This window comes from Octopus sinensis, linkage group LG4, assembly GCF_006345805.1.
Source record: "Octopus sinensis linkage group LG4, ASM634580v1, whole genome shotgun sequence".
NCBI classification, from domain to species: domain Eukaryota; kingdom Metazoa; phylum Mollusca; class Cephalopoda; order Octopoda; family Octopodidae; genus Octopus; species Octopus sinensis.
In genome coordinates, this window is record NC_043000.1 from 54,042,629 (window position 1) to 54,114,717 (window position 72,089).

The following is a 72,089-nucleotide window of genomic DNA, read 5'->3' on the forward strand; positions in this document are numbered from 1 at the left end:
AGTGGCGACACCTGCGGGTCTGACTGCGCTACATTGACAAGGGGCAATACCCCGAAACGCGTCTGTAGCTGTCGGACTGGCAGTGTGAAGCGGCTGACCTCCCTTGTTCGAAGGTTATAATGGATACAGATCGTGTATCAATAGGTATCTTGATGGCGGTGGCCTCATGGAGCTGACCATGGCAGCGATTATTCTTATATCTATAAGAATGCCATATTAACATGGCGATAACAATTAATATATATATATATATATATATATATATATATATATATATATATATATATATATATACACATACCTATATATATATGCACATATATATGTGGGGGGGGCGTGTGGGTGTGTATTGCTATATATGTATATACATATTTCGAATATTATCGCGCAAATATGATACTAGCACGTATCTTTCCATGCTTTCCATAGGTCATTGTGTCATAGAGAATCCAGGATCTATCCTCCTCGTAGTTGCCCGCTTCTCACTTGCATATTGAGCACATACTTTATTGAAATAAACGGCTTCCATCCTACCCATTTCACTCTATGCCCTAATTTGACGTACTCGTTTACTCCTCGATTTCATTGGCTTTCATCTCAATTCGACCTTGTGCTTCGTCTTCCGATTGTGTATATTTTGTTTCTATACGGATCATTCTAAAGTCTACTGCTTAGTTATGAGTGTTCTGTTCTGTCAACATAGTCTGCAGCTGATCTGTCATTTTAGCGATGAGTACAACGTCTTCTGCGAATCGGAAGTGTGTTAGTTCCCAACCCTTGAAGTTCACGCTTCCTGTCCAGCCAATGTCCCTAATGACTATGTCTAAACATGCGGTAAACGACTTTGGAGAGATACTAACTTCTTGCTTGACACCTTTCCTAAATGGAACCTTTACTGGTGCTCATAGTAGGACTATATTTCTTGTGCACACAGAATTAGCATCTCTTAGCAGTTTGATGTATAATCGCTCGACGCTTTGCCTTTTTAGGAATATCAACACTGCAGTCATCTCAACGCTACAAGAACCGTTTCGAAATAAACAAAAGCTATACACAGATGTAACATGTACTCACTCGTTTATTCTATGAGCAGTATTAGAGTGAATATGTAGTCTGCCGTACTATTGTTTCTACGGAAACCTGCTTGCCCTCTCCGTCGTTGGTAGTCCAGTTTTTCGATAATCTGGTGACTAGGACCTCTGTAAACAGCCGATAGAGGTGAGACAAGAGACATATAGGGCGATAAGTTTTTTTTTAATCTTCTTTGTAACTAATCTTATGAAACAAAATGGTATCTTATGAAATAAAATGGTCCTATAGGTTTAGGGTATCTAGCTAAGAGAGAAGTTTTCATTTCATCAAAAGATCGTAAACCCGACATTTACAATAGACCAAGATGCAGACTAACAAACCCGCCTACGGCCGAACTAAGTTTAGCGAGCAAGACAAATTTAAGGAACATTAATAATCCTTTCTGCCTTGGAAAAAAGGCTTGAAATTTTGGGTTGGGGATCTAGTCAATTACATCGACCTTAGTACTCGAATAGTACATATTTTATTGACCCTGAAAGGATTAAATATAAAGGTCGACCTCGGCGAAATTTGAACGCACAACGTAAACAGAGACGAAATGCCGCTAAGAATGTTGCCCGTCGTGATAACGATTCAGCCACATCGCAGCTTTAAGGATCACAAATAATAGGATTAACCAATCCTCGAAGCTATTGGTACTTTAAACTCTTCGGTTGCATATTTGTGTGAATAAAATCGTTTTTCTTTGGAATAGAAAAAGTCTATCTTTATTTCTTCTTTTGCTGGTGTCTAAAATTTAGGTTAAATCAGTGTTTCTCGAAGAGGAGGCTTATCCATATTTTTATTACTTTTTCTTTTGTCTTGCTCGATTACGTTTTGGTTGTTTTGCTAAGTTATTCTTGAGAACATTTCTTGGTGGTGAGACCGTAGCGGACCTATCTCTAGCATACGGGTGTCCACATAGTGGTTTCCCTCTAATATATATATATAATACAGTTTTAGTGAACCTTCATTTTTTTTATGCTAGACCACTGGTGTGAAATCGATGTTAATTAGATTAATATCTAATTTCTCACCCTTTTTTAAAATTTAAAATTAAATTAATAAATTCTCTAACCGGCAAAGGCCGTTGTAGTAAAGTATTATCTGCAGCATCAGTTTTTCCGGTAATTTAGCGCGCCAAAATGGGGACATTTGAAATAGTAGCAACGAGTGTAATGGGTAGGACTATTTTACAAGTCTGACTCTGTGTGAACGTCTTAGTATGCAGTCCTACACATTATATTCACCTTGGACGGTCGTACCGGTGATCTACGGACAATTACGTAAGTTACGTGAGTAAAATTGCGTAATTTGTTGATAGTGAAACATGTATACGAATAATCCATATTTTTATTAATTTCTCTTTTGTCTTGCTCGATTACGTTTTGGTTGTTTTGCTAAATTTTCTTCAGAACATTTCTTGGTGGTGAGACAGTAGCGGATCTATTTCTAGCATATGGGCGTCCACATAGTGGTTTCCCTCTAATATATATAATACAGTTTTACTGAACCTTCAGTTTTTTTTTTGCTAGACCACTGGTTTGAAATCGATGTTAATTAAATTAATATCTAATTTCTCACCCTTATTTTAAATCTAAAATTATATATATATACACATACATACATACATACATACATACATACATACATACATACATACATACACACATACATACATATACATTTGTGTGTGTTGATATGAGTGTGTGAGCAGGCTTAAAATATTCTCGTTTGATGTCTACAAATGTGAGTTGGAGTCTAAGCGCGTGCTGGAGACAACTAACTCAGTGTGCAGGGATTTCAGATAGAATTGGACTCGTGTATTTTGCTTATTGAGTTTATGGCGAACATACGCACCAATTTTCTAATATCAGCCTTTCTAAATATGTATTTAATATTACACAGGCCTTCATAACTTCTGAATACAAAACGAGAGTGTGTGTGTGTGTGTGTGTGTGTGTGTGTGATATAACGGCTATAATATTTGATGTTAGACACTCATATATCACCGCGGACAGGAGACTCCAATAACATATGTGTGTATGTGTGTACATGCATACATATTTACAAACATATATGAGATTCTTTTCGGATATGAAAACAACGAATGCAATGCTCTCTGGTGAAAATGTAAAAATAACCAAACCGATTACATTATAAAGCCTTCGCTTAAACGAGCTACAGCTGGGAAAATGGTCCTCTCATATATTCTACCTCTATTGTATAAATTACTTATGTCTATTTTTCTTATAACCTTGACTGCGATGCATATCGTTTCAGACATATGTACATGCTGGATGATTATAGCTTAGATGAGCGCGGTTTGCTTATCTTTAAATGAATGTTCGTTGAATATAACTCATTTACTCATTTGATGAAATAAAACTTAGCAGCTTCTAAAACAATATAAAAATTAACAGAATAACATTAATCCATTCAAAATCAAATGTTTTGTGCATGTTTCTCTTTAATATTTGATAACAGCACAAAGAAAGCATCCTTCACCTAGTTAACGTTTAATCTCGAAATTCTGCATTTAGAGTAACCTTCATTAAATAAATAGGGATGTATTGATACATTGTGTGAATATATCTCGAATCATATTGCCTACTGTTTATATACTTTCCTTTGTACATATTATCTATTAATTGTTATGAACATAGCATCTAATAATTTCTGTTTCCAATATATAATAACAGAATGCTTGAATAACTAACAGTATTTGTTATATTTAGATTATTCAATTGAACTGATAATAACAAAGCTATTAATAAAATGCTAAATTCTTAAAACATTGAATTTTTAAAATTCCAAAGATTTTCATTTTGTAATTTTACCATGATATTGAATCGTAAGGAAATACTTTGGCTACTAATGGCTATTATATCGATTAATTTTCAAATGTTGAATACCATTTTGTTTGTTATTTTTTAATCATCCTCTCCTCATAAGCAGAAATTACGGTGCATTACATAATTTTCGATAGAAGGAACTATTGAATAGAATGACAAAATCGTTCTGAAAGCCAATACAGCAAGTGGCTAACGTTGATTGTTGTTACAGAAATAAATAAGAAAACATGCAAATATTTTTGAACACAGGCCTTATGAAAATTAATTATACCAATATAATTTGAAGAACTATTTGTTTGCTCGTTTTTCATTGACACATGTAATGTACATGTTTTACAGTAAATAAAATCATTGTTGTTTGATTTGTGAAAAAAATCAAAACAAAACGAAATATACTACAATGAGTATTTTGAAATTCAGTAATAATTTCCGTATCTTTTAAGTTCCGAAATTCTTCCAGCTTGCGTATATCTTTCAAACAATTAACTACATCTGTGAATGTACAAAAAAAGTTAGTTTAATTATGATAAAAATATACTCGAACTGAAAGCAATCCCAGCAGTTCTACTAAGGCACCTTACGAAGATGTATTTTTAACTACTAGCCAGCTTAGATAAAGTAATTATATGAAAAACATTGAAATCCTTTTAGTTGTATCAAGAACTATATTGTCCTACGTAGTATATCTACCATTATGTAAGCAGATGTGTCATTTCAGCAACTTTAATGCTAGAAACAGATCATTGAAGCAACTTTTAATGCTAGAAGCAAGTCAACAATGATCTCCCAGAGAAGTTGTTTTGAAGGAAGATGGAACTGGGAGAAATTTACGGGACTAAGCAGATAATGATAAAAGGTGAGGTGAGACCTTGACGAAGGACCGAGAAAGAAAGCTGGAGGCATAGAATATTGAATTATCCTTAAATTAGTGATAGGTTGAGATGTACTGGTTTAGGAAACATTTGTTATTTCTAGTTGGAAAAGCGAATTCAGAGACGACTTCGCGATTGCCAGTATTACATTTTTATACATCAGCTGTACTGTGTTGCTATATATTTCGTTTCCTCTTACGAGCAACACCTCACCATTTTCAATTAGCTTCAAATCCGTTTGAAACACAGTTCGTATTCTATGTGGGTTGGTTTATACTATAGATTAAGAAGCATATGGAGTATATAAATAAATGTATATATGATTCTCCAACGTTGATTTCTTATTAATATATATCTGTAGATATATATATATAAACATGTAATATTCCCTTATAAAATACTTGTATATATATATATGTGTATGTGTGTATGTCTCTGTGTGTCTGTGTGTGAATGTGTGTTCGTGTATGTGTGTGTGTGCGATGAGTTTAATATCATTGCCTTTTTAAAAAATGTGGATTAATGAAGGCGCGCACACACAACCACACGCACAAACACATACACAAATATATAATATACATGGAAACAAAACTACCAAGTAGCACTCAAAAAATTTATAACTTTATCTAATATACTTTAGAGAGTTCGCCGCAGATAAATGTATTTAATCATATGCAAGCATATGTTTATATACAATCAGGCACTTAACAATGACAGATTATATAATTAAATATTCAATATACTTAACATTAAATGATGTTTGTGAGGTACTATTAATTTATTATGTGCATCTTTCACCTGCAAATAGAAAACTGCAGAAATAATACAAGCCTTGTATAGATTGGAAATGAAACTTATAAATTAAATGATGTTTGAATGTTAAACGGAGTGACATGTATGTGTATCATTTATGAAAGTAAATATGTATATTTTATTTCTGTTTCACATAAAAATTGGGAAAGATTTGCATCATTTCTGTATTTCAGAATTTCAGTATTTCCGTATTCTTGAAGAAAGAAATATGGATACACAAAAAAAATTTATACTAGCTCATACGTCTACATTAAATTTAATATGACACACATTCATACACATACACATGCACGCGCGCATATATATAATGAATGAATTCATTTATACATATATATGTGTTAGTATCTAGTGAAAAGGAGCTTAAAATACAAAGGACGAGGTACTGTTAATCTATATATATAAAAGTGAAGTTGTCTGAGTGTCTGTCTCCTACGATTTAGATTCCTAACTACTCCCACATTTTGCGGTGCAGTTTAACCAAAAACGGATATCTTATAGTCGTGATTCATATAGAGCCCTTCTGGGTATTAGCGCGCGTCTACGATGAGTCCACGATTTTAAAAAAAAATTACCATCATTTTTTCCATTTTAATGTATTTTTTCGCTATTATATAAGGGAAGTAACTCTCTAAAAATGTCTACGATGAGTCAACGATTTAAAAAAAAACCATCATTTTTTATTCCATTTTTAATGCATTTTTTTGCTATAACTCTCTAAAAATGCTTATATAGTTATTTCCCTTACAAACCTGAGCAACGCCGGGCGATACTGCTAGTTCTATATAAACTTAGCGTAATAAAAGAGAATATCACCGCAAAAACGTTTCTGACTTTGGTACTCTTGAAAGCAGAAACAGAAAAATACCAGAAGAAACAGTGTAGGAATTGATTAAAGAAAGAACAGATTTATAATTTAAAAAAACAAAGAATTTAAAGTACTGAATATTGAAATATGAAATATATGAGAACATAGCTCAGAGTGAGAATATCATTCAATGGTTATTCAGTGTGTGAATGTAAGTATTTAAAGTGTTCGTGCGTCAGAAAGCTGGTATAAATGGGTGGTGGGGCATAAGGCAGACATCTGTGTACGTGAGGTACTATTAATTTATTATGTGCATCTTTCATCTGCAAATATAGAACAGCAGAAATAATACAAGCTTTCTATAGATTGGAAATGAAACTTACAAATTATATCAGTGTATATCAGTGTAGATGTATGCATTCATGTAAATTTGGTGGTGTTGTTTGGGATGGTTGTGAGAATCATATGAATATCTAATTAATAAAATCATTGAATGAAAACGAGGGTATGGATGTGTATATGCTTGTGTGTGTGTGTGCAAGCGTGTGTGTTTATGTATTTGTGTGCGTGCGTGCTTGTGAAATTGTGTGTGTGTGGATGTGTAAATGTAATTAAATATGTCAATATAGATGTGTTCATTGGTGTGGAGTTGTAAACACGTGTACAAGGCAAACGGCAGTGTCAGCGAGTCTGCGTCGAACAGTATTTTTGAAAGCGTTCTTTGGAGCATGTAAAAGTGAAGCAAAGACTGCAAAATATATAAGTTACAAGAAAGAAGAAAACACTGATACGGTAAAATTCTATGATAAGTCATGTCAATTAGTTATATGATGGAGAAATTAGGAGGTAAAAATTATAACCATATGAATCGAAATTAATACACACCACATCTAGCTTACCAAAGAACCAGACTAACAGACTCCTATCTCATCCGGATCGCTGACCTTAAATATCATATTACTCGCTTTCACAAACTATGTTCTTAACCTAACCCCGCCCCCTAGTGCCCACAACGGGCAATTTGGTTGGCCATTCTCCCATTTCGTAGTTAGCCTCGACAGTCGTCAACCACGTCCTGTCTGTATTTTTGGGTTATTCATTTGTTTGTAAAATTACGTTTCATCTGATGATTACGGTTTTTGTAATGAAGTTATGTTCTCATTCTTCTATTTAAAAAATGCGTTAGAAACAGCTGTAATGAGTTGACACCTATCCATCCTCTGTTATTCATTTGATCATATATATGTGTGTGTGAACAATTAGGGAAATAACCCGGAAATCGCGATACACAGAAATTGTTTTTAGCTGAGTGGGGGTGCTATAATTACAGAGATCATGTCGTATATCCAGCTGGACACGATGTCCCCTGAGACTAAATTACAGCAACATTCGTCGTAAACCAGGACTGCCATGTTATGTTAGCAAGCAATCTTTACTACAAATGAAGTCTATTGAGTTCAACTGCCTTTCACAAGTTTAAACTATTGCCCTGCAGTTTGTCCTCTGAAAACCACTCTCCTGATTAAGTAGGCTGTGCTAGAGTCGGTGGTTAACACACTGATTGTCCGAACACTTGACAAGGATCACTTACTGACACGTTACCACTAGGTATAAATGTATGTATGTATGTATGTATGTATGGATGGATGGATGGATGGATGGATGGATGAATAGATGTATATCTTCTATCTTTTTTTTATACATTCCAGTCACTGGAGTGCGGCCATGCTGGGGTACCGCATGCAGACGTTTTAGTCGAATAAAGCGACTTATTTTTCTAAAGGCCAAGTACTAATTCTATCAATTTCTTTCCCGCACTGCTAGGTTACAGAGATGTAAACACACGAACACCGGTTTTCAAGTGGTGGTGGGGACAAACATAAAGAAAACACACACACACACGCACGCAAACACACATACACACATACATACGACAGATCTTTTTCATTTTCCCTCTTCGAAATCCACTAACAAGGTTTTGGTCGGCTGGAATCTACAGTAGAAGACACCTGCCCAAAGTCTCACGCAGTGGGACCGAACGCGCAACCATATCTTTGGCAAGCAAGCCTCTTACTACACAGCTATGCCTACGCTTACGCCATACCATCGCAACTGATCCTATGTCATATATATATATACATATATATATATATATATATATATATATATATATATATATATATAATATATATATATATATATATATATATATATAAATATATATAAATGCATAAATATAAGAGGGAATTCTTTACCACTAAGTGGAAAGCATTATGCTAGAAGATCCGCTATGGTCTTAACCACTAAGAGTCGTTCTCCAGAAAATTAAGCAAGAACAAGAAACGTAAGCGAGCAAGACAAATGAAAAGTATCTAAAATATAGGTGAATCATAAACAATTGTTTCACTATCAACAAATTACGTAATTTTACTTACACAATTTATCTGTAGATCTTCAGTATTATCGTCTATGCAAATTATGATTTGCAGAACTTCACGCCAGACACAAAGATGAGGACGAAAATGCATGCATTTCTACCTATTACATTTGTGGTTATTTTCAAAAGTCTTCGTTTAGGCGCGCTAAATTACCGGAAATGATACTACATAAAATAATTCACTGCAGTAGCCTTTTGCCGGTTTGAGAACGTATTAATTTTACTTATATATATATACATACATACATACAAAATACATACATATATGCATACATTCTTTTATTCTTTTATTGATTTCAGGCTACAGTAGAAGACACCACCCCAATGAGTCACGCAGTGGGACTGAAACCGAAACCATATTGTTGGAAAGTCATCTACTCCTGTATGCCTGTGATATATATACGCACACACACACACACACACACACACACAAACACACACACACACACACACACACACACACACACATGATTTGATCGTACGCAACATACGTAAACTATACCAGATTTGTGGTGATTTCATCCAAGGTGTATTGCTGCAATATGCTTGTTATTCAACCCATATTTAAATTTGGCGTTTAGTTAGAATGTATGCAAGGAAACCTAGAAGTAAGTACCAGGCTTTAAAAAATATACTGGGGTCGATTCATTCGACTAAAATTTTTAAACGCGTTGCCCCAGTATGGCCGCAGTCGAATGACTGAGAGAAGTAAATGATAAAACAAATGAAATACAAGGCAAGAAATACAAGGCAAATCCTCCATTAAATCATAAATTAAAGTTTTATATAAAGGAAAACGGATTGGAAATTGCAGTTTTTGATATACTACATCTGAATAAATGAAAACAATAATAACAAGAACAGCGCCTCCTATTACACACTTCTTATTCATCCACCAAATCGAAATTTGTAATAGACGATGTAATTCTTTTCTTCCGTCTCAAATAAAATATTAGTATTCTTCAAACGATCACCAGAAATTTGAGTTAACTATTGGGGGACTAAACAAACGATAGTAATCTAATTAGCGCCCCCGAAACTCCGATCTACTGTCTTCATCGCTCTGAACTACTATTAATTAATATTCCTGTAATGTAATTCTTTTGGTAATACTAGAAAATGTTAATACATTACAAACATTGTGTTTAAAGTCACATAACATCCATGCCAAAATTGATAACAAACGAATTCATATCCGAGGCACCATTAAATTCATAGCATCTGAAGCTAAATTACCTAATTACTATTCAAACAATCGGGAATAGAATGCGCTAATTAAAGTTATTGTCTTGAAAAGTACTTGATTTTACTGCTTGAAAATAGAATATGGACGTGTTCACTTCGTTGACTGATTAATAAACGAAACAACAAGTGCATGCATAATATTATTAATTATGATAATTATAATTGTTCTTTTTGTTGTTGTTTATAATAATAATTAATATTTCATTCATTGGCCACTAGGGCCAACATATAGGGAACAATCCAGTAGACGGGAACAATGGGTTTTTTACATGAAACAACGAGTAAACAGTTTAGAAAACAATAGCAAAAAACATTAAAAAAGAAAAGTATTACAATGAGATTTCTTCAGTAGGAGGTATAAACACTCAGGGTTGGCTCAGGCACCACACCAATCCTAAACCACCCGACTCTTCGAGGGTACTCGGAAAGGGTACAGCTCTCCTCTTCAAATTCACCAGCCTGTTACATACTAAATCAAAATCATGTCTCCCTTTATGGCTTATGTGTAATGTTTTACTGAATAGATTCGTCTGAACCGGCAACATTTGTGCATGTCGAATGACATTTCAGTGACGAGCACCAACATTTTTTTCTAGAGCCTCGGCTAAATAACTTAATTCTTTCAGCTCAATTCCTGATCTCAAATTCTCAATAAGTAAGCGTCCGCCTTGTTCGATCTTTTCTCAGATACTCAATACGCTATATATTTATAAACGGGGATTCCACCAGTCAAGTGCCCATTCCGATAGATCTCTGCAACCATAGAAGCATATCGCAATAAATTCACAAAGAAATTCCACCTATTTTGTTCCAATTTAAGACAGGCTGTGAAGGTAACCTTCAAAGCCATCTGGCTTTACTCCGTCATACTTCCTGAAGAGTTAAGCAAGGCGTTATGGAATCTGACATACTGTACGCATTCCGTCTATGTCTGTATTGTGGATGAACCTACTGCGACGCAATTATGCTGACATAGCCTACTAAGCGTCTTTAGTTATTCGTACCGTAACCTAGGCACGCATTAGGTTTCACACAAGCCACCGATCGTTTTTCATGTCGAATAACAATCGACATGATATGCCCTTTGTTATACAAAGACACTTCTATCAATCTCTTCTAAATTAGCAATGAATCCCATCTTTTATGTAATCCCAAATATCTGTTAAGATGTTAGGTTTATAAGTTAAACTAGAAAGTGTCTATATAATACATTATTGTGTTGATGAAGATTTGCAACCTGGCTGTGCACAATAAATGAGAAATATAAAAAATAGACGTAACCTATCCTCAAAAATAACAGAATAAGAAATAGAAGCAATAATCATTGCAAGGATTTTAAGCAAATGAAAATATTTCTAGAGATCGAGAGTACCTACAAACTATAAAGATAGGAAAATAAAAATGAGAAGGCGCCAATGTTATTTTGTCTAGTTGTATTTCTACAGATATATTTATGCTATTATCATGTACAAGCAATTGATCTCAAACAATATTAACGTTCTACATTCTTTTCATGTTTCTGGCTTTTATGCTTCTTTAGTGTATTCGTATATATTTATGAGGATTCTATATTGCACTGTAGAGTACTGCACATGTTAATTCTTCATGTGACTGCACGTGTCCTCTTAGCAATGACATTAGTAATTCAGGTTGGTAGTCACTGTACAAAGCAAAACACTGGAATCAGGTATAAAATAAAAATTCACTTCTGAAACAGGTAACCTTTCTCTTTGCAAAACTTAGTCAACGATTGTAATTCTTCAATGCATCTATTTATAAGTTGTACGTAGTTACTTTTGGCAACAAATATTAATCTTCTGAGAAATATAACGATGAAACAAGCGTTTTACGACTCGATAGACAAATGTGATACAACTGCAGCTTCTACGAAGTTATTTGTTTTATTTTATTTTAATTTTTGTCATAACTATAGATTACGTCCTTGATTAAAGAAGCTTCTAAAATATAACTAATGAAGAAAAGGAAAATTTATTAACAAAATTAAAACCTACAAAACTTGCACATGTACATACGTATATACACACAAGTACATGCATATATATATATATATATATATATATATATATATATATATATATATATATATATATATATATATATATGGATGTATCTATATACATACATACACGAACATACACGCACGCACTAGCACACATATATATTTATAATCTTCTAGATACTTTCAAACAAAATTACTAACATAAACAATTTATTAAAGCTTAATTATTCGGAAATATTTAAGATATCTGCATATGTGAATGATCATTGTGATAGTGACGCTATATTTGAATCAATTACACTAATTAAGTACCAGTATTTCACAAATCTTATGGAAATTGTGGTCAATGTACTTCGTTGCTGTTTTATTCTTACTTGTGTTATATAATATTATAGGAGTGATTCGAAAGCGAATCGCTTGGGTAGCCGGTCATACATTACCATTGAGCAACAGTATCTTCTAGATACTTTCAAACAAAATTACTAACATAAACAATTTATTAAAGCTTAATTATTCGGAAATATTTCAGATATCTGCATATGTGAATGATCATTGTGATAGTGACGCTATATTTGAATCAATTACACTAATTAAGTACCAGTATTTCACAAATCTTATGGAAATTGTGGTCAATGTACTTCGTTGCTGTTTTATTCTTACTTGTGTTATATAATATTATAGGAGTGATTCGAAAGCGAATCGCTTGGGTAGCCGGTCATACATTACCATTGAGCAACAGTAGATTCACGTGATCGATGTACTCGTATTAAGCAAAAAATCAGTATGAGGTCATTGCGTGATTTAATCGTCTGGAATTTTCTTTCTATTACCCTATAAAACGCCGCTTTTGGCGATAATTTCTGAATATTGAGGCAGCTGCGTGCTGTACCTTTTCTCACCATAGCCAGACAGTCAAGACATATGTCATATGGTCGACAGATATCTCCGTCACCAAGAACACAACACAATAGTCTTCAGTTATGAAGGGCCAGCCAGAAATTGCTACATCAGTAAACTTGCTGTAAATACCAAGCAGTATGTCTCGCCTCGTTTATAATTATTGCTGCTATAATTTGTAAAAGACCAATATGTTTAAACTCGATGTGCAATGATATCTTCTTTCAACTGTTCACGGATGGTGTCAGTTACTTCTTCACGCAGCCCAAGAAATATTTTCAGACGACTCTATTAGTCATCAACTCATATCAACCAACACACCACTCAATAAACAATAAACAATATTTTGCGATAATATATAATCTTAGTTTGTTTTCCCTTTGGGATTTATTTTCAATTAGTTACTAATGACATTCCAATATTACTAAAATGGTCTGAGCTTTGCACCAACGTGTATGTAGTATAAACAAAAGCAGACTATTTTCGTTGCAAGCTTGCATATTTATTCTGAAGCAGCGTTACGTAACTTATTTTTCTTAGTAATTATATTGCAATAAGATAAGTACACATAGGTGCTGGCATGTGTAAATATGCATATATTTCAGTACACATTGTTTGTTTATGTTTTATCTTTTACTTGTTTTAGCCATTGGACTGTGTCCATGTTTAGGCACCGCCTTGAAGGGTTTGGTCAAAGACATCGACGCTAAACATCTATATTTTGAAGTCTGGTGCTTATTTTATTAGCATCTATTTGCAGAACTGGAACGTAAAGAAACCAACTACAGTCAAGTGCTGGTGACACACCACACACACACACACACATATATATATATGTATGTATATATATATATATATAATATATATATATATACATATATATATATATATGTGTGTGTGTGTATTTATGTATATATATAATATATATATATATATATATATATATAATATATATATATATATATATATACACGGTATTCTTTCAGTTTCTGTTCATCAAATCCACTCACAAGACTTTGATCGTTCGGTGCCATAGTAAAAGTTATTCAAAGTGCCGTGCGTTGGACTGAACTCGGAGCTATGATGCTGGGAAGCAATCTCCTTGCCATACAGCGACGCCTGTGCTTATTAAAATCAGGCCTGCGTACTTGTGCACACAAATATTTTTCTTAGCATGTTTATGGTCAATAGTTTTTCGGTGTTTATACATATTTTCACCGATATTAGAGAATGTATGCAGGATCTGAGATAATAATGTATGCATTCTAATATCTACCACATAGAAAGTTAAAATAGATAAATAGACAATTATGAATAATAAATGTTTATTACTTACTTAGGTCGTAAATCAGAAGGTTATGTACAATTCTTGATGAAAATAATTGATCACACTTAATGGAAGAGAATAAAATTAAAGAAATTATTTCAGTAAAAGCATGCATGATAAGGGACTTCGAGAAATGTGCCTGCTTCTTCCATAGAAACAAGGTATTTAAAGCAAACACCAAAGCGATATAGAAAGTACTTACAACTGGAAAACTTTCAATGCCAAAGAATTCTTTTTTTTTATTTTGGGATAGAACTTTGAAAGCAAACTCAGTACAAGAAACAATAATAAAACAGAGAATAAGAAGGTAATGTATAATAGCACTACGAGCAATTTCTATCATTATCTCATGAATTTCACCAATACATTACTGCAACAGCAAAGATTTGAAGCACTCAGCCGAAACCCATGGGTGTATTAGCGTAGTATCTAATGCTTTATAAAACATACCAGAATCAACTGCTGAGGGAGCGGAAAGCAATATTATTTCTCCAAAACTGGATATCCAAACACTTCGAAAACGATAACAGCAATAATGACATTATACAGCAAGGAGAAGGGATTCATAAACAAACGTATTCCCTCAACTATTGAAATTTTTCCAAAGAGGATCATTATTTAGCATGAAAATATTTACAAGGTTATAATAATTTTTTGGTAATCCTGCAACTAAGCGTTTCCAAATTCAGTCAAAACATAAAAATAGTTATGAGATTAGAAAAATGTGACAAAGCTTCTTTTAAAACGGAAAACATTAAATAAATCTGTGAACATCAAATAAAAACAGCACTGAAATAAGAGAATTAGAATAGAATACTTCATAGACATACATAGGACTAGTTGAAATACATAAAATGAGGAACAAAATATATGAAGAGATATTAGAAACGAAAACGCGAAAAAAAGCCAGAGTAATTTAAAACAACCCTATTCAATATAGGAAATAAAAGTATACGTCTAAAAACTCTTGCTGTCATGGTTTTAATCTGAAGCTTCAACATAATAAACTGCAAGTGAATGGAAGAGCTTAAACGGAACATTATAAAAAGAAGTAAAACATTTAGAAGCCATCAGACAAATACTGACATAAACAGAAAACAAGCGAACAGATATACCACGTAGTCTCACTGAAGTGAGATAATACTCAAGAACAAGACAAGCAAAAAAGAAACAACAAACATACATTAAAATATCCAGAAGCAAAGGATACTGACCAATGGAAAAAGAAAATGTAAAAAATTAAAAAGACAAAATAATTTTTTACTATAGATAACCAAAATATATAACTCAGACTGAAAAATAAGTACACTGAATAGGTAATGATAAAAAAAGGAAAATGCATTAAAATCAAAATTATACTACACAAAGAAGAGACAAATTAAACCCCACGCTATGCCTCCGTAAGAATCGACCTGCAGAAGGTAAGACAAAGGGAAAAGGAAGGAAATACATGCGCAATCTCCCTTTAAATCACAAACAAGGCAATTAGTGTAAATATGAAATTACTGTTGTCTGATGGACGTTTGGTATACCAAACCACCAAACACACATATGGAAGTTATATCGAACTAGGTTATAAGATTGTACTTTATAGAAATGTACCGATGCAGAAACCCCTTCCCTGAAGTCCGATACAGAGACCCTTCCTTGAAGTCCGATGATATCATCCATTGCCCAACTTGATGTATTTTCAAATATATTGTCTACAAGAATATTTTAACATCCGCGACATTATCCGCACGGTAAATCCGTTGTTATTCATAAACAATTTTATAATAGCAAATTAAATTTCACATAAATTTCACATTTATATACAAATGTATTTACACACACACACACACACACACACACATGCACAGACACACAAATGCGCATACACACACAAACTCACACATTTGATCGAAGACAACACACTTATTTGTAAATTATATTCCTGAATTTGCTTAATATGTAACTAAAAGCAAAATGTAATTACAACTATAATATTTATGGTACGTTTTATAAAATTGGATTGCAACAATGAACCAACACAAATTTATTTGTCCATTATATTTTCAAATTAGATTAATACGTAACTACAATCAAAACTAAATTATAACTATGAAATTGAAAATATTCTATATATCAGGCGCAACAAAATAACATCATGTTTTCCTGTTTTATCTCCTGGGTGTAGGATAAATTGTCTGCAATTTCTATTTGGTCTGGTGGCTTCCGGTTTTTTTTTCTTCAGTCTGTGTTGGTGATTCGAGCCGATGTGGAAGAATGTTTACGCGAATAGCATGAGGTGTGAAACTCATGAGTCCATAAGTAACATATATAGCATTTTAAATATGATTTTCATATTGCTAAATGATCATTCTCTTGCTGTTCAGAAAAATGACATCCACTCATGCAATTTGTTCTTCGTATCTTCACGCTCAATTTCAGTTCATTTATATTATCTTTTTATTATTTTTGTCAACTAACATTTCGTATAATCATAGGTGTGTTGTTAAAATATTTAATACCTTGTACACTGAGAAGCGAATTGAAATTATATGCACGGAAACTAATGAACATATTTTTTTCAAAGATCAATTGAATTTTCCTTTTCCAGGTAACTCAGCAGATAACTTAATCATTTTTCTGGCGTTATTCTGAATTTGTGCATCAGGTACGAAAGTATGTGCACATGTCTGTCTATCTTTCTATCTATCTTTCTATCTATCTATCTATCTGTCTATCTATCCATCTATCTATCTATCTATCTATCTATCCATTATATATATATGTGTGTGTGTGTGTGTGTGTAAACGTATATACACACGCATATATACAGAAAATTTATGTGTATGTGCGCGAGAGGTGCGTGTAGTTTTTTTCTAAATAGTGTCAATTTATTTTACATGTGGATCAGTGGTAGCACTAATGGGAAGAGAAGAAAGTTCAACTCACTTTATGGACGAAAATACTAAACAACTTGTATTATATTTATCTTCAACAATAATCTTTGCTGCGTATTTTTTATAAATATAGTGCTAGCAAAAATAACGTTTGGTTGTATTGAGTTACAAGCGATGATAAAAGCTACCTGACTAAATGCAGATTCTTATCAAAAAGACGTTGCATTGAATGATTTACTGAATTAAGCATAAAAATCGATGAGTTTTAAAAATAAAATCTGCCAAGGATATGCCATTCTAACTATGTTCATAAAGTGTTTCAAAGCAGGAACGTCTAAATTATGTTCAGTAATGTACGATGTACTGCGGAAGTATATCACAATATATACTAAGTTTATTCAATATATATCTACTGCATTTATTTCCTACAGAAATTCATGTTGACCTGAAGAACTATATGCAATAAATGCATATAGAATAATATTTGTGTGTTGTGACGTATTTGTGTTTCGCTCAAACACTTTATACACACGCAAACACACACGCATATATATAGCGTTAATAATGATATTTAAATCTGTACGTGGGTGGAATGTGTACTAAATTGATCATTGAAAATATACACAACTTTTTAGCAAATGAGCATGGTGCAAAAACTATCTTGACAATATGTTAACAAGTATATATCGAATATATGGACTGTATCCCATGTTGATTTATTTCTAAATGCAATTTTAGCTTATTATTTTTAAAATGGTGTCATTTTTTACAGGTTTATACTACTGTCTATTCGTATAGGGGTGTATTTTTTACTTTGTCTGCTTGTCTGCTCGTCTGCATATCTGAATTCCTCTCTCTTTCCTTCTCTCTCTGTATAATTATATATGAGCATATGCATTCAAACGTTTTCACACTCACACATGTACACCGCTCCCAACACACACACACACACACACAACACACATATATATATATATATGACCACCAGACTTTGTTTTCGTTATTTATTCCTTCTGTTTTGCATATGTGAATTACAGGGATATGTCGTATGTGGAGTCCCATTTGTAGAAAATAGAAATACACACTCTTGACTGCTATTTCTAATTTTTCGGTATGCGGCCAAGCAACCTGTTGCCTGCCCCATTTATTTATATATAATATATATACTGAACTTTACAGAAGTTCCTACTGTTAATCGGTTATATTTACATACCGAATTCTACCAGTAAATAATTGTTGTTGTTTTTAAAACCATTATAGAAATTAGTTACTCTTATTATTATTATTATTATTATTATGTATATATATATATATATATATATATATATATATATATACATATTTATATATATATATATATGTGTATATATATATATATATATACATACATATATATATATATATATATATATATATATATATATATATATATATATATATATATATATATATATATATATATATATATATATATATATATATATATATATAGATATATAGATAGATGGATAGATAGATAGATAGATAGATAGATAGATAGATAGATAGATAGATAGATAGATAGATAGATAGATGTGGAGGCGCGTGATTTAGTGTTAAGTTTCTTGGAATGCGGTTTCAATTCATGGGCCGCGCGATGTGTTGTGTTTTTGAGCAAGACATTTTATTTCTCGTTGCTCCAATCCACTCAGTTGGCAAAAATGAGTATCCTGCAACGGACCGACGTCCTGTCCAGGTGGGTAACATATACGCCATGAAATATATAGCGGGTAACACGCTTTATATTTTTAGTTATAGTCTCTTTATATTTTGGTATTTAAATTTTATTCATAAAGCAAACTTCGAGCAGATGTCATCTGTATGATTGTGCTTTTCAATGGCACTGTTAGCATTTGTGTATATTAACTAGGTAGAATGTATTGTTGCGTAAGTTGAGCTTGCCATCTTTCTAATGATTATCTAGCTTCATATAAAGAGATCTGATAGCTCCTAATAAATGTATATGTTAAATCACTTTTAACATAATTACTTTTACTTCTCTAAAGTATCAACTATTATACCACACGTCAATTCCTGTTTAGCAGAGGAAATTGTCTTTTAAACTGTGCATTGCAGTATATTAGAATTTGGTTCATTTGACAGAAAACACAGCTGGGTTTGGATTTAGACAAATTTGTGAAGAAACTTCCTCATTCCCTTTCTTTATTTATTACAATACACAGGAAATTACAGTGTGTACATTGAGCATACGATAATATGCCTCATAAATTAGTAGTCATTCTACTACTTGAAGTTGAAACATTTTGCACGTGATGTCATATCAATAACATTATTTACTAACTATAATTTTAAAAAAAGACAATAACAATTATAATGACCACAAAATGCATTTTAGGGAGCTAAAATATAATTATCACGCCAAAACGGTTCAATGCTAAACATTTACACATCTTGTCTTTCGTTCACCGTCGATAAATGAAATATCAATAGTAAGCATTATGGTCTAAATAATGAAATAGATAAAATGTCTTCAGTACATTGAGTTTGTTAATAATTGCTTCAAATTCTGACACAATGCCAGAAATTTGCGGAGAGGGGCTAAGTCGATTACATCGGCCTCAGTATTGAACTGGTACTTATTTTATCGACCGTTGAAATGATGAACAGCAAAGTCGTCAACGGTAGAATTTGAAATCAGAACGTAAAGACGGGCGAAAAGGCGCTGAATATTTTCCCCGGCCTACAAACGATTCAAACTACTCGCCGCTATAAGTCCGTTAAATAACGTCAAGCATTTGATCCTCTACCATTAGTAAACATACTTTTAACTAAAATTCGAACATTAAAGATTTTTTTCTGTTTTCTCTTGTTGTTCTTTAGTCATGTATTGAATGCAAAATGTTTGACATTTTACAACGGTCGACATTCTTTTAAATTATGCATTTAACTTGTTTTTAAATATATATATATATATATATATATACTTACATATATACTTACATTTACACACGCGTTCAAACATATACACACACACATATATATAAGTCCAATCAACATTAAATTTGATCGATAACAAGAAACACGGAAACCACTGCAACAGTATATCTGAATGTGAGAAGGTGATAGTACATACGAGATAGAACAGTATGGATGTATGCATATGCATGTATGCATATATGTGCAAATATCAGTATTTACGCAGGCACATACGTACATGTGCATAAGCGCGCCCAAACACACACTATACATGCATACATATACATATATATATATATATATATATATATATATATATATATATATATATATATATATATATATAAAGAGTAATAACTAGAGAGTAAATAATACAGCATTAAGGGGACGGTGTCACAAAGATATAATAAAGATGAACAGGAGAGCAGATGCTTTCAATCTTTGATGGTTACCGTGGTTAGTAAATATTAATCAACACATATCAAAAGTTCATGGAGAAATTCTCAAATCTTTTCCATCTCCTTAGTTAGATTATTGATAACATTTTCCTGTTATTGTTATTTTTCCTATATTTTTGCATTTCTTATAATTAGATTTTTTCTTTTTCGTTAATACAAACTAAAATCTGAAGATAATGAGATGGGATGATTGAAGAAATACGTATTTTTCCCCTTTTACTTTTAATTTTTTACGATGTTCATGTTGGTGGTAAAGATGTCATTCTTTTAACAGCTTCTCACGTGTTCATTATAATATATACATAGAACTTAGTACATATATATTATATGTGGTGGTTTTAAAACATTTCTAATGCTGCTATTATGGTTTTGCGCGTTTGCTTTCGTTGTTTCTGAAACAGACATGCTTATCGTTGATATAGAAAAAGCAGTAGCATCCTAAGTTATTATCTATTCTACATGCATTAATCCATTTATTGAGCTTCATAAATATTTACATATATACAGAGAGAGTGTACGCACACATGGATTTATCTATCTATTCATTTATCTATCTATATATCGATATATATGTATGTATATATATATATATATATATATATATTATATATATATATATATACATACACACATATATGCATATATATCTATACATACATATATATGTATATATATATATATATATTATATATATATATATATATATCCATACATATGTGCAATTCACATGCATACATTTATCTTTCTATTTCTCTCTAATTATCAGGCAACTTTTTTCCATATTGTGTTCTCACCTCCTACAATATGCACTTAACTGTAGTAGATGATTAAGTCTGGAAATCCATAATACCAATGAACTGAAGTTTCTGTTTCGTCGGTGGATACTCGCCATGTAGGGCTAATTACTTTCATTCATTTTGAAAAAATTGGTGTATATGCATTATGTTGCCCTGCCGGCGAGAAAATAAAACCTATGTTTTAGGCAAACAGAATCAGAATGTCCACTTTAGTTATGTATATTATAAAATTATCTACTATTGAAAATATATAGGCCAATACATACATGAGAATATAAAATATTCATAGAATTACTGCTATATTAACAAGTAAATGGATGCGTCGTCAGTTTCTACGATGATTTCTCTAGCTGTATGAGCAACAAATACTACATGTACCTTGAAATATCATGTAATTACTGATATATAGTTGAGTACTCACAAAATTCACAATTAATCTTTATTGAGATTCAACATCCAGATCAGGCCTGCCTGTTAGAATTACTGCTACATGTTTGAGTGTGGTTTCTGGCAATCTCCTTTCATTCACAAGTCTCATAAATATACATATTTGATGAAAATTGATACATGCCCAAGGTGCAGCACAATAATATGGAACCTGTAATGTTAGAATTACGAGACAGATTTCTTACAAACTGAACAAACATTTAGCAACGGTTAGCCACACGTATACTGATATGAGCACATAATTCTCTCGCAAAATAGCACTAATGTATAAACTCTAACAACCTAAGTAGTATATCTAAGAGAAATAATGCTTACATGGTGTTTAAACATGCTGTAGGATGAACTTCATTTTAAGATCAAAGAAAAAAAAATTGTGAAGTGTATACATCTGTACACTTCATGAGGAACTATTGAGTTATTAGAAGAAGCTTCAAACTTTAGCATGCTAACTTTTTGCAACAGTGTGGATATGAGTATAGCAGTAAGTTTGGTTCTAAACAACATCTGGTGATGTCGAATCGGTAAAACCATCCAGGTTCTATTTATTGCTGAAAGTTATACGACTATTCAGTAGATGTACTTCATTGAAGGAGTGGTTGTGTTATGGAGTCGATCCAATGGATCAGTCAGGGTAGATGAGATAATTTCGTTTGCCAAGAGTTATACAGAGAAAGGATTGATACTCCCGCTTAGAAGGAAAGGCAAGGCAATAAAAAAATATGGAATTAAGCCGGAACTCTAGCAGAAGTACTCGTTACTGAACCTATGTCGGATTCTTCTATTGTTACATCACCTGGCTCATCTCCAAGAAGCCGAAATAAATGCCAAAGAAATTACCACGATCCCATTATAATAAGGACCAGGGAAATGATGATGACAGAGAATATAGTGAGTTTCCTCGTGAGGCGAAAGACTGAGCAGTACCTACGATCAGCACTACCACCCCATAATTGTATTGCTTTGAGAAGGGATGGAAACTGAAGCAAGCGACGGTAATAAATGAATGGGGGTGCGAATCATGTGCTCACAAGATAAAAGGTAAGCAAAGTATTTTCTTTGCTGCTTGAGATGGAGGAGTACCAGATGATTCTCAATGGCAGATGAGATTTTAGTGGCATATCAACAGCCAACAGATTGTGAACCTAAGTTGGAGTGCTTCTTCACTCTTCGACCATTCGGTTGCTGAAATTAATCAAGCAAATTTTCAGAAAAGACAATTTGCACGGATTGGAAGGAGCAGAATGCAATCAGAGCCATAGGTGGCGCCTTCTCATCTTTGATTCAGTAGATTGTTTTTATTCGTATCGAGTTTAGGAATCTTTCTTAATGTGTTTTAGAGTATTTCGTTTTTAACAATCCACATACATTTCACTGCGTTTTCAATAACAGCTTTTTTAAACTTATACCTCGAGTGTCCAATTGCTGTGTTACTTTACTTTTGTACATTGAAGATGCAGCTGCATGTTTAGTTACATTTCTAATTAGACCGCAACCAATGATATAGGATGTTGTCAATATGTCCTTCTCTATAATAGAGAGGGTCTATAATTCGGGGTCGATAAAATAAGTACCTGTTGAACACTGCTACTGGCCGTTGTAATCGACTCATCCCCTCCTCCAAATTTGCAGGCCTTGTGGCAAAATTTGAAACCATCATTATTCTTATCATTATTGCATTAGTAGTAGTGGTGGCGGTAGTGGTGGTGGTAGTAGTAGTATTAGTAGTAGTAGTAGTAGTAGTAGTGGTGGCGGTAGTGGTGGTGGTGGTAGTAGTAGTAGTAGTAGTAGTAGTAGTAGTAGTAGAAGAAGAAGAAGAAGAAGAAGAAGAAGAAGAAGAAGACGAAGAAGAAGAAGAAGAAGAAGAAGAAGAAGAAGAAGAGGAAGAAGAAGAAGAAGTAGAAGTATTATGTTTATCAAGCATTTCTATTGGATATTTTAAACTTGGTTTCCTGTTTGACGTGTTCGTGCTTTTTTTTTATATTCAAATTTCATATCAATTCTTCTAATATAAGTGTTTACTATTCGAGGTGGGGTTTGAAGCTATTGCTATTAAGAAGCATGATATTCGCTATCCGATTCTTGTCAGTCTAGACCGACATTTCGCTTTAAGCTATTTGCAACAGAGAGTATCCTTTTTCTGGACAACGCTGTCAAAGACGTTTTCAGGATGAAGCCATCCAATGATCAGGAGATTTTCCTGCTGCACTTCAGTAAAGTCTTTGTTCATTAGAAATGAACTCGTACAGTCGTACAATCCTATTCAACTTCCTTAATAAGAAAATGTTTATCGGGATGTTTCTTTATATTCAGCAATTTTATTTCTGTCAACTCTTTGTAAGCTGTTATAGTGAAGGTTATGGTTCAGTGAACTTTAGTATTTGTCTTTCTTTAGTGGTAGGAAACCAAAATGAAATTGACTAAGAGAAGTGATTCTATGAGGCTTTCTCTGATTTCGTCGGTATCTTAATGTATAACCTCTATATTATATACATTCTTTAAAGCTTCTAATCGCCAGTTTAATGTAATATCTTTCAATACCTCTTTTTGCGAGTTTCTTCCTTCTTTTATTTCCACGCATCCTTCATTTGTCCATTATTGTTATTGTGGTGACTCTTCTCAGAAATTATTCTCCTAAAAAATTTCTGTTGTGTTGTTACTAGCGTATCGAACATCTAGTTAATTTTCAAATACTTCTACATAAAGTTGTTGTTGTTGTTGTTGTTGTTCTTCTTCTTCTTCTTCTTCTTCTTCTTCTTCTTCTTCTTCTTCTTATTATTATTATTATTATTATTATTATTATTATTATTATTATTATTATTATTATTATTATTATCATTATTATTATTATTATTATTATTATTATTATTATTATTATTATTATCATCATCATTATCACTATTATTATTATTATTATTATTATTATTATCATTATCGTTATTATTATTATTATTATTAATAATATTGAGTTAGAGAGCAGTGCATGCCATCGAGGTGACACTGGGGTAAAATATACGAAGCCCAGTATACCCATTATGACTACCCGTACACCAGGCACATGCATCACAGCCAAATGTGCGCGACATGGTGATCTCATATCAAGATAAACAGCGCATGACCTTGCAGGTGGGGCCTAGTTAGAATTTTCTTCAGGTCGAGCAGACCATCTAGCTCAAAAGGTTCCTGAATAATGATTGTTTAAGGATGTTGAACGACGCCCCCATGTTTCGAAAGGTGAATTATCCAAACCTTCAATAAATTCCTTCCAGCACACGGCTATGATGCTCCCCCACTACTTATGCTCGTGGTCAGTGATGCACATATCATCAGCCACTAAGCGACATGTTCAACTGGTTAAGGTCAAACAACTGACAAGCAAATCTGTGGTATTGAGCAGAATATTTGCTGTAGCCCATCTTTTATACCAAGACAAAACAATGTACATGATAACACTTCCAATCAATTAAGATCAGAAGACATAAGAGCCACTCTCTGGTACTGCATCAGAGCAATTATTATCATTATTATCATTATTATTATTATTATCATTATTATTATTATTATATTATTATTATTATTATTATTATTATTATTATTATTATTATTATTATTATTAGTATTATTATTATTATTATTATTATTATCATTATTATTATTTATTATTATTATTATTATTATTATTATTATTATTATTATTATTATTATTATTATTATCGAAAACAGCTGTGATATCAGTGACAGCAACAGAGGCAGCAGTAACAGCAGCAGTAGTAGTTGTCGTAGGAACAACAATGTGAAAACAGTAAGAGCACCAACAACAGCAGTGACAGTGAAGTAGTAGCAGAGATAGCCGTTTCGTTAACAATGCTACGGATTTTATTGGAAAAAATAATCCTACAATTGAAGGCGAACTGGAGGAAAATAGAGAGAATGGCAACGGTACAAGTGGCCACAACTCCACCACCATCACCATCAGCAACAGCAGCAGTAACAACAACAATAACCGTAACGACAGCAACAACAACAACATCAAAAATAAAATGGCTTGCTGATGAAGAGAGAAATGTTTGCCATCGCGCTCGATGACAAAACACGTGAAATCTCAAGATCGAAAGATATCATTAAATTTAAGGAGGGTAAGTTTACAGTGCATGTACTTCCCCAAATAAAAGAGGCAAAATAGGAGAAGATGCGTATCGTGCAAAAGTAGGAGAGGTGAATTAGCTTCCATCAATCATATTGAGAAAGCCCTCAGTGAAATTTTAATAGAAGTGGCCCATATATATAGAGGGAAGCAGTTTGCGATCATTGAGGTCCTCTTTAAAAATGAAGACCTCGCGCAATGAAATGCAGTGTCACCACGTTGGATTGAGGAGTGAGTCCTGTAACTCGTTTACTTCCCAAAGAGAACGCCCAGAGTTAGAGTAAATGGCGTGAAACCGGGCGTAAACGTCTGGTGGATTGTAACCTGTGCAGTACTCAGAGACATGCCTGGAGGTAAAAAGGAGCAGCAGGGAGAATTGCTGTAGGATCAAGTTGGAAATATTAATCCATGTGAAACCAGATAATTTTGAGATCTTGGACTTGATCCAGCTGCCCAACGAGGTGGAATGTGTGTTATCGTGTAAGACGTGATGCACAAATGTGACATTTGTTTGGCCTCGAGCCACCTGTGAGCCTTCCGCCCAAAAAGTTGGGAGGTGCGTAGCCACACTTGCAGTCAACATCGCACCCACAACAGCAGCAACAGCAACAACAACAACAACAACAGAGACCTTTTAATAAAACGGTAGTTTCATCTCCAACAACAACAGAGGCACATGAACCTCATAGAATGGAGAACCCCACCCAAGCTATCTGCCAAACCAGCCACTCCTCACCCTGTCTTTCAAGCAGACACTCTCACAAACACACTCACACGGCCACAGATACACTCACACAACTACAGATGCACTCATAATCTCCAAGAAAGATTTTACACACACTAATCCCTCCCCATCTGGTAGTGAAGATGAGGAAGAACCTAACAAAGCATAAAAATGTAAGGAAAACTGAAAAGAAGACAGGCGAACCTATACCAACACCTGAAAACACAGAATCCCTCAGCATATCGAACATAGACCCTGCGAAAACGCCAGCACCACCATCCACACAAACACTACTACTCCAACCAAATACACCAATGTACTCACACCCACATGTAGCCCCGAAAAGAAAGCTTACAGTCACCAATACGGAAACACCGAATTACGTGTTCGTGAGGAGAACCAAAAAATTTTTGTTGCCTCTCATAGTCACAAAGAAGAAGAGTGGGAGAGAGGGTGCAACTTAAGACAGCAGCACCCTTAAGACACTCAAAGCATACAAAGAAATTGAGAGGGATTTCCAGCGTGACGTGGGAAGGCCAAACGTCCGCGCCATGAAGAGATTTTAGCCGGTTTCCCAGAGGAACCAGATCTGGAACCCAGGTCAACGGGATGCCAACAGCGCCAGGAGAGTAACACTGCCTTTTTTCTTTCTATTAACTCTTTCGAGCCGTGATGGTGATTGTCAGAGTGTGCTGCATAAGTGTTCGCGGTCTGAGGCCAGGCTGAAAGCAAGTTCACTTCCTCAATGACCCCAGGTTGCTACGTTTAGATGTGATGGTAGCCAGTGAGATCAGGGTTTCCCACAAAAGCAATCTTGCACCCATTTTCGAGGATTATGAAATCTACACATCGCTCAGTCGAGCCGAACTGGGAGGCGGGTAACAGTGCTCTTTAGGAAAGGTCTGGATCTCGAAATTTAGACGATCTTCCTGGACCCGGAAGGTCCCTTGGTGGTCTTCATGTGAGTGAAGGTGGTGCCTTTAGACTATTCAATGTTTCAGCGCTCACAAGGTTGGAGAAGCCAAGTTTCTTCAAATTTTTGGTGGTTTTCCTTGGGACGTCACACTCTTTAACGTTAGTGGGTGACTAGACGGCATCTTGGATAGGATGGAGCTAGCTGATAGGAGAGGTAGAGAAAAAGCCTCACAAATCTGCTCAGTCGCTTTCAGTTGGCTAACTGGTTAGCGAATTAATCCATCACTGGACTAATTATTTTATTAGTCAATATATGTGCATGTACACAGATTTTTATCATTGTTGTTGAACATGTTACCAGTTATGATGTATATTTTTGAAATGTCATTCTTTCCATTGACAGGTTAGCGATTTAGTCAGGATAGTGATCAAGAGTTGGCGGGAGCAATCACCAACAGCCGTTGGTGGATAGCACTGAAAGGGGCTATTAGATTAGAGGCAGTAGGTTTTATTAAGGAAATATCGTTAGAGGAATCTAGCATAGAGGGAGTCCTAGTTAGGAAGCTAGAAGAGGCGCTTAAGAAGGGCATAGCAACCGACGACCTGGCGGCGAGATTCGCTCTTCAACAATTCTTCAATGACAAGCACGAAGATTGCGTTGTCAGAGCTAGTGCACTGAGACGGGAGGGGACGAAAGTCGTCATATGGGCCCGCGTAGCAGAGACGCTTCGTTGAAACAATGCAACAATTCGGTCTTTGATGAGCTGTAATGAGTTCATGATAACCGAGTATAAGCAGATGTGTGCGGAATTTCAGCGGTACTTCGCCGAACTGTATGAGGTGCGTGGTGGTCCAGGGATCGTGGTGAATTTCACCGTAGCATACCATGCCTCTCTGCCAGGGAGACGGAGTTCTGCGAAATGCCGATCACAGCCGAGACATATAGGGTGCGATGACAATCTGAGCAAGAGAGAAGTCTCTGGGGCGCGATGGTCTGCCCATCGAGCTTTATGTTCATATGCCAGACTTCTTCCGTGGTCTCTTGGCAGACATCTACCACAGCTGGTAGCTGAACGGGAGAATTCCCAGTGCTGTGAGCCACGGAGTAGCTGTCCTGTTGAGGAAGGATCGGAACAAGGAAGACAAAATTGATAATTTTATGCCTCTACTTCTGCTGAATATAGATTATAAGATTTTGGTCAAGGTGTTAGCCAAGAGGTTGACACTTGTCATCGTTACTTTCGTTTGTGACGCGCAGACATGCATTATCTTACCTAGAGGGGGTGGGTAAGGAAACTGGCATAGTTGGAGCCCTGATCAATTTGGATCAGTCGAAAGCTTTTCATAAGGTCAACCACCAATACTTGTATGCTGTTCTCACGACAGCGGGTTTCTGTCATTTTTTCAGAGGCTTGATCAGTGCAATGTAAATCTGCTCAGTGGTCAAAGTAAATGGCTACCTATTGGAATCATTTAGCTTCGCTTATTCTATCTGTCAATGATAACCACTCTCGCCTCTTCTAAACGTAGTGCCCCTCGACCAATGGTTGCGGAAGCTGGATTTTTCGAAGGGCATCCCACGTGATATGGGATGTGGAAGGTTCGCGTCCACGTATACGGACGACGTTACCGTAATAGTGTCGGGAAAATCCCAAATCGAAGTGGTCGGCACTACTCTAAGTGAGTACGAAGCGGTGACAGGAGCAGAAATCAACTAGTGGAAGTCGGTGGGCTTCCAGCTCGGCACTTGGAGATGCAGGTCCATGCCAACCAACATATTTGTAGGGCACTGGACGGTAGGGCCTGTTAAATTGTTCGGGTGTGGTTTGGTCAAGACCTATAGGTGGACATGAATTTGGAGTAGGTGACGAGCAGGGTAGCAAATCTCACCCAGAAATGGGCACAGAGGAAGCTGTACCTGAAGGGACAGGCGGAGGTAGCGAATACGTACACCTTTTCCGTCCTCTACTACCACCTGAATGTCACCCTTTGCCTCATTTCGTGCCTCATAAAATAGGAGCGCTTTCTCTTCCCCTTTCTCGTCAGACGGTCCATCTGCTGTCAACAGCCGCTGAGTGGAGGACTGGACATGCCGTGGCTATTGATGTGCAGACATGCACTGAGGCTGCGACATCTCCAGCGTTTCTTTAACGAGGAGCAAGTGTGGTTAGTCAAACAGGACTTTCCGCAGCTCGTCTCATTGATGGAGCTACAGTCCTGTGTGAAGCGTAGACCAATAAGGGGTGCTTGTAGCCTGGAGTGTCGGCAAGCGTTCACGGCGACGTAGTCGTTGGAAATTCTACTATGGAGTTCTATAGAGTAATAGGGGAGGGAAAGCGTGACGAGGTACTCGGGGAAATTCTGGCATCGAGAAGGATCAACTTATTGCTTTTTTTCGGTGGACTTTTGGATCATGCCCTACAGATAACTTTCAGAAATCCTTGGCCTGGCAGTGCTACCGGGGAGCTCTGCCGTTTCGAGACCAGCTGTGGAGACACGAAAGCGGTCAAATGGATTTGTCCGAGGTGTGCGCAGAGCGATGAAATCGTCCTGCATGCACTCGTCCAGTGTCTGTGTATTACTCACCTATACGAAGCCCAATATACCCATCATGACTACCCGTCTGATAAGGGTACACCAGGCACATGCATCACAACCATATGTGCGCGACATGGTGATCTCATATCAAGATAAACAGCACATGACCTTACAGGTGGGGCTCAGTTAGAATTTTCTTCTGGTCGAGTAACCCATCCTGCTCAAAAGGTCCTGAATAGGATTGTTTAAGGATGTTGAAGGAAACACCCATGTTTCCGGAGGTGAATTATCCAAACTCCAAAGAATCCCTCTTAACACATGGCTATGATGCTCCCCCACTACTTCTGCTCGTGATCAGAGATGCACATTTCGTCAGCCACTAAGGGACATGCTCAACTGGTTGAGGTCAAATAATTGACAAGCAAATCTGTGGTATTGAGGAGAATATTTGCTGTAGCCCATCTTTTATACCAAGACAAAACAATGTACATGATAACACTTCCCGTCAGTTATGATCAGAAGCCATGAGAGCCGCTGCCTGGTACTGCATCAGGGCATTTATTATTATTATTATTATTATTATTATAATTATTATTATTATTATTATTATTATCATTATTATTATTGTTGTTCTTTTCTTTTTATTATTATTTTTATCATAAATGCTCTTATGCTGTACGAGACAGTAGCTCTCATGGATTCCAATATTAACTCTTATCACGTACATTGTTTTGTCTTGGTATAAAAGATGGGCTACAACAAATATTCCGCTTAATACAACAGATTTGCTTCTCAGTTGTTTGACCTTAAGCAGCTGAACATGTCCCTTAGTGGCTGACGATATATGCATTTCTGATCACGCGCAGAAGTAGTGAGGGAGCATCATAGCCATGTGTTGAAAAGAATTGTTTGGGATTTTGATATTTCACCTCTGGTAAAAGTGATACACTTCCAATCAGTTAAGATCGGAGGTCATGAGAGCCACTGCTTGGTATTGCATCAGGACATTTTATTATTATTATTATTATTATTATTATTATTATTATTATTATTATTATTATTATCATGTTATTATTATTATTATTATTATTATTATTATATTATTATTATTATTATTATTATTATGTTTATTATTATTATTATTATTATTATTATTATTATTCAGTAGTTTTATTTTTATAGCGTGCTTTCACTTCACTACCGAGCGCAGCTCTGTGTGCCTTGGGTATGTGCTGTGATTTGTTGTGATGCTCTGATGGTTATTGTATGGAAAGTGTTCTGCGTAGGATGTGTACAGTGTCTAGTAGTACAATTTTCTGTATGCTATATGTGTTTGTAAGTCCTGGTGTTTTTGTTATGTATTTGTCTGAATATTTTTTTATCATGCCTAATGCACCTACTATCATTATCATTATTATTATTATTATTATTATTATATTATTATTATTATTATTATTATTATTATTATTATTATTATGGAGCAACTCCCTTTGGGGGATATATTGTCGGAGAACAAATTCACTAAGGAGACTTTGTGGATCAACTCTGCGCACTCGAAAAATGCCCGAAATGTCGTTAGTGGTTTGTTGGACACCAATGTTTCGGAGTAATTTTACTTCGTCAGTGGCAGACAACGTATGGGTCATTCGCAAGTTGTTAGGAACTTCTCTTCCTATATCGGAACTAGCTAATGCGGATGAGAACAAAAAACCTACAATGCTAATAGCAATTTTTTGTCCGCACTTTAATCAGCAGGAGTTAAAGTAACGCAGTATACATCATTTCTAAGTCATTCATCTCCACATAAAAGTGATCTGTGCAGTTTCAAATGAATTTACTGATTTAGTATCGGCGCGTATAATTTTAACTTGTCCTTTCACCCTCACCCTCTATTTTTAATATGACGACATATACAAGCCCATATGACTTCTCACTACCAAATAAAGGAGTTCGTTGAAACTGTGTGACAGAGCTGTCAGTGGCTCTCCCTATAATTCAGAAACGAAATACCTCGGATGTCTATACAAAGTACTAGTATATTATAATCTTCCTATCCTACGCTTTTATGATGGATCGAGGCAGGTTGGCTCTTATTTTCTGGACATCATGTTGTCAATATTTTGTCCCTTCAATTAGTGTATATTTCAAGAATTGTTGGTCCTTAAAAATAATGAAGTTTTGTTATTGTAAGCTATGTTTTTTTACGTCAATATATATGCATGTACACAGTCTTTTTTATCATTGTTGTTGAACATGTTACCAGTTATGATATATATTTTTTAAATGTCATTCTTTCCTTTGCAGTTCATTTCATCTTCTGCATTGTGCCCCTGGAAATATTTTCGACATTATTTATATTTGTTGCTATTTTCCTTTGCTCGATGTTATTTATTCAAAAGGCTATAACGGAAACTTCGTACCATCATTTTCTTTACATCCATAGGGTAGATTATAAATGGCAATGTATTACGAAATGGCCATGTTGTCTAATGTAATTATAAGCTAAACTTACGGAAGCATATTAAATATCTCTGTATGAAATAAAATCTAAAATGAAAAAATGTTACTTCGTTGATTTTCTCTTGTGAAACATCGAATAGTAATCGCAACAAAATTTTAGCCTATCTGAACAATTTCAGCAATAAACACTACTAGTAATAATAATTTTACAACAGATTTACGGACTGAAATTTTACGGGAACAATATAGCCGATTTCGCCAACTTTAGTATTCAACTGGTACATATTTTAAGAAACCTGCAGGATGACAGACAAAGTCAACTTTGACGGCATCTGAACTCAGAACGTAAATCAGAAGAAATGCTGTGTTGCATTATGTTCGGCACGGTAATGATTCTACCAATTCACTGCCTGCATAATAATAATGATAATAATGATGATAATAATAATAATAATAATAATAATAATAATAATAATAATAATAATAATAATAATAATAATAAAAATAAGGATCGACTACAAAAAGGCGTTTGATAGCATCCCCACACATGGATCCTCGAAACACTAGCCATTAACAAAGTAGCACCAACAATTATAAAATTCATAGGGCAATCTGTGAATAAATGGCAAACAGTGCTACAGCTCCAAACAAAAGAGAGACTCATGAAAACCAAAGCCATCCCCATTAGAAGAGGAATATTCCAGGGAGACACGATCTCTCCACTCCTTTTCTGCTTGGCACTATGATCTCTATCTGATATGCTAAATAGAACTGGATGCGGATATAAATGTTACGGCAAGACGAACAACCGCCTTTTATATATGGATGACCTAAAACTATACGCTGCAAATGACAAACAGCTGGAAACACTATTAAAGACAGTTCATGGATTTACCAAAGAAATAGATATGAAATTTGGATTAGAAAAATGCGCCAAAGTAACCATGAGAAGAGGAAAACTAGTTAAGAGTAGCAACATCACACTAGATAAAACCAATGAAATAAAAGAATTAGACCAAAGCCAAACTTACAAATACTTAGGAATCCATGAACTAGATAAGACACAACACGCACACATGAAAGAAAAAATAAAAAAGAATATTATAGACGAGTTAGATCAATACTAAAAACAGAGCTCAATGCTAAAAACAAGACAATAGGTATTAACACTTTTGCTGTCCCAGTTATAAGTTACAGCTACAATATCCTTAACTGGACACTAAATGAACTGACCAAAATAGATAGGAAAACAAGAAAAGTAATGACAGGAACTAGGATGCATCACCCAAAATCTGACATAGAAAGACTATATATACAACGTATAGATGTTGGTAGAGGCCTTATACAGCTGTAAAACTACTATAATATAACCACCATAGGACTGCAAAAATATCTACTTCAGAAGGAAGGAAAACTGATACAAATAGCGGCAAAACACGAGCAAAACAAAAGACTGTTCTCAGTATTTAAGGAAGCTGACAAATACAAATAAGAAATCATACCACCTAATAAATATGAAGAAGAAGAAGGTGAAGAAACAACAAGAGCTATATAACAAATGAAATCCAAACTAAAAATAGAACAGCAACGAACCATGATAAAACGATGGCAAGAAAAGCCCCTTTATGGTAAATACTGGACTAAACTAAACGCAAAAGAAATATACAAAGAAAAATCCCAGCAATGGTTGAGAAGCTCAGGACTCAAAGCAGAAACAGAGGGATTTTTAATTGCAGCACAAGACCAAAACCTCCCCACCAAAAATTACCAAAAACAAGTAATGAAAATAAATATAACAAGTAACTGCAGAATATGTGGAGATGGACAAGAAACAATAAATCATATTATCTTTGGCTGTCCAGTCCTGGCTAAGAAGGAATATATTCACAGACATGACAGAGTTGGAACCTACGTACACTGGAAGCTATGCCAACATTACGGAATAACAACAGAAAAAAGATGGTATAGGCACACACCAGAAAAGGTCACAGAAAACGAGAAAGCAACCATACTCTGGGATATGCCGATACACATATTCGGTCAGGGTGATCTGCGGATCTTATACATCAAGAACAGTAGGTATATTTATCTAATATTATTCTACGCTTGTGCTGTCGGACTACAGAAATACAGAAATGTAGTGCAGTTGCCTACTACGTGCAGTAGCTGTTCCTTATGTCCCTTCTGTGCCTTTTTATTCTGTTTGTGCATTTGTGATTAATACAAAATCATTTTAGCTCTAACAAGAAACACGAAACTGCAAAACACAGAACGCAATTAATTCCTCAAATAAGTAATTTGAAACAACCTTCGGTATCAAGTTTTTCTATCCGTGTATTTTTTTCATTATTAAAATATCTAAACACCTTTACGCACATACATTCCAACACGTGAAAATGAATTTACATACATACATACATACATACATACATATATATATATATATATATATATATATATATATATATATATATATATATATCATTTCAAGGATATAAAAACCTGTATAAGGGATGTTTCAATAAATTGATGTCTGCATATCGATTTCTCCATTTTTTTTTGATATATGTATGTGTGCGAGTGTGTGTGTGTGTGTGTCTGTCTGTGTGTTCAGTATAATGTTGCTAGTTCAGTATAATCTGTATTTGAATATTGGATATCAAGTCTTCTTTCAAATTGATGTAATGTTTTCATTAAAGAATTAAACAGAACCACTTGAAACGGCCGTAATGAATTTACATATGTACATCTTTGTAGCTTATTTATATTCTATATGTTTGTGCGTGGGTGTGTATTTATGTATGTATGAGATTGAGAAATGTAAACACGAGTATGCATATGATATGTTTTCGACACGTACCGAACATTTTGTCATAGTTTGTATTTAGTCGAAGTTATATGTGATGGAAACAGGATTTTGAATGCCTATGAAACGTTTGGTTATATATTAAAGATTATTCTTGTTGATATTGTTTATGCCTTTATTTTGTTATTACAGGGTTTAAAGTCAAGCTTCCATTCATGTGGATAAGCTGTTTAGTCAACCAATGTTTCAATATTTTCAAACAATGCAACAACGGGAATGATCAGTGTTTCGTACGATTACACGACAAATTCAAAGCGTGTGTGACATTTATACTCAATGCAATAGATAAATAAGAAGAATTTCAATTCACCTGCCGTTTGATATACTAATTTTGTATTCAAGAAATGTGGATATTTCCAAACACGTGTTTACACTTTGTGCTTAATGTCTAACAAAATTATAAAAGTCAACTTTTGCAAACTACGATGTTAAGTTAAGAGACTGCATCAATCGCTGTCTATTGCAAGTAATTATGTACACACCTAAAATGGTTTTAAATTATAATTTAGAAAGTTGAAATATATTAACATTGACATTGAGTCCAGCACTTTATTGTTTCAACTAAATTGAAATAAGTGTCCGTACGTTCACTCGACTAGAACACCCGAATCGTCCATAGTTCAAATCAACTTGGTTTTAAGAGAAAAGAAATATTGGAGAAGGTAGTCCTAAAAGAACCAACCAACAACCAAGCGAGTGTAATTGAAAATTCCATAAATCTTTTCGCTCAGTGCAGATCTGAGGCCAAAGAACATCCTTGCTGAGTAACAAGAACATGAATATTAGCATTATCAATAAATTTGATTAAAATAGTGCATAAAATGTGGCAATCTGAGAAGTATTTTATTAAGGTTAGACAACCTCATGAAAATAATTGGACTGAGATATCTAGCGGAGTCCATCATTTTGAGACAGTAAAATATACTCGGCCACGTGCTATTCCTGCCCATGAAAAACGTAGTGAGGTATTTGGTCACCGGGTGCACCATGATGGGCTGTCCGATCTGAAGCAAATCATTTTCGTTCTATTCAAAAATTACGTTCTCCTATCCATTACGTCTTACTGAAAAAGTTATAATCATAATAATATAATTTATACTAAAAGTTTACATACAGTGTATTTGGAAGTTTTCCTCATGTGCTCTAAACCGAAAGCGTGTTATCGAAATAAGGATTTAAAACTGAAACCATGATGGGTTAATTATTTTCTGCTTTTAATATGACAACATTCTGGAGAAGTAAGCTGGCTTTTTGTGAAATATATTTGAAAGTAATCTCCATTTATATCAGGACGATATTGTTTTATGAGATTTAAATAAATTTATGTATTGTTTAACAATTGTAAATGATGCCAGCCAGGGAAATATTCCAATTTTCTTCCCAATTATTTTGAAAGTGGCATTGAATCAATTTCGAAAATATTGTCTGATTGATGGCTTTTATTTGAATTGGACACATTGTGAATTTAAACAGGTTTTTCTGCTTTAGGGAAATCTGTTAATTTTTGTCTTTTTACTTTATTTTCTCCTTTTGTTGGATTTGATTTCATATTTTATGAAATTGATTGAAATTGACACAGTTTGGAAAATGGCCATTCCGTTAGGATAAATATGATTGCTTGTTAAATCTATTTGTCGATGTAGGTTATATGATGTTACTTCTTTGTAATACAGTTGTTCGTGGAATAAATAGTGCGTGTTGTATACGATATAGTTTCTATTTAATAATAAAATAACATGACAATTATAATTGGAATGCACTTTGTATAATTATATCCTAGCACGTATTTTTCACCATTTACAATATTCGTTTCCGACATTCGTTTTAGCTTATAATAATTTCTTATTTAATGCTTTGACAACTGTCACATATTCAATCTCGACAGAATGTAGTTATACATACACAGAAACGGATGAAAGATAAGTAGATAATTTAAATGAAACATGACTTAAATTACCATTTGTTTCCTTTGTACTAAATACCTCTATTATACTCAGTATACATTCTCGGCAGTGTGATGGATTATATATTTTTTTTCAAAGAGAAGAAAATATTATTTGTAGTACATGGTTTGTTATAGATCAATATGTAATTAGCAAACAAGTTAAAGAAACTGTGATTTTTGTCCCGAGTCTAGAAATAGCTGCAAATCCCAAAGAAACTCCAACTGCCTTGAATAAAGTTTACAAGAAATATTTTGAGCAAGAGCACTGTATAAATCTAGGAAAGCGAGAAAACTATCATTGGGATGTGATTACACGTATGTCTGCACTACTAAGGCTACTCGTGAGCTAAGCTAAACCTATAGCAAGAAAATAAACATGCTTTAATCGAAAATCAAAATCATTCCGCCATATTGATTTTAAGAGAAATATCTACTTAACCAGAAAATGCTGATATGTACTGTTGTTCTTACATGTCTTTAATGATTGTCGTTACCGAACGGCGGTCAGGATGTTCACCGTAACACGCCAGTGTCAAATGTTTGCTATTTATGTGTCGATCCGCTAATTTACGCAATGAATATGAATACAAGTAGCGGCAATAATTTTAGGGCAATGTACACAACATGAGAGATACAGACAAGCACACAAACATATGTATACATACATACATATATATATATGTTTATATATCTTTCCCCGTCTGTCTTTTTCAGATATATATATATATATATATATATATAAATGTATATATATATATTGTAGAGGTTTATCGCCTCCAATTTGTGCATAAATTGTGTTTTATATTTGTATGGACATTTTAGTCCAAAATATTGTATTTTAAATTGTAAGTGGGTTAATACCTCTGTATATGTGCTTTTAAAGAACAATGTTATAGAGAAGCAAAAGGTAGGCGGGCGCTTTCTGTCTTCTCCCATCTTTATAATTTTTGTATCATAATGATTCGCCTCATCAATGTCTGTGTTAAGCCCGCACAGCTACCTTAACTATGTGCTGCCTAAACGGCAAATTTAATGAATAAAAGTAGCTTGATTACCAACCACATGGTTCCGGGTTCAGTCCTACTGCATGGCAGTTTGGGTAAGTGTCTGCTACTATAGCCTCGGCCGACCAAAGCCTTGTGAGTCGATTTAGTAGGCGGAAACTGAAAGAAGGCCGTCGTGTGTGTGTATATATATATATATATACTCTTTACTCTTTTACTCTTTTACTTGTTTCAGTCATTTGACTGCGGCCATGCTGGAGCACCACCTTTTAGTACTTATTCTATCGGTCTCTTTTTGCCGAACCGCTAAGTGACGGGGACGTAAACACACCAGCATCGGTTGTCAAGCAATGCTAGGGGGACAAACACAGACACACAAACACACACATACAAACATATATATATATATATACATATATACGACAGGCTTCTTTCAGTTTCCGTCTACCAAATCCACTCACAAGGCATTGGTCGGCCCGGGGCTATAGCAGAAGACACTTGCCCAAGATGCCACGCAGTGGGACTGAACCCGCAACCGTGTGGTTGGTTAGCAAGCTACTTATCACACAGCCACTCCTGCGCCTATATATATATATATATATATATATATATATATATATATTCATATATATGTGAGTGTGTGTGTGTTTGTGCGTGCGTGTGTGTTTGTGTGTGTATGTTTGCGTGTCTGTTTTTCTCCCTGCACCATTGCTTGACAACCAATACTGGTGTGATTACTTCCCCGTAATTTAGCGTTTCCGATAAGTGACCGATAGGCTAAGTACTCGGCTTACAAAGAATAAGTCCTGGGGTCGATTTGTTCGGCTGAAGGTAGTGCTACAGCATGGCCGCAGTCAAATGACTAAAACAAATAAGAGAATAAAAAGAATAAAAGAATATTATTACCATTATTAAGAAGAAGAAGAAGAAGAAGAAGAAGAAGAAGAAGAAGAAGAAGAAGAAGAAGAAGAAGAAGAAGAAGAAGAAGAAGAAGAAGAAGAAGAAGAAGAAAATGGCCAGCAATTTTAACCTAAATAGGCAAGATATATACAAATACATTGGGGTACTGAAATACTAGCTTGCTTGTATCACTTACAGTGAGAACTTTTCAGTTTGGGGGTGTTGACTCCTATTTCTAGCAATTTGATTGTAAATATATATAATTTATTTGTATATATATATATATGTATGTGTGTGTGTGTTTGTGTGTCTGTGAGTGTGTGTCTTTGTGCGTCTGTGTGTGCGTCTGTGGATGTATGTACAGACAAATACTTATACACACCTCTATATATATTTATAATCAGAAATTTACCACAATATCAAGTAGGAATTTTAAATTTAATATTCATACCATTAATTAATGTACATTTACCAAAATTTAACCTCGAAATGAAGTTTACCATCGCAGTGTCATTAGTTTAAAATTGTAATACTATTTAGACTATTTTACGCTTATATGAAACTAGTGAGTCTACCAACATTAAAACAATTTAATGTCCACTTAATATATTTTTGCTGCACTTACTGTGCCAGCAGACAAATAAAAACTATACAAAGACATTATGTCGTATAATATAATTTATATGTTAAAATGCTTATAAAACTAGTTTTAAAACTAGACAAAAGCAAGCAAAAATGCTTTATGTTCATAAGAGAGTGAGAGTAGCATTATTTGTAAGAAATTGAATTAACGTAATATTTAAATTATCTTCAGGTTATATATCTAAGTAATATAGTTTTAGACCAACCCATCTTTTGCTGAGGCTTCAAACCAAACTATATGTTTAAAAACAAAGGAACCCAATATAAATGGACGAATTAAAATATTGATAACGCCAATTTATATATGCTAAAAAACTAAAATCTGAAAGAAGACCTTCCAGTTCTGAAGTATATATTACAAAAAAATAATTTTAATTACTTAGTAGAATATGAGGCTTTTGTGAAAGAATAGGCAATATTTGCGAACAACATCTTTATATGCTTGCAAAGATATTAGTATATTTTCTGAAAAATATATTTCAAAATAATTGTATAATTGAAAGAATATGAAAGCTGGATTATACTTTAATATGCACCAATCTTGCAATTTGTAAAAAAACGTATGCACAGAATCTGTCTAAAAACATAGTCGAAACTCACTACATTCAAATTTCAACAAATACGTTCCCGATCTTATGCAGAGTATAACATTTACAACTAAAAACTTCAGAATTACTTCCAGATAAAATTGAAGCAGTATATACTGACATCTCTGTTTAAAGTAATTTCCAGGTATATCTAGATAATATTGATAAATTGAAACCGTGTAGACAGCCTTCATCCAGCTTTTAAGTACGTATATATATATATATATATATATATATATATATATATATATACACTAGACTTACTACTCAAGTTTGCCCGGTAAAGTATTCAAGGAATTGCTTGTCAGTTTCTACAATGGAATTTCTTTTTAACAATTTCTATACTGAAAATCACCTGTTTCTTTTGCGTTAAAGTGAGAGAAGAAAGTGAAAGATGTAAGAACGTATATATGAAATGGACATGTGAGAGAGAAAGAGAGAGAGCCACTTCCACATATATGAGAACACACACATTCACTCACACGCTCACTCCCACTCGCTCTCTCTCTCTCTTACATGCGCACATGCACAAGTACATACAAAAAAGTTGTACACATACGTATTGATGTATGTAAGTATACATGACAAAACACCCTCATTCACTCTCTCTTTCTTTATCTCCTTCTCTCTCTTTCTCTCTTTCTCTCTCTCTCTTTTTCACACACACACGTCCCTTTCATATACACGTACATACATCATTCACTTTCTCCTCTCTTTCACTTTAAAGCAAAAGTAATTAAAAATAAATATTTTCTAAGGAAATTAAAGAAATCCGGATAATGAAATCACATTCACTTAAAAATATTTCTAAATGATTAAAATATTATGTCCGTCAAAATGTCGACGTTCTTTTTTTGTCCCAGTGAGCGCGAAAGCTCTGTGTGTATATGTCACAGATATCGGACGTGTGTTTGTGTTGATTGACACGCCATGATATTCATTATATGTGTGTGTATTCTGTATGTGTGTATGTGTGTTGACGTCACAGAAAGCATGTTTTTCGACAAGAAATAACAACAAAATTGTGTTTAATCGTTTAAATAGAGGTCCAAATGTCACAAACATTTGTACTACACTGCCGAAGGTAAGTATGAAAATAAATATAGAGAAATTACGATAAAATATACTATTTATGAGATATGGAATAACACACTCAAATCCTTAGAGTTGTAGTATTTTTGAGATGTAGGTGTGTGTGAATGTACGTATATCAATGTTTAAATTATGTTCAGTTGTAATAAACACAAATTTACATTAATCTGAAGCGTTACTCTATACGCTATACTTTTGTGTATTACAAATAAAAATTGTCTTAAACAAGAATAATTTTGACAGTGACTTTGATGATGCGACGAGCCACGCCATCATCAGTCAGCGATGCATTGCGTTAATTTTGGTTTTATATAGTCTCAGGTGATTTAAGAATTTCTTTGAGTATGGTGTATTTCAGTTGAATGGGAATTAAATTGTAGAATAAGTTGTAATAGATATGTTGCGGAGAAAGTTTTATTGATTAAATTTAGAGTTATGTTATTGTTCAGAATTTCTTCATGCATGTAATTTTTAAACACTGGAGTATATTTAGATGTATCATATACAGGTAATGGGATTTTTGTTTCATCGCAGTTCGGTAATGGATTAGCTGGCCAAAAATTACGCATACATACACACACACACGTATATATACTTATTTATATACATATATACATATATATATATATATATATATATATATATATATATATATATATATATATATATATATATATATATATATATATACACATATATATACATATATGTGTGTGTATGTGTGTGTGTGTGTATATTAATCCTATTTGAAAAGCGTATATATTTATAAATCCTGAACGAAGCTACAGAGAAAATTATGCCCAGTTGCACATGCCCGTACTCGGTGCAGTGAAAACACATATACGTAACTTTTATTGCTAAATCGCACTAATATTTTGTCGCAGAATATTGCCGATAGATAAGCAATATTACTGATACACACCGGCACCAAAATACACTCAAACTCGCACGAATACACACACATACACACAAACACTCACTCACAGAAACATACATGCACACTCACACACCTCTCTCTCGTTTTCTGTATCTATCTATCTATCTATCTATATATATATATATATATATATATATATATATATATATATATATATATATATATATATATATATATATATGTATATATATATATACAGAGAGAGAGAGAGAGAGAGAGAGAGAGAGAGAGAGAGAGAGAATGTGTGAGATCCTTGGTAGAATTAGATATATTTGAAAAAAGAAAAAGAATGATTTCGCGGACAGTTCTACTCAGTTTAATTTACTATATTTTAATTGTTTAATTATATAAATTTTACACTTTAGTCCATAGATCTAGTAAATTGTTTATTAATTTGGGTGGGGATATTTTTTACAAAAATTCCTTGTTATCTATTCTGGAGAAATTTCTCACTTTCGTATATATATATATATAATATATATATATATAATATTATATATATATATATATATATTGAGTTGGCAAATTGAAGCTTGGTTGGATCAATTTTTTGGAGCCGAAATCGGGTGATTTCTACCAACGAGGTATTGAAATTCTTGTTTAACGTTGGGAAGAAGCTGTAAACAACAAGGGTGAATGCATTATTGATTAATTAGTTGTTACTTTTTATTAAACATTTTTTTAAAATTTTAAATTAAAAAAACCGTGGGAACTTAGTTGCTAATCAAATATGTGTGTGCCTATATATATATATATATATATATATATATATATATATATATATATATATATATATATAGGTACACACACACACATTCACTGATTCACTTTCACTCCACACTAATTAACACACCCCATCCAGAAACATCTCCAAATCCCATATATAGCATAACAAAGCCCAAACATTCAAATCAGTTTCACAACCAATGCGAGAACATTCTCCGGAAAAGTTAACAAGGAATTTTTGTATAAAATCTCCCCACCAAAATTTAACAAAGAACTTACTAGATCTATGAACTAAAGTGTAAAATTTATATTTTTTAAAAATTAAAAATAAAATAGAATAAACTTATAAGTTGTACCAGTGAAGTTATTCTCTCTCTTTCTCCATATATATATATATATATATATATATATACGAATACACACGCACGCATAAAAGCATCTTTATGTCCCTCTTTACGTTCTGAGTTCAAATACCTTATTGGTTGTTTTTGGCACTCACCATATTGGGGTAGATAACATAAAAACCGGTTGAATAGTGTGGTCGACGAAAATGACTTCAATTGTCTACCGAAATTACTGGCCTTGCGCCAATATTAATTGATGTCAAATTTTGAAACAATGCCAGCAAGTTCGGGAGTAGAGTTAAGTCGAGTACATGAACCACACAGCCCCGAAGAGATGATAAGCAAATTTAGCCTTGGGAGAATTTGAACTCAGAATGTAAAGAGTGCCGGAATGCCGCTAAGCATTTTATCCGGCGTGCTAACGATCCTGCAATCTCGCCGAATTTGACAACCATATTAATTATTGAAGAATCACGTTAAGTTTCATGTGAAGGAAAAAATATTTATTTTCATATGTTCTGTCTTTAAAGAAAGAAACCAAATTCCATGGTTAAATTACAAGCATTTGTTGACATCATTGGCATTCGGTGACATCATTGGTTTGAAATATTATCCCCTGGGAAAACTGAAACTCTGGTCTATTTGTAAAATTAATGTGTGTATATATGTGTTTGTGTGTGTGTATGTCTTTATCTGCGAGCGTATATGTGTGCTGGGTGCGATGGGTTAGGTCATATTTAATACGAGGTCCTACAAGTGTCAGCTGAAGTTATCAGTTAAGTTATAGAAGTCGTCGGAGGGTTACGCAATCAATCGGATAGCATTAACCTCTAATATAATGAAAATAATGAAAATTTCCGTATCACCATTCGAGAAAACATCAGAACATATATTGGATGTTGTACAGAATTAGCTACTTTATGGAACCGTTGCAACTGGATATCATTTTCTATTAAATATTAATATTACGAATAGCAGAATCTTTCACATCCTACGCAGAATTGGAATGGCAGTAAGCATTTCATTTTTGTATTCTAAATATAACTCAAAGAGGAGAAAAAGAAAGAAAGAGATAAAAAGAAGGAAAGAGGAAGCAAGGAGAATTTCAGTGATGAACACACTACACCTGTTTTTGTTTTTTTAAGAGTTCACCAATATTAGACCCATTCCAATACAATGGTAAATGACTAAATAAATACATGGGGAATAGGAAGGGGGCCCCTTCTCGCTCTCCCTCTCTCTCTCTCTATCTGTCTGACTATCTAAAATAAACAGTGTTCTCTTCTTCAACAAAAACCCAACATACATCTATTTTATATAAATGAACAAGCTCTTTATACATTCGCAAAATTTTATTTGGCGAGTTCGAGAAACGAACGAAAGCGCTAATGAAGAAATGCAAAAGTAAAATTCCTTTTTCAAAAATTCTGACATTTTTCTCAACATTCATTTACTGTACATCACACCTAACACACACACACGTTCTCTCTCTCTCTCTCTCTCTCTCTCTCTCTCTCTCTATATATATATATATTATATATATATATATATATATATATATCTATATATATATATATATATATATACATATATATATATATATATATATATATATATATATATATATATTCCGTCCCTGTTTTTATATATAATCGTTGCTTTCTTCCAAGGAATCTATTCTCTTACCTTAGTTTTTTCCTTGGCTGGGCAGATTGGAGCAATCTCAAGAATAATCAGCCGAAATTGCGAGGATAATCTGGTGCTTGACTGAGGAAAGAAAACTTCGAATGATTTGTCCTTATTTTCTTTGTAACGTCTATCTGAATGTTTTGTTGTCCCTTTTTGTATCGTCTAGCTGTACGGATGTTTTGCGTTTTTGTCCCATTCTGTATTATATACATATATATATATATATATATATATATATATATATAGAGAGAGAGAGAGAGACAGAGAGAGAGACAGAGAGAGAGAGAGACAGAGAGAGAGAGACAGAGAGAGAGAGAGAGATAAATAGATAGATAGATAGATAGATAGATAGATAGATATATAGATAGATAGATAGATAGATAGATATGTACATATACACACGTACAGTGTTTGTATATTCTGATAATAGCGTAGTAGGGTAAGTATAAAGCTCGTCTACTTTCCTATTTGCCCTATAACATACGGTAGTAATATTATACGTACTTTTAGGTTTGGACATTAGTTGTATGTGAACATATAATTGAAAATATTGGAGTCAACGTGAAGGGGTACGGTTGGACATTTATTTTTTAATCACTACAATTGTTACAACTTCTACACTTATAGTGATTAAAAAACAAATGGCCAACCCTGCTCCTTCTTGTTGACACCAGTTCTTTTAATTGTGCATATAGAAATATATACACAGTTGAAAAAATTAGAGTCAACAAGAAAGGGTAGGGTTGGATATTTATCTTTTAATCACTACAACTGTAGAAATCGTAACAAGTGTTGTGATTCATATATATATATATACTAGCTGAAGGTGACCCGCTCTACACGCGGGTAAGAGTGTGGGTGTTACTTTCTGTTGCTTCCTTTCAGCACGTAAAAAGCACCATCCGAACGTGGCCGATTGCAGCACCGCCTTGACTTGCTTCTGTGTCAGTGGCACGTAAAAAGCACCAACCGATCGTTGCCACTGCGAGCCCCCCTGGCACCAGTGCCGGCGGCACGAAAAAAGCACTCACTACACTCACAGAGTGGTTGGCGTTAGGAAGATCATCCACCTGTAGAAACACTTCCAGATCAGACTGGAGCCTGGTGTAACCTCCTGGCTTCCGAGACCCCGGTCACACTGCCCAACCCGTGCTAGCACGGAAAACGGACGTTAAACGATGATGATGATGATGATTCTCCGTATTTGTTTCTCTCTCCTTTCTCTCTCACTTTCCCACTCTCTTACTTTTCTTTTCTCTCTGACTCTCCCTCGCTTTCTCTTACTCTCTATCTTTATCTATCTCTCTCGCATTTATAAACAACAGAAGATCTTGAGTAAGTTGAGAAATAAAATATTTAGAAAGATCAATCAGAAATATGAGGCAGTGGCAATGGAAAGATCTGCTTCAAGGCAGACAGCAAAACGCTAACATTTAAAAGGGACAGACGAACTTGCGAGCTGAATAAAAATAATAAAATATTGGAAACCAAAGTTTGAAGGGATAGAATCTGAGGATAGTAGCGTCACCATGGCTGGCATTTGTTAACGACGGACAACAACGTTGTGACAGTTTAACGGCTGGCGTAAAATTTTGAACTTGATCTAAAAGAAAATTCGTAAACACCAAGTTTTGAAGTGATTCTTTCTCACGACAGTAGACTCACCATGGCAAGCATTCAAAACTTCTTTATCATGGACGGCAACACATTGACGATTAAAAGGCTGGCGCAAATTTTTTAGCTTGATGTAACGGAGAATTCCTAAACACCCACTCCTAGAAATTTTAATCCCCTTCCAGCCCCATTTAGACCCCTTTTCACATTTTGGTTAATATAACCCGATTTCATTCGGGTCTACTGGGGCCACATTTTATAAGATGAGGAATTTTGTCCTAGAGGTGACGCCTTTCATTTGAGGAACAAAATAGTTGACATGCAAACTTGTCAGCACCTTTAACATAGGTGTGCATATTTTCAGCTGAATCGACCGACTACGTAATGCACACATTATATATATATGTGTGTGTGTGTGTGCACGCATTATATATACAAATGTATACAAATGATATATATATCTGTATAAATTAAATTAGAGATAAAACCACTAATAGGCAAATCAAACAGTGAAAAAACAAAAACATAAAAAAAGAAAATATAACATAGAAAATATATCTATATATATAAAACTGTTGTTGTGTGAGTGTCTGTCCCCTTCGATTTAGATTCCTAACTACTCGCACATTTTGCGGTGCAGTTTAACCAAATTCGGGTATCTTATAGTCGTGATTATAACGAGCCCGTCTGGCTAGTAGCGCGCGTCTACGATGAGTTGACGATTTTAAAAATAATTTAACATCATTTTTTATTCCATTTTAATGCATAATTTTTCGTATGTCGATGGCGGCGGAGTTGGCGTCCACGCTCACATCTGCACCTGTTTGCTTCTCCCTCGTGAAGCTGTGGGGAAGGGAGTGTAAGGAAATCAACGTCGTAAAGCGTTGTCAAGGAGACCAGCGTTCTTTTAGAACAACGACTTCATGGCTTGAAGACACTGAGTCAACGATTTTTTAAAAAAAATCACCATCACTTTTTATTCCATTTTTAATGCATTTTTTTGCTATAACTCTCTAAAAATGCTTATATAGTTATTTCCCTTACAAACCCGAGCAACGCCGGGCGATACTGCTAGTCTTTATATATAAAAGTAAGGTTGTGTGTCTGTCTCGTACGATTTAGATTCCTAACCACTCCCACATTTTGCGGTGCAGTGTAACCAAAACCGGGTATCTTATAGTCGTGATTCATATCGGGCCCTTCTGGGTATTAGCGAGCGTCTACGATGAGTCTACGATTTAAAAAAAAATTTACCATCATTTTTTATTCCATTTTAATGCATTTTTTGCTATTATATAAGGGAAGTAACTCTCTAAAAATGTCTACGATGAGTCAACGATAAAAAAAAATTACCATCATTTTTTATTCCATTTTAATGCATTTTTCGCTATTATATAAGGGAAGTAACTCTCTAAAAATGTCTACGATGAGTCAACGATTTAAAAAAAAAATTACTATAATTTTTTATTCCATTTTCAATGCATTTTTTGCTATTTTTTTTTTGCTATAACTCACTAAAAATGCTTATATAGTTATTTCCCTTACAAACCCGAGCAACGCCGGGCGATACTGCTAGTAAAATATAAAATTGAAAACTTTAAATTATTTAAATTGAAAATAAAAATTATGAAATTATATTTATAATTTGTTTAAAAATATATATAACTATGAAAAAGTATGAAAAAGTTTAATATACATAAATACAGATACATACACTTTGTATATATACATTATATATACATATTTATATATAGAACACACACACACACATACATTATATACATATTTATATATAGAACACACACACACACATACATATATATACATATTTATATATAGAACACACACACACACACACACATACATTATATACATATTTATATATAGAACACACACACACACGCACATACAATATATATACATATTTAGAACACACACACACATATAAATGAACGCAAGAATATCTGATTCATAATATTTGTTCTCATGCTCGTGTGTTGTTTGTTATGACAGACATATACTTAAAAGAACACCGCCGAAGTGATAGGAAGGTAGGAAACAGAGTCAGTGAAAAAGAAAGGAAATAGCGATAGTGACAGATACTTTAAATAACCGTAGTGGATTTCTGAAAGTTATGAAGAGGAGTAAGAGAGGGAAAGGAGGAAATAGGGTGAGTGAGGAAGATGGCCCCTAGCAACCACACCTTTTAAGATAGGGATTTCTAAGGTATCCCACGCGCATCGTCACCTCATTCTACATGTCCCTGTAAATTTTGGAGCGAATCGGACGGGATGTAGTGGCATTGAAAGCGATCCAAGCGGTAAAAACGCAATTCAGTTTTATATATAGACTAGCTGAAGGTGACCCGCTCTACGCGCGGGTAAGAGTGTGGGTGTTACTTTCTGTTGCTTCCTTTCAGCACGTAAAAAGCACCATCCGAACGTGGCCGATTGCAGCACCGCCTTGACTTGCTTCTGTGCTGGTGGCACGTAAAAAGCACCAACCGATCGTTGCCACTGCGAGCCCCCCTGGCACCAGTGCCGTCGGCACGAAAAAAGCACTCCCTACACTCACAGTGTGGTTGGCGTTAGGAAGGTCATCCACCTGTAGAAACACTGCCAGATCAGACTGGAGCATGGTGCAGCCTCCTGGCTTCCGAGACCCGGTCACACTGCCCAACCCGTGCTAGCACGGAAAACGGACGTTAAACGATGATGATGATGATGATTCTCCGTATTTGTTTCTCTCTCCTTTCTCTCTCACTTTCCCACTCTCTACTTTTCTTTTCTCTCTGACTCTCCCTCGCTTTCTCTTACTCTCTATCTTTATCTATCTCTCTCCCATTTATAAACAACAGAAGATCTTGAGTAAGTTGAGAAATAAAATATTTAGAAAGATCAATCAGAAATATGAGGCAGTGGCATTGGAAAGGTCTGCTTCAAGGCAGACAGCAAAACGCTAACATTCAAAAGGGACAGACGAACTTGCGAGCTGAATAAAAATAATAAAATATTGGAAACCAAAGTTTGAAGGGATAGAATCTGAGGATAGTAGAGTCACCATGGCTGGCATTTGTTAACGACGGACAGCAACGTTGTGACAGTTTAACGGCTGGCGTAAAATTTTGAACTTGATGTAAAAGAAAATTCGTAAACACCAAGTTTTGAAGTGATTCTTTCTCACGACAGTAGACTCACCATGGCAAGCATTCAAAACTTCTTTATCATGGACGGCAACACATTGACGATTAAAAGGCTGGCGCAAATTTTTTAGCTTGATGCAACAGAGAATTCCTAAACACCCGCTCTTTGAAATTTTAATCCCCTTCCAGCCCCATTTAGACCCCTTTTCACATTTTGGTTAATATAACCCGATTTCATTCGGGTGTACTGGGGCCACATTTTATAAGATGAGGAATTTTGTCCTAGAGGTGACGCCTTTCATTTCAGGAACAAAATAGTTGTGATGCAAACTTGTCAGCACCTTTAACATAGGTGTGCATATTTTCAGGTGAATCGACCGACTACGTAATGCACACATATATATATGTGTATATATGTGTGTGTGTGTGTGGTGTGTGTGTGTGTGTGCACGCATTATATATACAAATGTATACAAATGAGATATATATCTGTATAAATTAAATTAGAGATAAAACCACTAATAGGCAAATCAAACAGTGAAAAACCAAAAACAAAACATAAAAAAAGAAAATATAACAGAAAATATATCTATATATATAAAACTGTAGTTGTGTGAGTGTCTGTCCCCTTCGATTTAGATTCCTAACTACTCCCAAATTTTGCGGTGCAGTTTAACCAAATTCGGGTATCTTATAGTCGTGATTCATATCGAGCCCGTCTGGGTATTAGCGCGCGTCTACGATTAGTGTGTCGATGGCGGCGGAGTTGGCGTCCACGCTCACGCCTGCACATGTGTTGCTTCTCCCCCTTCTTCCCTCCCTCGTGAAGCTGTGGGGAAGGGAGTGTAAGTAAATCAACGTCGTAATGCGTTGTGAAGGAGACCACCGTTCTTTTAGAACAACGACTTCATGGCTTGAAGTCGCCAAAACAGAATTGCTAAAAAAGCTGAAACAGATCCACAAAAACGGCAAAAACCGCCACACAGGCAGGTTTCCTGTGCAAACAATTTGCACAACCGAATGTTTTAGTTGTTGCACAAATCTTTATATATAAAAGTAAGGTTGTGTGTCTGTCTCCTACGATTTAGATTCCTAACTACTCCCACATTTTGCGGTGCAGTGTAACCAAAACCGGGTATCTTATAGTAGTGATTCATATCGAGCCCTTCTGGGTATTAGCGCGCGTCTACGATGAGTCTACGATTTAAAAAAAAATTTACCATCATTTTTTATTCCATTTTAATGCATTTTTCGCTATTATATAAGGGAAGTAACTCTCTAAAAATGTCTACGATGAGTCAACGATTAACAAAAAAATTACCATCATTTTGTTATTCCATTTTAATGCATTTTTCGCTATTATATAAGGGAAGTAACTCTGTAAAAATGTCTACGATGAGTCAACGATTTAAAAAAGAAATTACTATCATTCTTTATTCCATCTTTAATGCATTTTTTGCTATTTTTTTTGCTATAACTCACTAAAAATGCTTATATAGTTATTTCCCTTACAAACCCCGAGCAACGCCGGGCGATACTGCTAGTAAAATATAAAATTGAAAACTTTAAATTATTTAAATTGAAAATAAAAATTATGAAATTATATTTATAATTTGTTTAAAAATATATATAACTATGAAAAAGTATGAAAAAGTTTAATATACATAAATACAGATATATACACTTTGTATATATACATTATATATACATATTTATATATAGAACACACACACACACATACATTATATATACATATTTATATATAGAACACACACACACACATACATTATATATACATATTTATATATAGAACACACACACAAACATACATTATATATACATATTTATATATAGAACACACACACACACATACATTATATATACATATTTATATATAGAACACACACACACATACATTATATATACATATATATATATAGAACACACACACACACACACACACACACACATATAAATGAACGCAAGAATATCTGATTCATAATATTTGTTCTCATGCTCGTGTGTTGATTGTTGGTGACAGACATATACTTCAAAGAACGCCGCCGAAGTGATAGGAAGGTAGGAAACAGAGTCAGTGAAAAAGAAAGGAAATAGCGATAGTGACAGATACTTTAAATAACCGTAGTGGCATTCTGAAAGTTATAAATGAAGAGGAGTGACAGAGTACTGGAGGAAATAGGGTGAGGTAGGAAGATGGCCCCTAGAAACCACAGCTTTTAAGATAGGGATTTGTAAGGTAGCCCACGCGCATCATCACCTCATTCTACATGTCCCTGTAAATTTTGGAGCGAATCGGACGGGATGTAGTGGCATTGAAAGCGAACCAAGCGGTAAAAAGGCATTTCAGTTTTATATATAGAGATATGTATATATACACATACGTGTGTACGCATGTATGTATGTGCCATCTTTTGTTTTTCTGTGAATTTCAACTATATATATATAAATGTAACGGGAATGTTTACGAAAATAAACAAAAGACAAAGGCAGGTGGAGTACAAACAATTGTATTAGTATGGCGCTCAGGAATAGAAATAAAACAAGTCTTTTACGTTTCGAGCCTACGCTCTTCCACAGAAAGATACACAGAAAAGAAACAAGGAGAGAAACAAGGAGAGGAAAAAATGCGTGTAGGAGCTAACGATCCAACATGATATATATATATATATATATGTAAAGTATAATAGCCATCTCAATATGGCTAGCCACAAAGGGTGGGTGTTACTGAAGCTTTTAGCCCCAGGAGATCATCGTCTCCAGCTGGCTTTTGCACACTATCTGTGCACTTATGATATTTGCAAAGGGAGGTCATCCATTTCTCGTAAGCCTAAGTGATACGCACGGACCGAAGTTTTGAGGTTGTTGCCTCTTGTCAACGGGAGGTAATCACCGGTTTACGATGAAAAGTAAGTCCGTGCGTATCACTTAGGCTTACGAGAAAGGGATGACCTCCCTTTGCAAATACCATAAGGGCACAGATAATGTGCCTAAAGCCAGCTTGAGACGATGATCTCCTGGGGCTAAAAGCTTCAGTAACAACGACCCTTTGTGGTTAGCCATATTGAGATGGCTATTATACTTTACATTATCGAGCGGTTACTGTTTACATCTTGCTAACAGATTTATTATTGCTTGCAGACAGTTTTTCGAAATCAGTGACGGAAGTTACTAGAAAAACACTTAAGTATTTCCATACAAGGACTTCCTTTTCATCGTAAACCGGTGATTACAGCCCGTTGACAAGAGGCAACAACCTCGAAACTGCGGTCCGTGCGTATCACTTAGGCTTACGAGAAAGGAATGGCCTCCCTTTGCAAATACCATAGTGTGCCTAAAGTCAGCTGGAGACGATGATCTCCTGGGGCTAAAAGCTTCAGTAACACCCACCCTTAAGATGGCTATTATACTTTACATTGTCGAGCGTTTACTGTTTACATCTCGCTCAGAGATTTATTATTGCTATATATATATATATATATATATATATATATACGAGGAAAAATGCATGTGAATAACAAGGTCTACCAACCGAACTCCCTCCTACCGTACAACAGTACAAAAGACTATACCTACTCAGGTAAGAATCAGGAGCGCCTTTGGATTTAATTATCCCTTAGAGGTGCATGTGTGTATATATTGACTAACGCATACATTTCCCCAGTCCTCAGCCGATTTTCACAAATTTTATAAACACGTTACTTATAGTATTATAGCGCATTGCCCAGAGCTCCCGTGTATACTGACAAACAGAAAAAACGGTGGTTTACATGTGTTTTTTTTTCTAATTCGTTTTATGTACGTAGTTTTTTGTATGTTGGGTCTTCCATAATTTTTAATGGTTGTATAATGGCATTAGAGAATATTTTTTATTGGTTTTCACTTTTTTATTTATTATTTATTTACATGTTGTAATCGTGTATTATTACTTTCTATATTTTTTATATGCGTATTGGTTTGTATTTTGAGTTTCAGTGTTTGAGTTGGAAAATATAAAAGTGAAAATATTTTGTCTATTTATTTATTTCGAGTGTTTCCCATACTTTTTAAAACTAGATGGTCGTATATTTGCATTACAGAAATTCTTTTGGTTGATTTTAGACTTTTTTTATTATTTGCTTGCCACACAACGCGACAACGTTTCACTGCAAACTGCTAAAGATTCAAAAATTATTCGTGAACTGAAGTCAAACACTTCATGCCTTCATTTTTCGTTTACTGAAGTCAATTTCAGAGTGCCCGTACACTATAAGCACGTAGCAAATACATTTCTTTACCTCTACTTTTTCAAATAGGTATTATATTGCCATTTTTGAACGTACCAATGATATTTCTCTCTCAAAAAAAAAAAAAAACATTCTTTTGCTGTTGAATAAAATAATCTCGCAGAATGGAAGCTTCAACGTCTTCAATTTCCTTACACCATTTATGTGGCTCTTTCTGACGAGAAATTTTGCTTTTATGTAAAACATATTTTGTAGTCATTATCCGTAATATACTTCAAAACATTTCAGTAGGTCTACTTTGCATCGCTTGCAAACTTATATGTTCTATTATTATTAAAGTACTACGATGTCCATAATAACCAACCTTCAATTCAGTTTTTTCCGTTCCTAGGTTAATCGGAAACATAGATTGCAATGCTACTCATACACCTCTGTAGTTCAATTATTTGGTGAAAAAATACACCAAAGCAGCTTAAATCGTCCAAAGGACGATTGCATTTGGTAGTATATATATATATATATATATATATATATATATGAACTTAAGTATTACGCTCTTTTGTTTTCAAATTTATCGTAAATTAGCATGTATGTAGATGTATAGATATCATATGAGCGAGAATATATACACACACGCATACACACACGCACACACACAAGCAAACACACATACATATATATTATTATGTTTGTTTACTTGTTTCCGTTATTTGACTGCGGCCATGCTGGAGCACCGTCTGAAAGGGTTAATCGAAAAATCGACTCAAAACTTATTCTTTCTAAGCCTAGTACTTAATATAGCGGTTTCTTTTGCCGAACAATTAACTTACGTGGACATAAACACACCATCACTGATTGTCAAGCGACGGTGGGCGGGGGAATACATTTTCTTCCAGTCTTACCCTACGAAATCCACTCACATGGCTTTAGCTGACCCGATGCTGTAGCAGAGGGCACTTGCCTGGGTCTCGGAAAGGGTTACTGAAGAGATCAGTGATGTGTGACGAAATATTTCCAGACAGTGGACATAATATAAAAGAAGACCAGTTATACATGAGTGAAGAACGCATATATAGTGCATGTGTTTATTTGGAAAAAATGATCTGCCCGATGTATAATATTAATAATGATGTGTGTGTGTGTATGGTAGAAATTTAGAATGAACTTGAAACGTGTATATATTTTACATATAAATAGGCTTGCGCATCAGGGATGGTCTGAATCTGAACATTACAATGACAATAGCAACATCAGAAGAAGAACAACAACAACAGCAACAATATCAACAATGTCACAAACAGTAACGATAATGAGATGAGGACGGCGAGCAATATAATTTTTAGCTTTAAAATTTTGTAACTTAACATAGCACATTTCCAATCATACTTTCGGCTGAGGATCACAAGACTTCAACGTGAAATTCTATGGTATACCCAGACAAGTAATAGTTCATTAAGTTATCAGTGCCTGGAAAATGTCTATACATTAGCGTAACGCAGTAAAGCACACAAGTCAAGACATTCGATATATGATAACCATTGTACTGGTGACATTTCATTTATTGGGACACGCCTATCAACAAACTACTAATGAGAATGCAACAACAAAATGAGAGGAATATTTCTTTTTCTTATTTGCCACTCTTGAAATTTTTCATGATGATGCTGACAACGATGAGGATTAATGATGATGATGATGATGGCGACAGATGATGATAATGCTAATAATGATGATGATGATGATGATCATCATCATCATCACCATCATCATCATAATCATCATTATCATCATCATTACTATTACAGTTACAATTTTGGTCTTGTTGTGTTGTTCTTGTTTTATTGACAAACGCCGGATCTATAGTCGCTTCAATTGTAAAGCCTAGCTTCGGAATGCAGAGGCTGGTGGGAACGTTAAGGGGAAACTGGTCGACATTCCGTGATAACATTATAACTTGTTTAACTGAATAGTTTATGTCTGACATAGCTACTGCCCTTTCCTTATCAGTTCTGGAAATAGCAGTGCAGCATCTTATTCTGGCATTGATACGAGTTTACAGTATTAGTCTGCCATTCAACTTTGGACTAGAAATATTAAATCAAAGTGAAAATAAGCATATGTGTCGATAAACGTATGTATTACTATGTGTGCAAAGCAATATGTACTTATGTGTCTCTGCAGTCTTAATAACGTAAGTCAGTCCATTTGAGTGCTTGTCTTTTGCATAAGCAGAAATGTCTTTGTAAATGTTGCATGAAGAATAGAATCATACACACACACCACCAAGAGACATGTGTTTACCTGTATATATATATATATGTGTGTGTGTGTGTGCGTGTGTGTGTGCGTGTGTGAGTGTGTGTGTGTTGTGTGAGTGTGTGTGTATGTGTGCGTGTGTATCTGTGTATTTTTGTGTTTGTAAGCATGTATTTATATATCTGTATGTATGCGCATATGTATGTATGTATGTATATATGTGCAAATTTTATCCAAATGTTCTTTTCAGCTCTTCACTTATGAATTTTAGCAACTTGTATCTCCATCATATATCATTTGCTTGATACAACTTCTCACTCAATTGTTGCTGAATTATTTATTTTTAGTTTCATATATAACATAAACACTAATTATTTATAATTCATTTTAAAGTTTTGATAATGCGTAGTGAAACAATTGCAGTTAGAGCCATTTTACTCTTCTCGGGATAGAAAACGACTAAATGCAATGACATTGGTAAAAGAAATTTATAAGAAAGTCCAGAATCAGTCAACGAGAATGCAGGCACAAGACTGGTTGAATTTTTCAAGGAATGTGACAGCAGTTTAGGCCTTGCTTGATTGTTGGACAACAACCAAACACAACCACACGTGCATTGTCGACAGAACCTTATTCAAGTAAACATCATTGTCCATGTGAATTACATTCTCTTACCTTCTTTTTAGCTTTAACATCTAAAGTATCATTGGTCACGTCTGTTCTAAAATATTTCCAAATATGCAAATGTCTCTTCCTTTTCGGAGTTGAGGACTGTATATACCGGTCGTTTCAAATCGTGAGAAAAACACGTGTCCCAAGCCGCTCGAGTTTGGTCTGGGAAACAAATTCAATATTGTACGCTTCTCCTAAATATTGATTTCAAATTTTTGGTCCAGGCCAGCAATTTCGGGAGCGGATAGGTCGATTAAATGGACTCCAGAGTTCAACTGGTATCCATTTAATCGACCTATCCGACCCCTAGAAGATGAACGGAAAAAACGACATCGGCGGAACTTGACGAATTGCTGCTAAGGATTACAGCCGGTGTGCTAAGGATTTTGCTCGAAGTGCTAACGATTCTTATTTCTTTATTACCTAGTAACAGATTTTACATAGAAAAATGAATTTTGACAAATACAGCACGTAAACACACTACGACACAGGACATAATATAAACTTATGTATATTTATAAATATATTTATATTTAAAAAATATTTTAATATTCATGTATGTCGATATGTATTAATATATAGATATACGCATTTTAAGTCGAATTTTTGAATGTATGTGTATGTATTAAAACTGATTGCCTAATTTGAGTTTTATTCTTAATTTTTATTTTTTTGTCTTGGTTTCGATCCGAGCACTTCTTAAGCCGTTCTATATATTTCGTAAGAAAGAACAATAATATGCATACACAAATACACACACGCAAACACACATATATATTCACATACACACAAGGATATAACTACATAAAAGTGTCTATATTCAGGAACACATGTACACTGAGCTTTCGGTTCTGTATGTATATTTCTCTCTCCTCTCTCTCTCTCTCCCTCTCTCTCTCTCTCCCTCTCTCTCTCTCTCTCTATATATATATATATATATATATAAACATACATAGATATATAAATACTTACGAAGCAAAGTTTTGTCGGCATGAGTTGTATTTTCCTATGATTTCTTTGCAGTTTCTTTGCATCAGTAAAATGCCTTAAATCTATCATCTATCATCAACCTTTCTAGATTTTTATAGTCTCGATTTCAGGATAAAGTGTTGTTCCGGGAGTTGCTGCCTCTTTTATATTTGGCAGGATTAATGCGTTTCATAACAATATCAATGCCTGGATTTGAATTTTCGCCCTTATCTATACATCAGCAGCCAGGCATTCTTTTTGTTTTGACAAATGAATCCGGTCTCTATTTCTTTTAGTGTTATGTTGTGATATGAATACTGCTTCTATCATCAATCTTGATAGAATGAAATGCAAAACATAAGCGTACGATATTCACGGGATACGTGGGCGATACATCCGTTACAATTAACACAATTCATGGCGTTGAAAATATAAGTGAAGACGTAGAAAACAATACTCGCTGAAATTCCATATACATATATATATATATACATATAAAACTCCAAGCAGTATTATTTTAGGTGTAGTTATACAACAAGAAATGAACAACTGTTTACATCAAAGACATAAATTAAAAATGCACATAGGCGGAGGCGTGACTGTATTGTAAGAAACTTGCTTCCCGACCACGTAGTTCCGGATTCAGATCCACTGCGTGGCGCCTTGGACTAGTCTCTTCTACTATAGCCTCGCACCGTTCAAAACCTTGGCTGACGGAACCTGAATGAATTCGGTCGAATATATGTGTGTGTATGCGTGTGTGTTTTGTATGTGTGTTTGTGTGCGTGTGTGCTTTTTGTGCGTGTGTTCGTTTGTGTGGCCGTGTCATTGTGTTTGACCCCACCACCATTGCTCGACAATTGTTGCTGGCTGGTTTGCATCCCCTTAACTTAGAAGTTCGGTAAAAGAGCCCGATAGAATAAATACCATGCTTAAAAAAGTAAGTACTGACGTCGATACATTCGACTTAAAATCCTTCAAGTTTGTGTCCCAGCATGGCTGAAAACAAGACAAACATTAAAAGATATTTACATGGAGACATCTAAGGATTTCATACAAATAAATAGTACTAGAGATTAACATTCAATTTTCCAAATAAGGAAAAAAAATGTCCAAATCAAAATAATTTTGCATTGTTTTCAAAAGCGGTAGGATTGTCTCCAACCGTCTGGAATTATGTCTTACGGGAGTTGTACATATTTTCTGGTCAGTGGTGATAAATTAATTAATATCATGTCAGGCTACTAAACTATTATGTATGATGGAACAATACAGCCATTTTTATCTACAAAAGTGGGTAAGACGTGAGATATGGGTAAGGAATGAAAAATAGAAGAAAAAAGGATAGGGAGAGCTGATAATACTTATTTTAAAAAGTGGAAGACTTACAAAACTACTGGAATGGAATTAGTTATAGAAAGTATGAGAGGAAATCAAATTCAGAGAATAGGAATATAAATATGCTAAATTGTATGGAACAGCTTTTCCTATTCTCTAAATTTGATTCCCACCCCTAATTTCTATTACATATTCCAGTAGTTTACTTGTTCTTCCTCTTTTAATACGATAATCAAAATAAGTTGCGGCAGCTCTCCCTAACCTCTTTCTTCTACTTTTTTATGTTTTCTTCTACTTATCATCCCTCACCCATATCCCACGCCTTACCCATTTTGTAGATAAAGACGGATGCATTGCTCCTTCACACATGATGGTTTAGTAGATCAACATGATATTAATTACTTAATCACCACTGACCAGATTACATGTACTACTCCTGTAAGACTTAATTCTAGACGGACTGAGGTAATCCTCCCTCTTTTGTTTTGAAGTATAGATAACTGGGACCCTGATATCAGTTGTTCCACCACCCCTTCTGTAACCTCTTCTTTCCTTTAAATTCTGATTTTTCTAATATGATATAAACTATTTGGTAAAGCCATACTGCGAACTGAAGAGCAGCAGAATCAATGTAAATATTTGGCTCTTTCGAGTTGTGAATATGTTAAATTAGTCGAATAGTCCTTTATGTTTGAAGTTCATGCATGACATCTGTAACCCTTTGTTACTTATTTATATTGCATTCACCTATCCTGAAATATGTGCTTCGAAAAGTATTTTAATAGAAAGTATTTTAATATATGTACATGTCTGAATAGCCAAGAGCGGATCTCTTCACAAAGCTGAGTCGTATCATCTGCATACGATGCAAGAATATTGGGTGCTTGAACTTCTGCACTGAGTTTGATATTCAATCAATATTATCAGAGTGTGCATGTTACTCCGAAATAAGAAGGTACTCAATTTAAGTAACTAATACGACTGAACCATAATTGCATTATACATACATACATACACACACACATACACACACACACACATATATATATATATACATATATATATATATTTATATTTATATTTATATATTTATATATATATATATATCGTATTCTTAAATATTATTATTATTATTATTATTATTATTTTTATTATTAGCATTAGCATTGATGACTTGGAGAACACTGCATACCCATCATGGCTACACGTCTGATAAGGGTGCACCAGGTGCATGCATCACAACCATAGGTGCGCGACATGGTGATCTCATAACAAGATAAACAGCGCATGACACTGCAAATGGAGTCCAGTTTGAATTTTCGTTAGGTCAAGTAGCCCATTCCACCCAAAAGGTCCCTGGATAAGTGTTGTTTAAGGATGTTAAACGAAACATTCATGAAACCAAAGGTGCATTATTCAAACCCCAGAGAATACCTCTCAACGCAGAGCTATGATGTTCCCGCACTACTTCTTTATGTGATCGCAGACGCACATATCGCCAACCAACAAGGGACATGCCAAACTGGTTAAGGCCAAAGAATAGACAAGTAAATCTGCGGTATTGAGCAGTATATTTGTTGTAACCTATCTTTTATACCAAGACATATAACACTTTCAATGAGTTAAGATCAGAGGACTTGAGAGCCAGTTCGTGCTAATGCATCACGGCGTTTATCATTATTACGTTACTATGTTCTAATAGCTGAATTTGTCTTCTTAATTAGATTATATTTTATTCTTTGCGAAACCCACACGACGGATTTACCGGTGTGAAAGCTGGATTTTCTACACCTGAAGAATTTTGATATTAAGCTGGAATTGCACATGACCTAATGATATTTACAATGAGTGTCACATTGAGAATATCCGATCTTTCTAACCTCTCAGTACCTTATATATATATATATAATATATATATATATATATATATATATATATTATCCCTACATATCTCACATCTATTTTCTTTTCTCTCCTCCACCTCACTCTCTATTTGATATCTTATCTAAATTAACTATTTCTTAACAATTCTCTCACACCATCTCCGATGAAGGGATATAATAAATATCATGGAAACAGCTGTAAGATTTTTGTATCTATAAATGTTCTAAGAATCTACACACCCTCGGGTTCTTAACTCATTACGAAAAAACAAATATATATATATATATATATATATATATATATCATAAGTGCAGGGGTCGCTCTGTGGCAAGTAGTTTGCTTACTAACTTCATGTTTCCAGGTTCAGTCACAGTGCCTGGAACCTTGGGCTTCTACTATTGCCTCGGGTCGACCAAAGCCCTGTGAGTGGATTTGGTAAATAGGAACTGAAAGAAGCCCGTTGTATATATATATATATATATATATATATATATATATATATATATATATATATATGGTGTGTGCGTGTTTGTGAGTGTGTGGTATGTGTGTGTATGCGTGTGTGTGTGTGTGTTTATATATACATGCATTCTGATGTATGTGCAGCTATATACATATATATCTCTGTGAAGCATTTGTCTTTGTATATGAGCGTGCTACCCGCGTTTATTCTGGCATCGAAATTTGAGAATATTGAATTTAACATTAGACAGAAAAAAATGTTAACTGCTATTTTATTGGACCATTTATAAATCCATTGTAATATATACTTCTTGTTTATTGGTATAATAACTCAAATTTTATACAAAGAACGCTGTCTAAAAGTATACTGAAAATTGATCGAAGTTTACTGTGTAATTGTTCTTTTTCTACTGCTCTGAGATTAATAGATATTTTGAAATTTACCTTCATATTCTATACGTCGTAACATCTTTAGCCATTTTTATTATATATCAAGTATCTGTATTTTCGGGCTGTGTCTCATAAAATTTACTTCCTTTTGTTTAAACTATATTGTTAAGAAAATCCTTTTGGCTTATTTCAAAACTTTATCAATACAAATTATAATTCCTGTAATATTCTTTGGATTTCCTCAAGTAATTTTCTATTTGTTGTATGTCTTTAGCTTCCATTAAAAAAAATGTTCTTAAAATTCCCAAATGATTGCTTGCTCTCCTTTATTTATTTATTGTATGGAAAATTTAAATATCTGAAAGAACAAAATGCACATATAATCCGTTTTTAATAGAAAAAAGCATCCCCGTGCCATTTGCATATAACTAATACAGCATTTTTGAGTGATTATGCATATTTTATCAATGTCCCAAGTAGGAAAATCTATCGGAGATAGAAAGTACAGGAAAACTTTGGCTATATGTTCAATGTCAATCGGGATTTACTATAATAACATATGTTAAATAATCATTCATCTCCTCTTACAAAGAAGGAAGGTAAGAACACAGTTATTTGTCATTTCCAGCACGTGGACTGATCGCTTAGAGACCCTTTCGTTTATAATAAATTTTAATACTATCCCATATCATTCTACAGAATCTTGTCTTCACGATTCTAGCCAGAGTATGTTGCAAATACACACTCATCAAGAATCGTGCTGTGATTATGAAACGATTGTTTGTTAGTTTAGATGAAGTTGATGGCAAGCGCACACGTAACGTGTTGTAACAAAATTTGAATAAAATCATATATGACTGTTGTGAACAGTGACTAGATTAAGGCTAACATTAGCTTTTATAAATCTCGCGTTACAAAATAGTTTTAACGCGGCAATAAAACATCTGGCACTACTAGTGTATGCCTCAAATAATCAACAGAAATCAAAACAGTGGACACATGGTCGTTGATGAACATGCGAAAACAGCGAAATCAAAGCAAAATCACATAAGAAACAACTTCTCTAATATAGAGAAAAGAAATTTGCATAATGTTGTCATGAATAAATTAATCTAATTAAAATACTATATCTGAAATTAGAAATGCATGTCTTAATGTTTTCGGCTGGAAGATGGCGAGTACAGATTCCCTAATTGGAATATTTACCACGATCAGCTTATATCAGTTGTCTAGCATACTGGGTGGCGGGGTTAACTAAAATTCTTAATGATGTCTACTGAGAAATAATTTGATTTAAATCCATGTAAAATCACAGTACACTTAATGCGTAAAAGATTAAGTGTGTGTATGTATATACATAAACACATAGTGTATGTATATGATAGCCGTCCACTCGTGACCGAGGAAGACCATCGCTGACCTTCAGAAACATTGTGCCCTCTAGGATTAGCTTATATTTTGCAATTACCGCTCCGTCGGTATCTAATGAGCCCTACTCTTGACAAGCATACATGACTGCAAGCATTACAAACCAAGCTTTCCCCATTCACTACACGAGGAATGCGCTTTCGAGCAATACGCTTAAGTTCGTCATGCAGAATACGTGCTCTCTCAAAGGCGTCGACCGTCTCCTTAACGTGCTTCCACCATCTGTGGCGATGACAGGCATTGCTCTCCCAGTCAGTCTCCTGCATATCACAGGCCTTTAATGAGGACTTGACACAGTCCTTAAATCGCAGCCTTGGTCTCTGCCGGTGTCTCTTTCCATTCACAAGTTCCTCATATATCATCTGCTTAGGGATCCTGCCATCTTTCATTCTAATAAGGTGTCCAATCCAACGTTTCTGGTGCTTGTGCACCATCGCCTCACTACTAATAATATCAGCTGTCTTCAGGACCTGTGTGTCTGGAGTTTTTAAGGACCAACCGATATCCAGAATGTGCCTGAGGCATCTCTGATGAACGCGTTCAAGGACCCTCACATGAAATTTGTAAAGGGTCCATGTAATACAAGAGTAAAGGAGCGATGTCAGCACACGAATAAGTGACAGGAAAACTTGAACTGGCAGCAAATTGGGTCGGATTACAGAGACGACCAGTAGATTGATACTTGACATGTATTCCCAGAGAGCTAACCTTAGGAAAAGCATGAGTAAAAGCAGTAGCAAAGTACACAGCAATGAGAGTTGGTGCAAGGATGTCACCCTACTTGACAACATTCTCTTCAGGATTGGGTCCTGTCATGCCACCACCAACACTGACCCAAGCCCCGATCTCATCATGAAATGATTTAATTATAGATACAAAGTGATCCGGACATCCAAGTTTATCAAGTATTTTCCACAGCAAGGACCTATTCACAGTATCAAAGGTCTTCGTCAAATCAATGAATACCTGGATAAGATACTTATTCTGCTCATAGCACTTCTCTTGCTCCATTGTCATCAAAACAGTCTCTGTGTCTGGCGGCAGCAGATCCCAGTGTTTCAGCAGCACATTGAAGAGCCTGGTCTCGAACATCTTCCCATGCTACAGTACTTTCAATGCTGGACAAGCGAGCCTGAATCTCATTCCTCAACACATATATCTTGTGGACATTCGGACGCCGAAGGGTCTCGTCTGGCCCTCTTCTTTCTTTCACTCTAATCATCATCCGGAACTTTGCTCGCACCTGACTGTCGTCTGTCCAGCATTCCGCTCCATGAAAGGATTTGACATTGCAAATGTCATAGATGTCAAGCTTGCAGATGATGACATAATCCAGCAAGTGCCAAACTTTAGACTTTGGATGCATACACGTATTTGAGTGATCACTTTTGTGCATAAAATGAGTGTTTGCGATGTAAAGTCCATGTTCATCGCAAAGCTCCAGCAGCAGGAGACCATTGCTATTCGTTTTCCCTACACCAAAACGTCCTGGAGAGTTTCATTTTCACTAGTCTGCTCCGATCCTGGCATTGAAATCCCCCTCCCCAAATGACTTTATTAGAATTAGAGATTTTCCTAAGTATGGCTCTCAGAGGGGTATAAAAAAAAAGCTTTAACGTCATCACTACTAGTCAAAGTAGGTGCATAGGCACTTATTAGAGTAGCAAACCACCCACCCTTCAGGTGTTTCATTTATGGAAACAGGAAGCTCCCCCAAGTTCTTAAGAATATCAGATTGAACTACAAAGCCAACACCAGCCTCTCTGCCTTCCTCCTTCTTCTTCCTCCCCTTCCAAAAACGTGTATCCACCTCCTACTTACTGAAACTGACCATAACCTTCTATACAAGTCTCTGAAAGTGCAGCTACATCAATGTTATAGCGGTTCAGTGCAGTGCGTCTTTCAGGCCTAAAATCACTCTTGTTATCCAACAGAGTACGCACATTCCAACATGAGATGTTCAAGTCCCATCCAGATTTCGTAAATAATAGTCTCTTTGTTTTTCGATCGCAGGTTGGGCATTCGTCTGTCGCGCTAAACTGACCAGATATAGAAAGACAGGCAATTTTTGGTTCACTTTTTCAGAACCTCCTCAGGCCTCAAGTGAGGAGAGCCCTCTCCAAATGGAGCTGTTTAGACACCCATGCAGCAACTGAATCCTACCGCTGTTTTGGGCGACAAGGAGACGACTTTATATCTAGCATGGGCCACCTACGTGCAGGTCGCTGACTACATGCTTCCAACCCGTCAGATTTGCATGCCTCGCCACCTTCCAAGCCCGCAGGACTTCCGAATAAAAATATAATAAATATATATAGCATGAAAATTAAACAGCACCTATCGAGTAGAGGTCAGCAATGCCTGTGCATAGTTTTAGGTCCAATAAAGCTTGCATGACACCTCACAGTCCCTTTTCACTTTATTGACATTGTCCAGAGACAAGCCAGAGCAAGGTGTCTGGTGCCAATATGAATCAGAGACTCAGGGGTGTGGGAGCGCCATGATCTCTAGCACAAACCAAAGATCCCCAAAATGTCCAATGCCATTCCCTGCATATCTGGTTTTATATCAGAGTGACCTTCTCTAGAGACATGCTTAAACAGAAGCTTACTCGTGCCTCACTCCCAGCGGTCTTTCAGCACGCCGGACACCATCCCGGAATTCCTGCGTACCCAAGCTATTGCTAGATAGCCGTTGAGCCTGCTCTAGGTTCATCAGACCTTTCAACAGGTCTTGTTTTTAATCTTGCTGAGTTTCTAGCAACCCTCCTCACCAGGGTAGCCTAGTGGGGGTGCCTGTTTATTCGCCGACAACCCGACCGTGCAACAGGTTCCATGTTACCAGTAACACTTATGAGAGGCTCATAAGTGACCTGATATGCATAAACACAGTGTATGGATACATACATACATACATATGCATGTGTGTGTCTGTGATTGTGTGTGTGTATGGCTGTGTCTATGATTGTGTGTATGTATCTGTGTCTGTGATTGTGTGTGTGTGCGTATACGCGTGAGTGTGTGTATATGTACGTCCGTATGTATGTTTAATGGTCTTCTGTTTATACAACTACTTTTAAACGTTCATCCCAGATTGATGACTAAATTTGGCATTGCGCTGCATTTAGTATTTGAACAAGTTTCATTTAGGTTACCTATATAAAGAGGACATTTGAAGGGATACGTTTAGGTTTAGCTGGCTTTTGGAAAATAGGTCCAAATCTTGCTAAGTTTCACTTGGTACATTGATGGTGTATTAGGAACGAAATTTTTTTCTTTCTAAGTATTAATGCTATAAAATCGGTGCCAGATATTATTTCTTATGAATTTCATTAAAATCTAACTCTTAGACATGTGGAAAGTGAAATCCAAGTCTATAATCTGACCCCTCATGTTTTGTAAGATGAATAATATATTTTGAACATTTATTTTATTATTCAATTTAACTTTATATTTCCTCAGTTTGACAAATAAATGCAGATTTTATTTTAAAGACCTCTATTAGCGATATTCCTCTATTCAATTTGAAATAGTAGAAATATATTTTTGAAGTATTGTTAGAATTAGAAAACGTTGAAAATTTGACAAAACTCTAAAAAATATAACATAAAATGATAAAATTTTTAATTGGGAGAGTAGAAAATTTAGACAAAAATGTCAAAAGTGATATTGGTAATGTATCATCCGAAATAACCACAAAGCAAAGCTTACAAGCTAAATTTAGTTTTTGCTAATTATGTCTGACTTTGTCCGCCATAAATTATTAGCAATCAAAGGAAGTTGTAAAATAATTATATAATAGAAATGGAATTGTAAAATGTCTTTTATAATTTAAACCAACATCTTTTCTACTGTTATATTATATAATTACTCGGCTTCAAGAGAAAGATAATGGAATTTTATGGAGCAGTGGTTTATTTGATTATTTAATCAAGAATATGTGAACAAATGTAACAGGCAATAATCACGATCGTATACACTACATAATCAAGAGTTTTTTCTCGAACCGATACGGCCAAAAAGAAGACTTCAATAAAGGAACACTGTGTTTGCCGAGTGATTTGAAGTTGTAAGCAAAATATATTACTTAGGATAGGGTTCAGTAAGACTTGGAAAACCATTATGTTATCTAGATTCAAGGGTTATCTTAAAATTAAAAATTTTCTTCCCATTGGCAATTTCAGTAAAGTTTCAGAAAATGTACAAATCATACTTCATGTAGATAAGTGGTTCGTATTATGCAAAGAAAATCTCTTGAAAATACTTTACTATAATATTATATGGTGTATTCAGAAATGAGGAGTTTCTTTCTGGGCAGATTAAACATAGCTTGGAATCTAATTAATATAAACCTTTATGTAGGTATCAAAACTCAGTCACAATTCAGTGTTTGTAGTGTCTATATTTGCAACTTAATAAGAAGTTACAGTTTTTCCATTTGGACGGATATGAGCTGATTTCATTAAAGTATTATCTCGAGTAATATACATTAACATTCATTACACACAACTTATATCCTACGAGCAAGTGCTTCATGTGACAGAAAGTCAAACGATTTAAAATTCTTTGCTTAGGTAATCTACGGTAAAATCTAAAATGTAACTATTTTAGAGTGTTAAAACAGGGTTAGGTTGAATTGTAGCATATTCTATCTCTTATATGTCTACAAATGAAATTCGTTTTACATATACAAGTGTCAAAACGATGTAACTCACAGACGCTAACCCGAATAGTATATCTGAATTTTTAAATCTGTAAATTAAATATTGATTTCAAATTTCGGCACATGGCCAGTAATCTTGAGCAAGGGATAAATCGATTACATACACCACAGCGTTCATCTGCCGCTTGTGTTATCGACCCAGAAGAAACGAAAGGCAAAGTCGACATCGGCGGAATGTAATCTCAGAAGGTAAAGACGAAGGAAAAGCCGCAAAACATTTGTCCGACGTGCTAACGATTGTGCCATGTCGCCGTTTTAATCTGTAACGTAAATATTGAAATTGCTTTCTTAAATGATAAAACTTAGATCTATTAGGTACTTCCATATTTGGCGTGGCATCTACAAACACTATGTTATCAACTTCTTAGTTATTGGGCATGTTGTATCCTTAGATATTTTTGTCTCTTGCATCTCAAAATTTATTACGGTATAGAGAGTGTATACTACCTATTGTCACTTCTTAGACAATGTCAAAGCATTTTTGCTTCCTTTATACATAATGACATCCTGATATAATCAGAGGATTGCATTTGTATGGAATTTCTAGTTATGCTTCAACTACTCATGAGTTTTGAATTTGAGTCACTACATCTACTACTACCTGTCTTCTTAGTAGATAATTGTAGGTAAGATGATAAAGTACCCGTTATTTTTCCGTTTTTTAGTTTGGAATATTTGTAACTCCTTTGTTACATTTACGATCTCTGCCAGAAAAGATTAAGTTTGGTAAATCGGAATTAAATTTGAAATTCACAAAAAATTCCACTTCTACAATGTTCAAAGAACATCAATAAATTAGCGCTGCAGGCTTAAGTTTTGAAATAAACAAAAATGTAAATTTACTCAAATATTACAAAAAGAAACTGATCTGACCACGGACTAAGCACATTGTACTTTAAGATAACATATGTAAATTTAAATATTTTGAAGAAACATAGATGACAAAAAAGATTGGGAAATATAAAAAAAAACACAGAAAGAAAACAAAGCCAGCTAAGTGTATGAAAACTTATCAGTAAATGATTTTTAACTAATGCCGTGGAATTAAGTCAGCGAGTTGGTCGCAGATGTGCACTGAGATTTTAGAAAATTCATAATAGATTATACTATTTATAATTAAACGGAAAGTGAATACAGTAGATTAGGTGTTTTCTTAAAGGGTTACAATTAACCTTTCACTATATATCTGTGATATGTATGTGTGCATATTAGTGTGTTAATTTAAATCTTAAAGAAATCTAGAAATTCTACAATCTACTTTGTATTGCTAGCTTACAAAAGTATCATATTTTAAAATGTTCGCATTCATGTGCAATTCCGAAGAGAGTAATTTATATATTTATATTGATACCATTCTTAATGCCAATACAATTACAAGAATAGACTAAGTGAGTCGATAAAGCGCTTTTTCTAGCAAGAAATATATCACAAATAAATCTCAACTCATTATTTGTTCTGTAATAAAATATCTTAAGAGGATAGACGTTGTTTGTCTCTAAGTGAAAACAAATTCACAGTAGATTATTAAAATTGCTTTCAGTGGAAGCAGACTTGAAAGTACTGATTATATGTTGATTGTTACGTCAAGGATTATAGCAACATTTGGAAGTAATCCTGAAATGCAATTCAACGAAGATAAACAAAATACAACAAAAATTATATAAATAGATAATATATTTAATAACTACGTTGTGTTCATAATACCTAAACTGAAAATATACAAGTAAAAATGGTAATGTTTTCATTGAATTAAGGTGAAATATGATGTAGATTGAATATTTAATCATCCAAATTATTGTCAAGAAAATGGAGTAATAGGTAAATATTTTCAATCCTTTATTATTGAACTTCATAGAATATATACATAATTCCAAGGGCTACCGATTTGATAAAATGCATAAAATTATTCATATCTATTGATATAAGATCTTTTCTTTTTTATTCTTGTATATGAAACACATTGATATTCATGAATTCCAGGGGGATAGCTGAATGCTTTTGTAGATATCGTACTGAACTAATTTGTATATTTAGTATATATTTCAAATAAATTCTTACCATACTGAAATTGCTTCTGGTCATTTCCCCACTTACGCCAGACCTCTTTTATATGTAGATATTGCAGACTTTACAAATCAAATCAAAAATATATTTATATCATTTCTGTTAAGTGAGTGTCTAGAATGTGTCCAAAATTCTCGGCATTTACATTTGTCTGATTGAAATTAGATAAAAAAAAACAATATGTCAAAGACTAAAGATGTTAATACTGTATTCAAGAATGCTTTGGGCTTAGAGAAAAATTGAATTTACCAACATATAGACGGAGCGGCAGTATCATCATTAATATTAAAATGTTAGAGGGCATCTATATAAGCTGCTCTTAACATTTCGATGTAGAATGTTCAAAATACGAGGCTCAGAATGAGTTTAGGATATGCTGAAGGAATGTTTGTAATCTAACGACATTAAACAGACAACGTAGTTCTCGAAGATCCCATGAAACCACCAAGCAAAACATCACTAAACTGCCATTATGCAGTGTCCTGGAGAAAGGGTGGAATCAGATGCCAAAATATCTGTGTATTGAGTATATACATAAATTGAATCTCTGTGACCAATCATGCAGAGTATTTAGGAAAATTATCGGAAATGTGAATATTATATTATATAGCAATCTATGCTTCAGGTTATGCAGAAAAGGAAACTCAGTGACACGATAAAACAAAAGTTGCCACTACGATAGAGCATGAGTTCTTTTCTGAGTAAGTCAGAATATCTGCAACACGAATATAGCAACAGTATTCGAATATAACAGAAATTAACCTAAATAGCTAAAATAAACTTGTAATGTTTTGTACATTTTAAGTGAATGTAATTGAGGTTAAAACACTTCCAAAAGTGTGTAAAATAAAAATAATCATACCGTACTTCATGATTTTACATTTACTGTGCTTTCTTTGAGTTTGAATTTAAGTAAAAGAACCCGAGGTTAAGTGAGAAGTGAATTTCATTAGAATAGCGTTGGTAACAACCATGAAGCGTAATTTCAAGATGAGGAAGTGTCAAATTCGAAACTTTAAATATATTGAGTTTACATTGATTTCACATTATTAGTAGCTTTCATAGCTCATTATACTTATATCCAAACGCGTCGTCTATGCGATTTCAACAAGATCCAAATATCTGATCGAAATAGCAAGCACATCTACTTCGAAATTTATTCTGCTTGTTAAGAGGAAGGTATATTACATTGGTCATTAATATTCTAGTTGTACAATAAGTTATGGAATGATTATGACTAAAAAACCGTTGATGAATCATTTGTTCCATCAAAGCGTAGTTGGGGGCTACTCAACAACTTGTACTTGAACATATATATATATATATATATATATATAATATATATATATATATATATATATATATATATATAAGAAATGCAGTTAAACGCAGGCGTTATTCAAATATTCATGCTTCCGTCTTTTCTCCTGCGTTATTTGTACACATTGAAAACATACACATGCATCAGGTGTGAGAAGTAAATTCAGAC